The 72089-nt window shown below is 37.3% G+C and overlaps 1 pseudogene; it reads right to left on the bottom strand.

The window, feature by feature from the left end:
- Positions 1–23778: 23778 nt before the first annotated feature.
- On the bottom strand, positions 23779–35092 carry LOC149169790 (uncharacterized; annotated as a pseudogene).
- Positions 35093–72089: the final 36997 nt, after the last annotated feature.

Here is a 72089-nt window from a genome sequence, read left to right as displayed (position 1 = left end):
TTTCATAGGCCCCATTGACCCTCCATCCAGACAGAAGCAATACATCATTATGTGCACTGACTACTTAACAAAATTGGTTGAAGCCAAAGCCATCAAAGTAGCAACAGAAGAAAAAGTGGTTGAATTCTTAAGGGAGAATGTGTTTTATAAGTTTGGGTACCCAAGAGAGTTGGTCACTAATCAAGGAAGTCAATTTACATCTCACATGATTGAAAATCTATTAAGCCAACACAAGATCAAGGACAGAAAATACGCCCCTTACTAGCCACGGGCTAATGGGCAAGTGGAAGTAACCAACCGAGCATTGGAAGGAATTTTGACCAAGGTGATTAGCAATATCAGAAAAGAACGGGCAGATGTATTAGCTGAGGCCACATGGGCCTACAATACCACTTGGAAGACCACCACTGGCTTCACTCCTTATGATCTGGCCTATGGAAAGAAATCCTTGTTGTCCATTGAATTTGAATACAACACCTTAAGGATGGTAGCTCAACTGGATCTAGATATCACAAGGTCATAGCAATATAGACTACTCTAGCTGAATTGGCTAGAAGAATTTAGGGTGCAGGCCCTCCTACACACAAAATTGACTCATGTTAGAAGGAGAATCTAGTGTGACAAGAATATAAAAGATAAATAGTTTCAAGAAGGTGACTGGGCTTTGCTGTATGATTCTTGGTACAAATATTTCAAATCCAATTTAAGGACTAGATGGTTAAAGCCGTATGTAATATAAAAGTGGCATGATAATGGTGTTGTTTAAATAAGAACCATTGATGCAGAGGCTATCCACTTTGCTTGTCAATGGGTACATATTAAAAATCTAAAAAAAAACCTTATCAAAGAAGGAATTCATCAATAGCATCAGCAAGGTAGTGATAGTGGTCGAGAAAGTCTCAGCTTCCACCCCTCCAAGTCCTTGAAGAAAGAAAACAAAAAAAAGAGGAGGAAAAACAAATAATAATAATAATAATAAAGAGACTCAAGTAAAAACCTCCAAGAGGAACTTGAGTACAACTGTTGGGTTGAGAACCTCTTGAGGCAGCCTAAGAGTGTTAAAAAAAAAAGAATAAAATATCTCTAGGTGAAAAACTCTTTTGAGGCACCTAAGGCAGGCAACTAGAATGAAAACCTCCTTGGAGGCAAACTAGTTTCCTTTCAAAAAGAAAAAGAAAAAAGAAAAAGATACAAAGATGACAATTATGTTTTGCAGGTCTACAAGGGGAAGAGAAGCACATCATGTAGAGGACAGAAGGACCTACAAAAGACATGTTTTACTTCACCCATCTCATATCCTCCATTATCCCCCTACTCCATTATCCTCTATACTCCACTCCAGATCATTTCAAACAGTTTTGTGTTTTCTATAGGATTCCCTATAATACTGCAGGAGCTTCCTGTAGGAATTACAGGAGGTCTTCGAAACCACAAGAAGAGTAGCCCAATCACAAGGTCATTAAATGAGCCTGTGTTTAAATAAAATAAAACAAAAGCCATTTACCTCACAGTACCATAGACAATACATTTCATAACCATGCCACCCTTGTATCCATAGAGGAAATCAAGTTCAAAAAATTACAAAAAACAAAAAAAAACAAAAGAAAAAAAGGAAAGAGGAGGCATACACAAAAGTATCACCCCTCACCTGCCATTCCATAACCTCATTCTCCACTCATTTCAACACCCCTTCTACTTCAAAGCTAAGGAAAAATGCAAGAGTTTATGGGAAAGGAAGCTACAAGAAATCCTATAGAAAATCCTCTAGCAACCTATCCCACAAGAAAGACCATAGAGTCTGCAGCCATCTTTAGCACAAGGACTACAAGGATGAGAAAGTTCCTCTAGAGCCTACAGAGAAAGAGGCAGCAACTGCTCTAATGGACCTAAGTACACTTGTCAAGTCAAAAGGAAAGAGACAAAGACAAACTCCACTTTACTTCAGGACAATAAAGAGCACTAGGATTAGACAAGGGAGACCTCAAACCCCTACCAAATCTCCAATTTTCATAGAAGACTCACCAAAACATCAAGAGAAAACAGTCCCTCTAGGGAAAAAGGAAGGAGAAGGAACATCAAAACAAGCACTCCCAAGTCTCCAATCACCTATGCTAGGAGGTCTGTCACCATGTTAGCCTCAACAAAAGGAATAGGTCTCTACAGAAGTCATAGTGAGACCTAGAGGAAGCAGATACAATCCTACAAGAAACCCTATCAAACCTATAGAAAACACAGAAAAGGGACCAGGAAGGAATTACTCAAGAATAAACAAAGGAAGAGGCCTAGGAACTGAAGGAACCTAGTCCACAGTAAAACCTCAGCTCCTACTACTCATTCATTGAAGAAGGTAGTGCGATACCACATAATTTTTCCATTCCTCTATTCTTTGAACTTGAAAAAGAGAGGGGAAGGACAAATAGGTGGATGCAAATTGCTAAATCAAAATGGGTAGAGGATGTAGGCCACATGGAAGATAAATTGCACGAGATGGGCAGAGAACTAAGTAGCATGAGAGAGAAATAAGCAATAATCAAATCTCAATTAGAGGCTGAGAATACATGGCTGAGGAAGAAGCTACAAGAAAAGGAAGGCCAATTGTAAAATATGGCCAGTTTATCCATGGAGGCAATCCAGTGCAGGATGCTAGCAAAGTCATATGCCTTATACCTCAAGGAACAATGGCTACAATTCCAAATAAAGATCCTAGCACAAAGAGGAGCTATGCCTTTCCAAGACTACAAACAACTCATTAACCTTTGTGATCAAACCACCCTGGAGGATAGAGCAAAGATATATGAGTTCTATATACACAATTTAGCTTTAACAGATTTAAATGTGTGGGACCCAAATCCAAAGCTAGGGGATTTACAATTAATGGCCATGGCATCTTGGATGAATCATGAGGTGGCCAGAGCTAGAAAAATGAATAAGGTATTGGCAAAAGAAGAAGTAGAACCCCTTATGATCAGAGCATAATAGTCTAACCCAATGGTTGTCTTCAACACTCACAGCCTCATTGAAAATGATCCCAAGCTTGCACCAAGGTACCTTGTTGTGCAAGAATAGGCAGTCACACATTTTGAAGACATGTTAAGATTGCTAGGAGATGACAGCCAGCAATCCTACCAAAGGAGATGGAACACCTTACCTTACAGCCTAAAAATCAAAGAATATCATTCTCCTAACAAAATGAGGGAGGCACTAAATAGAACCCCAATGCATAAGAAATCATTACAAAGACTAAAAGTCAATTGGATTGGCTTGAAGCTCAATCCACCATTGATTTTAGGTATGTTGGAAGGAAGAAAAGAAGAAGAAAAAAGAAAGCAATGGGAGGAGATAGAGAAGAACGTAGGGTTTTATTCATAGGAGGAAGATACTACAACATAAGCATAGAATGTCAGGAAAGCCACAAAAATAATGAAGGACATGGACATAGATTGAGTTTCTCAAAGAATGAGAAACACTTTCAATATGGGGTGATGATGAGGCTCATCAATGGGTAAAATATATGGACCTCAATGCACCTCCATCTTACTAAAATCAACTCTTCTCATAATTATTTACATGTTTTAATTATATTTTACTTAATGAGATGAGTAAAAGTAAGATTTCATGTCTAGTGGTCTAATGTGCATTGATTGCAGGTTTTTGGAGAAAATTGTGGCTAATTAGGATGTAGGAACTCGAATGAGACAAATAGGAAAGATTATAGGAGATATGATCTCCCTCCTTAACTCCTCACTCACTCAAAGATCCCTCAAGAAAATCACACCAACTCGGAGATGCAAGCAGCCGAGTCATGAGGATCATTGGTAGTCAAGCCAGTGATAGTTAAGAACCAGTTGATCTCAAGATTGGGAGCCAAGCCTCCCTAGATTTTAGGAAGTTGTTGGCAACTTTAGTTGTATAACTAAAGAGGCCTAGAGCCTCATTAGGATTCGATTTTTTTTTTTAAAGATAGATAAGCGGTTTTCGAGTTGAAGGATTGTGACCAAACATTTTGATGTATTTTTGATATGTTATTGAAAATGAGCAGCATTCCGTTGATCCAGCACTAAGTTGACTCAAAGGGTTGAAGCTCTTGGTTTAGGGCCCAAACCTTGTAGCAGTGGTTCCTCTTACTATATATGTATGCTTAGGCTATCTCATAGTTAGTTGTTAAACTGAATTTGGTGTTGTTAATTTGCAAGTATTGGTAGATTTGATTAGTTTGCTTCCATTTGTGAATAGCTTTAACAAAAGAATTATGTGGATAAGAAAAAATTCAAAAAAGGTTGATAACAGGTGGATATTACCTCATTCCTCCCTTCTTGGTATCATGGCTTGAGGAAAAATTCCCATTCAGCCCAAAAAAGACAGAATTACGGTTTCTTATGAAATTTAGGGTTTTTTTTTTGCTAATTAGGTCATCATCTTTCAGTTTTAGAAGATAGGTTAGTAAGAAGAACTTTGGCAAGCAGTTTGATCGATCAGTGGGTAGGTACTCAAAGTGTCAATCATTACCGTTCATAATGGTTTCAAGCATTCCCATGCATAAACTTGGCAAATAAATGATGAAAATTATGTTTTCTTCTATTGTAGTAACCCTTCTTGTTTTGAGATGATATTATGGATAAATGCCAAGAATGATGTGTATGTTGTAGGAATTTATACATTGTAGGAACACCTCATATCATCAACCTCATTCTAACCATATCCACCCATGATCGCCAAATTCCACTAAGTTCTCAATTTGGATTCTCGTTTTACAAGGAAAACTTGCCATGCTTCCTTAGCAAATCCAACCATCATAAAGCTTTGGTTTGAGTTTTAAGTGAGTGCCTACCACTCCCTTGCCTTATTTCCTCCTTACTCACCTTCTACAAGCCCCATAAAACCTTTCAAACCACTCCCTATGCTTTCGGTCTGTTCCTATAGGAAAATAGGGGAATCTTGTAGGTGAATAAGGACATCTTGTAGGAAAACCTGTAGTGGCCTGTTTTGTGCCCGAATTGTGAAAAAGGAATTGCTAAAGCTAGGAGTAGACCCCTGCTTGCCTCCCAAGCCATCTGACCTATTTCACTCATCTCCCTCCACACCCATCTCACTTGCCATTCAACCAAGAAGGATTAGCAGTTAAATTTTTCAAAAATATAAAAAGAAAAAGTCTTTATATCCACTCATGCACACAATAGTTAAGTGCTTGTTTAGATCAAACTTCATTCTTAGATTAGTTAAGACTTCACATGTGTTAAATTAGAATTCTTTTGAAAGCAAGGTTTATTAACAAATAACTAGATGAGTTATGTGCTTTTCTAGGCATTTCTTTCAGTCTTTCATTACTACATTAAGTAGCATCTCAATTCTCTCAATTAGGGTAAAATTATTCTCTCTGAATTGGTAATGAGACTTCTTCTTATCAATAGAAGCCTGGCTTGAGAAACCCTAGTGGTATATCGCCCTAGTTTAGTATTGAAAAAGAGTGTACCTATTACATCTATTTGTGTATACAGAGCTGTCACCTTCAAGTTTGTACGAACCCCGGGTTGATGAAGTAAAGTTGGTAGCCCAAGAGTTCTAGCATCCTTGCCACAATACTGGTGCTCATCACTTTTGGCACCATTGTCGGGGAGGTTTCTGAGTAGATGTGATTTCTACTTTCATTCTTCCATTTCTTATATCTTTCATTATGTTATATTTTCCATTCTGCAAAGTAGTTGTAAGTTGGTTTTCTTTCCTTTCCATTCAACAGTTAGTTTCAATTTAGTTTGTCTTTTCAATTTTGCAATTAGTCTTAAAGATTGAAAAACAAAACAAAAATACTCCTTTCATGCCTCGTAGGAATAGGGATAACTTAGTAAAATTTCTACCAAATACCCCCAACACTTCAAACAGCCAACCTTCCCTCTTCTTCGGTGCTTGTTAATTAGAGGACCCCTTAGGCAAACAACTAGAGATTTTTGGAGATCCTATAGGGGAAGAAGAAGAAACCATTCCAACTAACATAATGGTTGAAGATAGAAATTAAATGGGAGGTAGAGAAAGAATTAAGGGTGCTTTTCCCATCAGAGAAACCAATGGGGATGCCAAGATGTAAAACATAAGCCCCACTGCTCTTCCTCACTTCCATGGCCTGACCTTAGAAGATCCAGATACGTTTTTGTTCAAATTTGTTGTCATATGCAGAACTTATGATTACAACTATGATGATTAGAAGTTGAAATTATTCCCATCCACTCTCAAGTATGTAGCCCTACGTTGGTTCATGGGTTTACCTAGGGTTAGTATCACCACCTGGGCTCAGATGCAGCTAGCTTTCAACAACAAGTATAGGGACTACTGCAAGTCCAAAGATACCAAAGAGGAAATTTTTAGAATGACCTTGGGACATGATGATTCCTTAGAGGATTATGAGGAAAGATTCTAGCTCATCTATAAAAGGGCCAGGTGCACACTTGATCCTTATTCACTTAAGTTAGTCCTTCTCAAGGGGATCAGGGAAGATCTCCTAGAAGCCCTAAACCTTCTATCAGGAGGGTACATCTACCAGCTACCCTATGAGGATATCAAGACCGTTATTAAAAGTCATTCTAGGGTAGCTAGAAAAAGGGGTAGGGTTAGTCAAACAATGGCCAACTCATCCTCTTCCAACACATCTATAAAAAGTGAAATTGAGAACATGTTGGAAGATTTTAAGAGTGAAATGTTGCAAACCCTTGCCATACATATGGACACTATGCAAATCAAGAGGAAGCAGGAGGAAGCAGAGAGAGAATTAGCCATCTTCTTCCCTAGAAGCACAAGGAGGCACCCTAGGAATGTATGTTCATTGAACCTTATAGAAATATTATCAGTCTGTGAGGTAAACCACTCAATAGAAAAGTGCCCTTCTCTACCTACACTAAAAGTTGTGTATTAAGGAACTGAAGGGGTAACCGAACAACTGCGCTACATAATTCAAAGGAGGCCTCATGGGCCTTGACCATACTAGCAGGGCATGCAAGGGTAATCCTATTCATATTACAACCCAAGTCAAAACACATCCATTCCCTCTTAGTGCCCCCTGCTCATCCCTCTTGGTCTACACCTTCTCCCTGGTCTTTTGCACCTCAATACCATTCCTAGCCGAACAACCAGCCATTTCAGCCATATAACTCTCCACAACCTCAGTGGAATGCACCATCCTAGGGGTGGAGGTCCCCGTACAACAACACTCCAGCTTTATTGCCTTCACCTCCATCTCAACGATAGGTTTTACACCCTGATCCACCTAAACAACCTTAGATTCCTACCCAACCAAACCCGAATTCGACCTTCACAATAAGTCTACTATGTAGAAACATCCTACCTTTCTTATGTTGTCGAAATTCATGAAATCGACCTTAGGTCTAGGAGAGTGCTCACATATAACCAACCTCCATCTCCACCTAGGGAGAGTGAGAAGGAAATAGAGGAAAGTATGCCTAAAGTAAATCCACCATCCTTTCCTAAAAGATTAACCCATCAAGTCCAGCATACCCTAGAAGAGAATGAACTTATGGGTGAGTTGAAAAGTATATGTGTCAAAATACCACTTCTCTAAGTTATTAAAGATATACCCATTTACAACAATCTGATTAAAGGGAAGTGTTTCAAACATACAAAAAGGCAAAAAAGAGACACCCCTACCATTAATTTTATTAGACAGTTGTCCAACTTAGGCTGGGGCAGGTAATTTACCCAAAGTATTTAGACCCTGGGAGCCCTGTAGTAGATGTACACATCGATGGAACCATTGTCCCCCATACGTTGATTGATCTTGGGGATGTCATCAATGTAATGACTAAGGACACTATGCTCAAGATGAATCTCCAAGGACCATTAAGAAAGACCACAACAGTCTTGTAGCTTGTAGACCGATCCATAGTAGCCCCTGAGGAGATTGTTGAGGATGTGATGGTCTCCATTGATTCCTGGGAATACCCTATGGACTTCTTAGTTCTCCAACCTAAGACCAAATTTAATGGTTATCCTCTCATCCTTGGGAGGCCTTGGTTAGCCACTGTCGATGCCTACATAAACTGCAGGGTGAGAAATATGACTATAAAAAATGGACATCTATCCAAGCAGTTGGTCATGTACCCTCCTACTCAACCATCTCTAGAACATGACTTAAATTTATGGCTAGAAGAGGAGGAAGAATATGAATTCTACTCCTCCTAAATCTATACCCTAGGAGGAGGGAAACCTGATGAAGATGATTTTATTGAACACATCCTCCAAAATCCAACTCCCAACACCATGTATTTGGAGGAAGTAGTGAAGGAAACCAAGGACAACCATCAATTTGATCTATGCTTAGCTGACTCAAACCCTAATTATGTCAAGACAATAAAATTCAGCCCTGAAAGAGCATTAAAAAGCAACCCATCTCTCTTCGTACACCAAGAAGAAGAGTTATGTAATATGCTAAGCGAGAATTTGGATGCCTTTGCTTGTAATTACAAAGAAATGAAGGGAGTGCACCCCACGGTGTGTAATCACCACATTTACATCAAAGAAGGTTGCAGACCAGTCGAACAACCCCAAAGGAGAATGAATCCAACTCTTAGGGATATAGTCAAAGAAGATTTGCAGACGTTGCTAGATGTAGGATTCATTTACCCTATCTCAAATAGTGGGTGGGTGTCTCCTCTGGTGTTGGTTCCAAATAAAAATAGAAAGTGGAGGATTTGTGTCAATTACCGAGAACTAAACAAAGCCACAAAGAAGGACCATTTTCCTCTACCTTTCATTGACCAAGTGCTAGATGGTCTCGTAGGAAAGAAATTCTTCTCTTTCTTAGATGGGTTCACCGGGTACAATCAAATCCAGATCAACCCAGAGGACAGGATAAAACTACCTTCACCCATCCTTGAGGTACTTTTGTTTATAGCGTCTTCCCTTTTAGTTTATGCAATGCCCCTACCACCTTCTAGAAAGAAATCCTGAGTATCTTTGTAGTTCTAGTCCATGATGCAGTAGAGATTTATATGGATGACTTCTTCCTAAGGGGGTCTCTCTAACCTAGGTAAGGTATTGAACCAATGCATTTAAATGAACTTATCCCTTAGTCCCGAGAAGTGTGAGCTCTTGATTACTACAAGGACTGCAGGTAGACCCAAATAAGATAGCCATCATGAAAAGGGTCCCGAATCCACAAAAACAGAGGGATGTAAGAATCTTTTTAGGTTTAGCCGGATACTATAGGAGATTTATAAAAAAATTCAGCAAGTTATCTTCTCCCTTATTTGGGTTATTGGCCAAAGACTTTGAATGTTTATGGTCAAAAAGCTACCAAGCAGCCCTGGACACCCTAAAGGACAAGTTGACTACTACATCTATTCTATGAGGCCCAAATTGGGCTCTTCCTTTTCATATTTTCTGATGCCTCTCACAAAGCTATAGGAGAAGCTCTAGGCCAGATAGATGAAAAGATGCCCGATGCCATCTACTTCATCAGTAAGAATCTATTGAAATTCGGGTTAAACTACACAGTGACTGAAAAAGAGATCCTAGATGTTGTTCATTCATTAAATAAATTTAGACATTACATTATTGGTTACCAAACATTTGTACAACCGACCATGCTGTAATTAAATACTTGATGAATAAACCTGATGTAAATGCTCGAATTATTAGATGGTTACTTTTATTTCAATAATTTGATTTAACTATTATTGATAAGCCTAGAAAGGAGAATGTAGTTGCAGATTTTTTATCCATATTGACTATTCCTGCAGGCAATGAAGGAATGACTGATGATCAGTTACTAGATGAACATTTATTCACTATTTTAGTTCTATCTCCATGGTTTGATGACATATCAAACTACTTGGTATCTGCACAATTTCCTCCAAATTTGTCCTCTAAGGAAAAGACCAGAATCATAAGAAAAAGCGCCTCATTCACTTGGATTGGGGGAAATCTCTTCAAGCTAGGTCTGGATGAAATTCTGAGAAGATGTGTTAGGGAGGAGGAAGTCTTCGACATCCTTCTGGACTATAATTATGGGCCTTGTGGAGGTCACTTTGCATCCAAAAGAACAACATTCAAGGCTCTCAAAGTTGGTTATTGCTGGCCCACTCTTCACCAACATGTAAGGAGGTGTACTAGCCAATGTGATTGGTGCCGAAGGATGGGGAAACCTACCCCAAGGGATGAGATGCCTCTACAAACTCAAGTGACTTTTGAGCCATTTGACAAGTTGGGCATGGATTTCATCGAGACCATTGAACCTCCATCCAAACAAAAGAAATACATCATTATGTGCACTGACTACTTGCCAAAATGGGTTGAAGCCAAAGCCATCAAAGTAGAAACAAAAGAAAAGTGGCTGAATTCTTAAGGGAGAATGTGTTTTATAAGTTTGGGTACCCTAAAGAGTTGGTCATTGATCAAGGAAGTCAATTTACATCTCACATGATTGAAAATATGTTAATCCAACACAAGATCAATCGTAGAAAATCCACCCCTTACCACCCACAGGCTAACGGGAAAGTGGAAGTAACCAACCGAGCATTAGAAGGCATTCTAACCAAGGTGATTAGAAGCAGTAGAAAAGATTGGGTAGAAAGATTAGTTAAGGCCATGTGGGCCTACAATACCACATAGAAGACCACCACTGGCTTCACTCCTTATGAATTGCCCTATGGGAAGAAAGCCTTGTAGTCCATTGAATTTGAATACAACACCTTAAGGATGGCAACACAACTGGATCTAGATATCACAAGGGTACAACAAGAAATATTTCTCCAGCTGAATGGGTTAGTTAAATTTAGGATGCAGACCCTCCTACACACAGAAGTGACTCAAGTTCAAAGGAAAATTTGGCATGACAAGAATATAAAAGATAAATAGCTTCAAGAAGTTTATTGGGATTTGTTGTATGATTCTTGGTACAAATATTTCAAAGACAATTTAAGGACTAACTGGTTAGGGCCTTATGTAATAGAAAAATGTCATGATAATGGTGTTGTTCAAATAAGAACCATTGATGCAGAGTCTATCCCTTTGCTTGTCAATGGGTACAGATTAAAAATCTACAAAAATCCCTTATCAAAGAAGGAATTCATCAATAGCATGAGAAAGATAGTGATGGTGGTTGAGAAAGTCTTAGCTTCCAACCCAAAAAGTCCCTAAAGAAAAAAAAAACAAAACAAAAAAAGGAGAGTAAAAAAAATAATAAAGAGACTCAGGTGAAAACCTTTAAGAGGCACCTCAATATAATTGTTGGGTTGAAAACCTCTTGAGACAACCCAAGAGTGTTTAAAAAAATAATAAGAATAAAATATCTCTGGGTGAAAACCTCTTTTGAGACACCTAGGGCAAACAACTAGGATGAAAATCTCCTTGGAGGCAGACTAGTTTCTTTTCAAAAAGAAAAAAGAAAAAAGAAAAAGGAAAAAGATACAAAGATGACAATTCTATTTTGTAGGTCTACAAGAGGAAGAGAAGCACATCATGTAGAGGATAGAAGGACCCATAAAAGCCATGTTTTACTTCACCAATCTCATATCCTCCATTATCGCCCTACTCCATTATCTTCTATACTCCACTCCAAATCATTTCAAACAGTTTTGTGTTTTCTACAGGATTCCATGTAATACTATAGGAGTTTCCTATATGAATTACAGGAGGTCTTGGAAACCACAAGAAGATCAGTCCAATCGCAAGGTGGCGACACGATCTTGTGTCTAAATAAAATAAAATAAAAACCATTTACCTCACCACACCACATCCAATACCTTTCATAACCATGTCACCCTTGTATCCATCAAGGAAATCAAGTTCAAAAAAATTACAAAACAAAAAAAAAAGAAAAAAAAAAAGGAAAGAGGAGGCATACCCAAAATAAGCATCCCTTACCTACCATTCCATAACCTCATTCTCCTCTCATTTCAACAACCCTTATACCCCAAAGCTGAGGAAAAATGAGATAGTTTATGGGAAAGGAAGCTACAAGAAATCTTGATGAAAATGTTGTAGTAGCCTATCCCACAAAAATACCACAGATTATGTAGCCATCTTCAACATAGGGACTACAAGGATGAGAAAGCTCATCCAAAGCCTATAGAGAAAGAGACACCAGTTGTTCTAATGGCACTAAGTACACATGTCAAGTCAAAAGGAAAGAGACAAAGACAAACTCCATTTTACTTAAGGACAAGAAAGAGCACCACGATTAGACAAGGGAGCCCTTGAACCCCTACCAAAACTCCAATTGTCATAGAAGACTCACCAAAACAATAAGAGAAAACAATCCCTCTAGGGAAAAAGGGAGAAGGAACATCAAAAGAAGCTTCTCCCAAGTCTCCAACCACCTATGTTAGGAGGCCTATCACTAGGTCAGCCTCAACAAAAGGAAAAGGTCTCCTACAGGAGACACAGTCAGACCTATAGGAAGCAAATACAATCCTATAGGAAACCCTATCAAACCTATAGGAAACACAGAAAAGGGACCAGGAAGGAATTACTCAAGAAAAAATAGAGGAAGAGGCCTAGGAACTGAAGCAACCTGGCCCATAAGCAAACATCATCTCCTACTACAGATTCATTGAAGAAGGTAGGATGATACCACAAAAGTTTGTCATTCCTTTATTCTTTTAACTTGAAAAAGAGAGGGTAAGGACACACAGGTGGATGCAAATTGCTAAATCAAAATGGGTTGAGGATGTAGGCCACATGGAAGAGGAATTGCAGGAGATGGGTAGAGAACTAAGTAGCATGAGAGAGAGAGAAGCAATAATCAAATCCCAGTTAGAGGCTTAGAATACATGGGTAAGGAAGAAGCTACAAGAAAAGGAAGGCCAATTGGAAACTATGGCTAGTTTATCCGTGGAGGAAATCCAGTGCAGGATGACAAAAAAATTCATATGCCTTATACCTCAAGGAACAATGGCTACAGTTCCATATAAAGACCCTAGAACAAAGAGGAACTATGCCTTTCCAAGACTACAAACATTTCATTGACCTTTGTGATCAAAACACCGTGGAGGATAGAGCAAAGATATCTGAGTTCTATCTACACAATTTATCTTTGACAAATTTAAATGTGTGGGACCCAAATCAAAAGCTAGGGGATTTACAATTAATGGCCTTGGCATCTTGGATGAATAATGAGGAGGCCAGAGCTACAAAAATGAAAAAGGTATTGGCAAAAGAAGAAACATAACACCTTATTATCAAAGCAGAACAGTCTAACCCAATGGTTGTCATCAACACTCACAACCTTATTGAAAATGATCCCAAGCTTGCACCAAGGTACCTTGTTATATAAGAATAGATAGTCACACATTTTAAAGACATGCTAAGATTGCTAGGAGACGACAACCAACAAGCCTACCAAAGGAGATGTAACACCTTTCCTTACAGCCTAAAAATCAGAGAATATCATTCTCCTGATAAATGAGGGGGGAACTTAATATAACCCCAATGTATAAGAAAGCATTACAAAGACTCAAAATCAATTGGATTGGCTTGAATCTCAGTCGACCATTGTTTTTAGGTATATTGGAAGGAAGAAAAGAAGAAGAAGAAAGAAAGCAGTATAAGGAGATAGAGAAGAATGCATGGTTTTATTCATAGGAGGAAGAAACTATAGCAGAATCATGGAATGTCAGGTAAGCCACCAAGGTAATGAAGAATAGGGACATATATTAAGTTGCTCAGAGGATGAGCAAAACTTTCAGTAGGGGGTGATGATGAGGCTCATCAATGGGTAAAATATAGGACCTTAATGCACCTCCACCTTACTGAAATCAACTCTTCTCATAATTCTTTACACATTTTAATTATATTTTTCTTAATGAGATGAGTAAAAGTAAGATGTCATGTCTAGTGGTCTAATGTGCATTGATTGCAGGTTTTTGGAGCAAATTGTGGCTAATTAGGATGTAGGAACTCGAATGAGACAAGCAGGAGATATTATAGGAGATAGTATCTCCCTCCTTAACTCCTCACTCACTCGAAGATCCCTCAATCAAATCACACCAACTCAGAGTTGCAAGAAGCCAAGTCATGAGGACCATTGGCAGCCAAGGTAGTGACAGTTAAGAACCAGCTAATCTCAAGATTGGGAACCAACGCTCCTTAGATTTAAGGAATTTATTGGCAAATTCAATTGTATAAATAAAGAGGCCTAGACCCTCATTAGAATTCATATTTTTTTTCAAGATAGCTAATAAGTTTTCGAGTTGAAGGATTGTGACCAAACATTTTGATGTATTTTTTATATGTTAATGATAATGAGCAACATTCCCTTGATTCAGTGCTGAGTTGACTCGGAGGGCTGAAGCTCTTGGGTTAGTTCCCAACCCTTGCAACAGAGGTTCCTCTTACTGTATATGTATTCTTAGGTTATCTCATAGTTAGTTGTTAAACTGAATTTGGTGTTGTTAATTTGCAAGTATTGGTAGATTTGATTAGTTTGCTTCCATTTGTGAATAGATTTAATAATAGCATTATAGGGATAAGAAAATATTCAAAAAAGGCTGATAACAGGTGGATATTACCTCATTCCTCCCTTCTTGGGACCATGGCTTCAGGAAAAATTCCCATTCATCCCAAAAAAACAGAATTCTGGTTTCTTATGAAATTTAGGGTTTTTCTACTAATTAGGTCATCATATTTCAGTTTTAGAAGATAGGTTGCAATTGAAATTTCTGATATCTTAGGTCTTGTATTGGATTTCATGTTTCTTTCATAATGGTTTCAAGCATTCCCATGCATAAACTTGGCAAATAAATGATGAAAATTCTATTTTCTTCTATTTTAGTAACCCTTCTTATTTTGAGATGAATTTATGGATAAATGCCAACAATGATGTGTATGTTGCAAGAGTTTCTACATTGCAAGAATACCTCATATCATCATCCTCAACCTAACCATATCCACCCATGATCGCCAAAAGCAACTAAGTTCTCAATTTGGATTCTTGTTTTACAAGGAAAACTTGCCATGCTTCTTGAGAAAATCCAACCATCGTAGTGCTTTTGTTTGAGTTTTGAGGGAGTTCCTAACACTCTCTTGCCTTATTTCCTCCTTACCCACCTTCTCCAAGCCCCATACCACCTTTCAAACCACTCCCTATGCTTTCATTCTATACTTATATGAAAACAGGTGGATCCTGTAGGTGAACTAGGACATCCTGTAGGAAAACCTGTAGTGGCATGTTTTGAGCCCGAATTGTGAAAAAAGCATCACTAAATCTAGGAGTAGACCCCTACTTGCCTCCAAAGCCATATAACCTATTGCACTCATCTCCATTCACACCTATCTCACCTTCCATGCAACCAGGAAGGATTATCATTTACATTTTTACAAAAATATAAAAATAAAAGGTCTTTATATTCGTTCATGCACACAACAATTAAGTGCTTGTTTAGATCAGACTTCATGCTTAGGTTAGTTAATACTTCACATGTGTTAAATTAGAATAATTTTGAAACCGAGGTTTATTAACAAATAGCTAGATGAGTTATGTGTTTTTCTAGGCATTTCTTTCAGTCTTTCATTACTGCAGTAAGTAGCATTTCAGTTCTCTCAATTAGGGTAAAATTCTTCTTTCTCAATTGGCAGAGCTCTTCTAATCAATAGAAGGTTGGCTTGATAAACCCTATTGGTCTATCGCCCTAGCTCAACAGTGACAAAGAGTGTACCCATTACATCTATTTATGTATACAACACTGTCACCTCCAAGTTTTTACGAACCCCGGGTTGACGTAGTAAAGTTGGTAGCCCAGGAGTTGCAGCATCCTTGATACAATATTAGTGCTCATCACCTTGCTGGTACTCCACTAGTGCTTTTATTCCATCGATGTTGATACTCCACTGATGTGGATAATTCACTAGTATTTTTACTCCACTAATGTTGAGACTCCACTGGCACTGATACTTCGCTGGTATTGTTACTCCATCGATGTTGATACTCCACTGATGTTGTTACTCCATCGATGTTGATACCCCACTGGCACTGATACTTAACCGATCTTTATACTTCACTAGTGTTGTTACTCCATCGATGTTCATACTCCACTAGTGTTGTTACTCCACTAACGTTGATACTCCACTAAGGCAAGTCGTCACGTACATCCCAGAATGACTCTATGAATTTATTTGATATTACATTAATGACATGACCAATCACGACCGAGGATGGCCATACCTTAGTTGGGGGGATATTATCGTATTAAATAATAATGACACCGTTACTCCAAGAGGTTATAAGGGTTTGATGAAGGGGTGATAGTTGATTTTGTGCTAAATATGGAAGGGAATCACTCCAGGGTACACAAACTAGAAATTCAACTAACTGAGGAATTTATTTCGATCATCAGTGTGTTAGACATAAGTGGTTTACTAGAAGAGCGTCCATGCTAGAGTTTCTAGATATATTCCTACAGACGGGGGAGAACGTGATGTAGAAATGGAAGGGTTACGCTTGGAAATCATTGCCACAACCTTGGGCAGAGGTTGCATACTTATTAATGCGATATATCACCTGTGAAGGTCAATTTTCTACCCTCTTTAAATATCATTTTAAGCTCTTATCATGTCTTTGATTTCACCAGGCGTATTCTATAAATATTTTGTTCTTCCTTTTGAACAATCTAAAATTGATGACCCGGTCTGCGCTTCGTTCATGCCATGCATTAGTTGTCCTTAAGAATCATGGGCTCATCATATTACTAGTAATTCATGCCTTGTTATAGACTCCTATGACTTGGTAGCAACTAGTTGAGCTATCAGAAGAAGAAGTTGCAGCCATGATGCCTGTAAGGCTAGAAGAATTGTTTGAAGAGGAAGTAATGGAGAAAATACTAGAGGAGGTAGAGGAAAAAGGGGATGAATAAATGATAGAACAACAAGATGATTTAGGGAATGGGAGGGGAAATCAGGAGACTGAAACAAAGGATGTTAGTGGAATGGAAACTGAAGTTGTTACCTCTTGTTCTCCACTTATGGCCTCCCTACCGAGAGGAGTGAGGAAATTTCATTCTCCTACCCGCATGGTGAGAGAAAGAATCTTTCCTCCAAAATTGAAGTTTGTAGTAGTGATTGTGGAAGGAGAAGGAGATGTTGTTGATACTACATCACAAGAACCTGTATCAACATCAAAACAAGTGGAAGAAGGTGTTGTTGTCGATGTTATTCTACAAAAACCAGTATCGATGTCATAGAAAATGGAGGAAGGAGTTGTTACTGATATTGCCCCACAAGAATCAGTGTCATCTTTTGGAAAAATGGAAGAAGAGACTATTGTCGATGTTTTTCCAGAAGAAACAGTGTCAACACTGGAACAAATGGAGGAAGGAGTTGCTTGATACTGTCCCACAAGAACCAGCATCAACCTTTGAACAATTGGAAGAAGAGATTGTTGTCGTTGTTGTTCTACAAGAACTAGTATCAATGCTAGAGAAAATAGATGAAGGAGTTGTGGCTGATAATGCCCCACAAATCAAGACACTCCTCCATCTTGAAGAATCTTAGGAGTTTCTTATGGTGGCAAAGATCCAGAAATGGAAGGCCACTACTTTCAGTTTCCAGCATGGATCAATTCCCACGGAGGCCCATTGGAAATAAATAAAGGAGATTTAGGAGAATGCAACAAGGGTGGCTGTCGATTATACTACTCATATTGGAAAGGATAAACAACAACAGGAAAATTTTTATAAGGAGATCAAAGAGTTGTAGGGACAGGTCTAGTTACTGAAAATTGATAAGGATGAGATGTTCACATTAATGCAACAAATAATGGCATGTAGGCCCCTTTCTAACTATTATTCCCTTTTCCTTCATGAAAAATATCTCTTTTTATGTTTGGAAAGTACTCACCAAGAGATAAGTCCCAACATAGAAGATCCCATGTAGTTGCTGAGGATTCTGAGAGTTCAAAATCATATTAACCAGCATTTTCTATGTGAATTATACACACATGATTATATCCTGGGAAGTAATTAGTCATTCAACCCAGTACCATTTGTAGGAGATATTTAGTTGAGAGCTTTTACATATTTTGTAATTAGCCAAGTCAAATGGAAAAGGCCCTCAATACGTTCGAGGAAAACCAGGAAAATCGTCTGTTAGTGGTTAGAATGTAGCATTTCCAATTTAGGGATATTTTTAGTAAACATCATTGGTTTCTCAAACTAGAAGGATGAAAAGACTGGATGCTCAGGACACAATGATGGTGTGTCGACATGTGGACAAGATAAATCTGCACTTTTTAGGAAGAAGCCAAGGATGCTTGTCAGAAGCATTGGATGATCTCATCATCAACAATATGGGTACAAGAGCCCTTTGGGGCACCCAAATTTTTCATAGCATTGGGGAGAGTTCCACGCGACATTGCTTGTATACAACACTGTCTAGTTAGTTGGCTGGGGTTATGGTTCTAGTTTCCTATTATATGGCTTCCTTCTTATCAGTATGGACTGACTTATGTTATGGATGGAGATTGGTGGAAGGAAATCATTCACTCATATGGGTTTAATCTCCCCGGGACTGATATGGAAAAAGAATACAATCTTACTTGACTTCATGTCAGCCACAACAAATCTAACCCTGGTCTACACAGGAAATGGTTTGCATGAGGACATGCAACCAAGCTAGTTGGGGGGATATGTTGGTTAACAAAATTACCCATTTTCACTCACCTTTATCTATCCCTTTTTATCCATTTCATAACTTTTTTGAGGTCTATTTATATCTCAAAATAATGAAGGCATATTAAATTGGCATGTCTTCTTGAAATGTTGATTAATGAAACATAGTCCTAGGGTAATTTTTCTTAGATGGCTTGTTGACTGAATTCTGTTAGAGAATCACGATGAATGATGCTCACGGGATACAAGTCAGCATGATGTTTTTAATGAGATGGAAACATTATTCAAGGATGGGATTATTAAATTTGTTCAACTTCCATGGAGCTTATAATCGACTCTAACTGCTATCTTTACATTATGTTTCTACATAAACAATCATTGTATATTTGTGGGCAGGCATGATTACCACAATTTCTGAGTTTGTTAATTAATATTCATGTAACGATAAATTGTATTACTAAGGCTCAACAACACGGAATGAGGGAATTTTCCTCGGGACGTGTAAAAACAAAACTTTGATTGTAATTCCTTTTTAATTAATGCAAATTCCAGTCTTCTGTAATCCTGTGTGATCTTTAACTCTTCACCACAGCTCTAATTAGAGAGTTGGGCCCACTCTCCTGATCAGGTTTTATTGGATTAATCGTGTGAATAGGTATGTGTTTTGATTATGTTATTAATGTTTTGTAATTACTGCTCTTTCTTTACTGTCGTATCGTTCTACTGAGATTCTTAATTTCTATTACTCTAGGTTGTTGTTAATGTTATTTTCTCATTGTTACTCAATTCGTAGTATTTTTGGGTCTTGTATTTTTTGAATGCTCAATACTAGGTAGGGAAACTATGGCTTGCATAAACTTTGCACGATAACCTTGAAACAATTAATGAACCCGAGATTGACAATAAATGTGGAGGGGATTGAATCTATAACTCATATGTGAACAACAACATAATCCTCATCATTCATTTATTATCCCATCCTCAACTAATAGAACTCATTTTCCCTATCATCATAGTATCTCTCAGATAGATACTTCTTCTTAAAAAAGTCTCTCAAACTCACTCCAAGTGAACTCCTCTTCCTAAATGCTTTTGAAATTCTACACATCTTCCCACCAAATTTCTTATTTCCCTTTAAGATTAAAGGTGGTTGTCCTCGCCTTCATATTCTCAAAGTAATCATGCAACCTTAAGAACTTATTCATCCCAAAAAACCATGCTTTTGCATCTTGTGACTTCTTCATTTCTCCATCAAATGTAGGAGGCTTCCCTTTATTGAACTCCTCTAGAAAGTACTTATTCTCACTCCTCTTATAAGGATGGTGATGGTGATGACAATGTTGTTTCTCTGAACCAAAACTATAATAGAACCCACGATCATTACCCCTCCTATCAGGTGTGTCCATGAGCTTACCATCTTTGATTGTATCATCCTTTTCAAACATGTATCCCATTCGAGATTTGTTTCCATATGCCCCTAGTACTTTCCTCTTATCCATGAATGATCCTAAGTGATTGTTGGGTGAAACTATGTTCGTTTAATTATGTCGTAGTACTTGCCCAACTATTTAATTTGTCAATCTGAGGTTCGTAGACTTACGAGGAACATGTACTATATATGCAGGACCGAAGTGGAACTAATTTAATCTAAATTACTAAAATCAAATTAATCTAGGAAGGCATTGAAACATTAACTATGAAAGAAAGAAATTGCACAAAGGAAAAGAAATACAACATATGAAGAATTGAATGACAAACAACATATGTGAGCTCACAACGATAAAAATATCTTAAACTATATTACAAGAATCAAATTACAAATCATGAAAGCATAACAATAAAAGATGAAAAACTAAGAATTCCTTTCCATTAGTCATTATTCCCCCTTAAAATGAAGAGAGAGCACTCTCTTATATACATGAGGAAGATAACCTTCTCATAATTACATATCCAATATTCTCTCAAGCACTCTCAACTAATTTCCCATTATTACAAGATATGATCCCACAAATCTCTCAAGCATTTTTAACTACTTTCCCATTATTACAAAATATGATCCCTTTGAATCCTCCATAAATCTCTCACATATCTTGGATAAGATATGCCAACCAAATCGTCCATGATTTTCTCTTTAGGAATTGGATACGATATGCCAACCAAATTGTCCATGATTTTCTCCTTAGGAATTGGATAAGATATGTCAACCAAATCCTCCATAATTTTCTCCTTAGGATTAGGCTTGCATAATTATCTCCTTAATATGGTGGAGGAGATATTAATTCTTCACATATTTCCTACACATCACAAAACTCACATATTCTTGAGATATATATAAAAATATGTATATTTTCTAATAATTAATCATAAATTCACTTGTAATACAAAAATGAATAAAATGGAAAATAAGAAGGTGAAACCCAAATGTATGTATGAAAATGATATGATAAAAGGTTAATGGGATGATGAAATGTAAGGAACAGTGAAGAAAAAGGTGGATGAAAATATGACATTTCTGAGTCCCAACATCCTCCCCAACTGAACTTGTTGCATGTCCTCATGCAACCATGCATGGGTCTGTTTAAGAACATTTGGCATCTTGAACTTTGGCTTTACATGATGATGTCTTTTAATAATGAATGTTTCCAAGATATGTGAAAGACATGAGTAACAATTTACATTTTCTTATGGTTGGTTCTTGTGTGACAACCATGAATACAAAGAATGTTGGTTCTTGTGTTAACAACATTCATTTCATTTTCTGTTCTCTTTTCTTCAATAATAATGTAAACACTCACTGGAAATCATAATGTGCATAAGAAAGCCCTTTTGTAATATTAATGAAGCATGTCTATATTGCGTATGAAGCAAAGTGCAACAAAGTATCATTTGAAAATAAATGTTGGTGAATGGTAAATGAGAAAAAAAATGGAGTGATAGTGGTGAAGAAATGGAATCATGGAAGTGAATATGTAGTGTAGTGGAGAAATGGAATCATGGAAGTGAATATGTAGTGTGGTGGAGAAATGGGATCATGGAAGTGAATATGTAGTGAACATAGTTCTCCCCCCCCAACTGAATTGGTTGCATGTCCTCATGCAACTTGACATGGCTCATGAAAGGAAATGTAGCATGGTGAGGGAATTTTCCAAAAGATTCAAGTTAGCATATAAGGAATTGCATGATTAAAGATTAGAAAACAACATACCTGTACTTACCCAACAATGATGAACTATGAAATAGGAATGTAGCTACTGCTGCTGCTGGATTAGGAAAATGTGACTGATGTTGTTGTAACTGGATCCTGGGAAATGAAGGAATCTGAACTGCTGATGCTGAATCATGGAAAAGATAAACGCTGAAAGAGGAACTGTGGTACTCTCATAGATCAGAATGCATGCTGCTATAACTACTGAGGGAGTCTTGAAAAAGTGTATAGTCTTCACCCGCTACAAACCCGATGGTACAATTCTAATCATGCGAATGAATATGTTGAGGTCGAGCATGAATAGAAATCATTGGATTACTGGCCATTGATGCATGTCGTTAACCAATGCGAGGCAACTCACCATTGATTTCAATGGCTGCCAAGGTACCGGAGTACGTCTTGCAAAGTGCGAATGGATGTGTCAAGGTCGAGCCACTTGCAAGATCTGAAGATCAAGGGACATTGATGTATTCCCATGATCGCCAGTTAGAGAACTTGCCATTAAGGCATGCAAGCCTCTAGGTACTGAAAAGGAACTCTAGTCTATTTCCCAGATAAGGTGCTGATGTCGATGGGGCAAGACTTGTTGAAAGGTGGGCCTTAAGGAATCCCACATCACTCAACGCAAGTTTGTACAAAAATATTTGGTAGGACTATAAATGGAAAGAACTCACGGACAAGCAGTGTGGATCAACATGGCAAGGAAAACAAGGCAATGTAATCATGGAAAGGGAATGAGTTTTATTCAAAAGGAAAACTAGAAGGCAAAAATAAACTGAAAAGGATAAAGGGATGTATGCGATTTAGAAAAATAGGCATGCATGAAGTCGTGAAAGATAAGGAAATGGAAGATGGGCTGCAACACAAGGATGGTCTAGGCGTTTGGAAGGGAAAAGGGGAGTAATCATGACGCAAAAGGATTTTTGTGTAGTGGAAAATGTCATGATATGTGCAGTGAAGAATTAGTTCCTTCAAGCATCCAATTATGCATGTTTCATTGTGATTTCGAAAAATCACTTTTGCATTAGATTGTCTTCACTCTGAAAAACTTATTACCATTTCTGCATAAAAGTTGTCACCTTTGTGTGCCATCTCCATCGATCATTCCTGTATGAAGTCACTCAGAAACAAATTAGCTCATTTTCAAGAATTTATAAAATGTCCATTTTTTAATTATTTTCCGAAATAACTCTAATTGTGGATGAAAAGGGTGTCGCATCGTAATGTTGAGCTTTCTGCATAAGCTTCTCGTTGTCCTACACATAACACCAATCTCATTTCACTTGTTAGTATATGCATCCTAATGTTTGCCCACAAATTCACAAAAAATCCAACATACTTTTATTTCTCCCCAACTAAAAATATTGCATGTCCCCATGCAATGTACTCATTGATTGTGCAATACTTTTTCAAAATGTTTTTATTGGTTTGCAGGAAAATTGATTGAAAACATTTGAAAAGGTGTTGTATTTGTTAGGGAACAAGTAGTGGGTTTATGAATGAGGGATTTTTTTTTTTTTTTGTATATCATTTGTTTGAATAAATAACAAATTAAAAAAAAACAAAAGTTTTTAATTTATTATTTATGTCGAATTTTATATATATATATATATATATATATATATATATATATATATATATATATATATATAGTATAAGATGCTTGAACAGCTTTAGCAACAAACCCATAGAGAGTGCAAGTTGTCACAAACCCCAAGATTGAGTGTTCACAATATTGAATTTATGCAACTTATGTTGAATTCATAAACGTTACGCAACATCTTCCCATTAAATAAATAATGTTAATAATGATGCAATTGTATTTCCAGGTATATAAAAACAGTGCAGGACAAACACCATGCCAACCTGTTGTTTGTTGTCTGTTTGAGTTAAACCTCAGGAGATTAAAGACAACTGCAGAAAATAAAGACATCAGACACAAAAAATTAAATTCCTAGAGCGACCCATTCAAGGTCCAAAAAGCCTCCAATTGTGAATTTTGAATGTCGCAAGGCACAATTTGAAGGCCTCCACAACAGGCATGCAACTAGTTGCTACTGCAGGAACTGGAGCTCCTGGTCCAACAGTTGCAGCACTCTCACTCAGTGCACTGATCATTAAAGGTTCATATGTAGTGATAAGTACATCAGCGCCAACTCCATTCAGATGGATGTTTGCCAAATAAATCCTTACTATATTCTGTGCTTCCCTCCCTTGCATACCTTTTGAAATTGCCATTTGCCCAACTACAACCGTGACAATAGTTGATGGATCAAGGAAAGGGGCATCAGATGGAGCAACGGTACTCACACTTTCTACCACAAGATTTTCAGCAGAATCCTATTCATTAGCAAGGTCTTGAAGGAACCATAATGCACTTTGGTTATCTGCAACATCATGCTTTAGATCCAGTAGCTCAACAATCAGGCTTTCGTCACGATTCGGATCCGCGAACACCAAAGTGCATGTACTACAATTAGATTGTCAATGGAAAAGTGCATGTATAGAATAACTGTAAAAACACAAAATCCAAGAAGCAGCAACCGCTCATCAATGAGGAGAGTTCCGCCGAAAATTTTTGCAGAAAGAGCATTTGCAATTGCGAAAGGAAGGAATAGTAACGACATGCACATTCCAGTTTTTAAGCCCTTTGGTTCGTCACACAAATGTGCCAAAATCAATCGTCCCACTAAATATCCAAAGGCAAAGCCAGTTCCCACCAACAATAGATGAGGCTGACTACCAAACACATTAGATGGAGACAGTACGCCCCATATAAAAACTTCTCCTAAAAGCACAAGGAAGGGAAAAAGCATCGCTAATGCAAGAAGACTTTGGAGAGGCTGGATCGATGACGAATCCATGGAGGGAAACATTTTACTGTGGGTTGGGTCAGATTGTGGGAGATGCTGTACTGAGAGTGGAATGATTTTTTTTTTTCAAGACGAGAGATACCTGCCACGATTTGACCGCGGGGGTTTCGAAGGGATTGATGTCTGCGGATTTTTAAGTGAACTTGATATAGTGAATCAGGCCACGGTTTTGTGCACAGTGGAGATAGAGTTGAGTTGGGCTTGGTGTGAAGAGGATCGATCGGCCCACGAGTTGGCTGAGTGAGAGGCTGGGAATGTCGGCTGCAATGCTTGTATGCGCAAAGTAGCCGGCCCGATGGCTCGAGGGGTGTTGTCCGACGTTGAACTGTGAGTGGCCCCAGTTAGGTTCTCGGCACAGTGGTCACGGGGATTCAAAGCAGTGGGCTTGATGCCCCTCACAGTGTTTTATTTTGTTTTTATTTTTTTAACAAATGGACACAATGATTTGCATATTGAAAGATGTTTTTGATCAAGCATATTTCAAAACATTTATTTATTCTTGAAATTAGTCTAAATTATCCCTATTTTCTGATCCTCGCCATCGCACTAAGCGCGGAGGAGAGCATACTTATTCTAGGTAAAAGCAAAACTGAAAATGAAAGCAAACACTGAAAATGAAAGCCTAGCTACTCTATACTAATTAGAATTTACAAATTAGTTACATGTAACTAAACTTCCAATGAAGCCATTCATGTAGCAGTAACAACAATATATCCAGTAGCAATTTTTCAAATGAAAAATGAAAATATTCGAGAGTGGATGAGTCTAGTTGCTATAACTCCAAATCAACTAAAAAATAAAAATATGAATCTAATCTAGTACATACCTGGAACCATTGTTTGATAAAGCTTTGATAAGCACAGTTTCTCTCACTCAGATCATGTTGTAACCCCTGTTCTTCTTCCTCGATGTCCCGTTCGAATGATTGTTTGCCATCAGATATGTAGGATTCTTCAGATGTTGAATCTTCGTTTATTTCTTGGGGAGTAGTTGGACTTTCAATTCTTGTCAAGATCTGCTTTTCCAGGGAAGAGGAGATTCCGACTTCTGCAAAGATCTGAGTGAGTATTTCCAAGCTGACACTCATTATAAAACCATGTGGAAAGAGATTCTGAAAAAAAAAAAAAAAATAAAAAAAAAAAAAAATAAAAATAAATCAGCACACTAAAAAAATGTTGGGTGAAACTATGTTCATTTAATTCTGTCGTAGTACTTGCACAACTATTTAATTTGTCAATCTGAGGTTCGTAGACTTATGAGGCACATGCACTATATATGCAGGACCGAAGTGGAACTAATTTAATCTAAATTACTGAAATCAAATTAATCTAGGAAGGCATCGAAACATTAACTATGAAAGCAGGAAATTTCATAAAGGAAAAGCAATACAACATGTGAAGAATTGAATGACAAACAACATATGTGAGCTCACAACAATAAAAATATCTTAAATTATATTACAAGAATCAAATTACAAATCATGAAAGCATAACAATAAAAGATGAAAAACTAAGAATTCCTTTCCATTATTCATTATTCCCCCTTAAAATGAAGAGAGAGCACTCTCTTATATACATGAGGAAGATAACCTTCTCATAATTACATATCCAATATTCTCTCAAGCACTCTCAACTAATTTCCCATTATTACAAGATGTGATACCACAAATCTCTCAAGCATTTTTAACTACTTTCCCATTATTACAAAATATGATCCCTTTGAATCCTCCATAAATCTCTCACATATCTTGGATAAGATATGCCAACCAAATCCTCCATGATTTTCTCTTTAGGAATTGGATAAGATATGCCAACCAAATCCTCCATGATTTTCTCCTTAGGAATTGGATAAGATATGCCAACCAAATCCTCCATAATTTTCTCCTTAGGAATAGGCTTGCATAATTATCTCCTTAATATGGTGGAGGAGATATTAATTCTTCACATATTTCCTACACATCACAAAACTCACATATTCTTGAGATATATATAAAAATATGTGTATTTTCTAATATTTAATCATAAATTCACTTGTAATACAAAAATGAATAAAATGGAAAATAAGAAGGTGAAACCCAAATGTATGTATGAAAATGATATGATAAAAGGTTAATGGGATGATGAAATGTAAGGAATAGTGAAGAAAAAGGTGGATGAAAATATGACATTTCTGAGTCCCAACAATGATCCCTACCTCTGCGAGTCTGACAAACTCTGAAGGGTCACTACATTAACCTCTATTTGTTTCTCCTAGGACCTAGCAAGTATTTCCTGTGACTAAATTACTCTGTCATTATCTGCCTTACAACTCTTGATATCTGCTTTCAAACTTCTCAATGTATCTTCTATGTCATGGGAATACTCACCACCATGTTGTTCATCTAATCTATAGGGAGAGTTTCGTGAACTCTGGTCCACCATTTTTCTTGTCATCTTTGATATTCTACTTCCTGCAAGGATACCATGTGAGATAAACCAAACATAAACATAATCAACATACCTCAGTGAAGTTCAAGGGAGGTTATCTTGTCTGCAAAATCATTCCAAATTATCACAATACATGTATATATACATAATCATATCAATATGTTGACATCATACATGACAAAACCAGCTACATAAAATGACCTCATGCACGTCAATCATAACCATAACAATACATGCATAACAAAAATATAGACATTGACATGCATGCATGACAAACACATTCCAATCATCCAATCCAAGTGTTGAACCTAAGAGCTCTGATACCATTCTATAACACCCCATCCCACATTTTCCAGTTTCACCAGCCTGTTGGGCTAAACATGAGAGGAATAGCTACTACGACAAGACCTGAACTCCAAGCTTCATTAAGGAAGTGGAGTCGACAAACTGGAACTTTATTGACGTTCCTAAGGAGCTTTAGGACCCCTAGGTGCTAAACAAACACTTCAGGTGCCCAACTCCTAAGATGGATTTATTTTTCACTAACCTAGGCTTCAAGCTGAATGCACAAGCCTGCAAGCTAGCATCTATGAGCCTCTATTTGCATCCATGACACTACCTCCAAGCGATTGCAACCCATATTTTCCATTTTTGAGGGTGCGTTTCTGGAATCTGAGCCACCTTTTCAGGGTTAGTCTCCATACGATGACCCAAAACTTGATGAGACTTTCCAAAACAATAAATGACACAAATATAAAGCCTCTAACACAAAAATTGATAAAGGACTTGATCTAACTAGGCCTAACCATAACAAACATTGCATCAAACATATTGAGAACATGTAATCAAGAATCTAAACATAGGGGTATGATACTTATATGAGAATCATCAAGAAGCTCTAATGCCCTCTCATGATATTTGTAATAACATATTCTCATGCATCCATTAGCCATTCATCAACAAATTAAAACACATCAAAAGCCATAGCTAATATACATATTATAACTAGCAAATAAACAACATATACACCATGATAGAACAAAAATCAAAGCCACATAATAAGAAGTGCAATTAATCATGAAAATACAAGAGGAAAAGAGCTCTTATTAACATATGAAAATACCAACCAAGTCAAGGACTTCCATGTACCACCTGATCATAGATTGGTCTAAATTGAATCTCTCTTTCAACAAATCACCCTCGTTCCATATTCCAAGCATGAATGTGGGATATTATTGAATAAACCAAACATAACCAAACCAAGACTTCTAGAGGCCAAACCACACCAACCCTTAACCAGTGATTCCACCTCATGGTCGAACATCACTAACACCACCCAGATTGGTCTCTACCTATGTTGTCCAAGGCTCTAGACTATTTGACTAAACCACAGCTCCAGGAACTAATAAATCAACCCACATCCTTTAAAGGCTCCAGAGCGTTTTTCCAACCAAGGCTCCAAGTCTAGTAACTCAACTCACTAATGACTCCAAAGTGTTTGTCCAATCAAGGCTCTAGGACTAGTAACTCAACTCACTAAGGACTCCAAAGTGTTTTTCCAACCAAGTCTTCATGACTAGTAACTCAACCAAAGTTGTTCTTGGGCTCCAGAGCATTTGTTCCAACCAATAGCTCCAGGAACTAATAAATCAAACCACATCCATAAGGAACCTGAGCATGAATTAGAAAGAACAGTGGAAAAAACAACAACACCATGGCTATCCAGGAAGTGGAAAGGCTAGGAAAACCACTATCAATCTAGGAAATCCTCCATGCCAATGATAGAGCATAACCCAATAGCCACATGCATATACCATGCATACTAAAACTAGCAAGGAAATCATACATGCAACTAGATACCTGCAAATAAAACCCGTTGTAGCTGTTGATCCTGCTATCCCTTACACTTTCCTTCTTTTCCTTTGCTTTCTTTCTCCAAATCCTATGTGAACTAGAGTGCTATAAGAATGCTCCAACAAAGATTTGAGATTTCTCTAAGTGTGTAAGAGTATGAGAGAGAGAGAGAGCGAATAGAGACAGAGCTCCAAAAATGAACTAAAAAAATGTTATGAGCTGGTCCTCGTAAGCCTTTTTATCATTGAGGCCTCTATTTTCTTCATTTTCCTTAAATTTTCCTCACATGCAATTTTGTGACCTTTCACCTTCTTTTTCTCCTATTTTCCTTTATTTTCATAAATAAATGCCAATTATTGCCTCTTTGCCTTTTCCAATTTCCATAGCCATTTATTGATCAACATTGATCCCCATCTCTATGTTTTTCCCAACATTCAGCTTGGAATACATGTCTCATGACCATGGTTATTACTTTTATTTATTTACAGATGAAATCAACGAGGGATTGTTACAGCAAGTATCTATCAATGCACTCACACCATGCCCTGTGATCCTTCTTGAGCCTATACAAACCTCTCTTTAACCTACACACATGGGTCCCTCTATTGTGTGCCACAAAGCCCTCTGGTTATTCAATGTGTACCTCCTCCAATTCGCCATTCAAGAACGTCGTCTTGACATCCATTTGATGTATCTACTATCCAATCTAAATCTAGAATGTGATGTCCTCTTCCTTGTAACTAGAGAATTAATCTCTAACTCTTGTCATATGAATTTATGCTCCATTGTTTATGTATCAAACACTGTATTAAGTTGATCTAGATAGGAAAGCTATTAATGTGAATTCCCGCTCCATTCTGCTACCAATCTCATCTACATTTGTTGAGGTTGCTAGGTTCTTCTTTCTCTGTGGGAAATCACTGACATAGTGGAAAATTTTGTGAAATTCGTAGCACTTGACCTTTGATAGGTCCTTTTTCTTCTTCTCTCCTTTTGAGCCTTGTCCCTTACTATAACCCTTCTTCACTTTTCATTTTCCTTCTAAGGTGACATCTCCCTACTCCCTCTCAGTCTTCGATATCTTGGCATTGTTATTGGTGTCATTGACCACACTGACCCTTCGCTCATCTTAAGTGAATTCACACCATAGGAAATCCCAATATGGAATTTTGTCTCACCTAGAAATCACTTGGATGAACATACCCCATAGGAAATCCCAATATGGAAGTTTGTCTCACCTAGAAATCACTTGGATGAACATACCACATTCCTTGGAAAACCCATTGAGTGATATACACACTAGCTCATTGTCGCTAGGCTTGTCTCTAAGTGCAGTTAATTCATATTTGACAAGTCAAATTTTACTGAGGTAGGAAGTCACATCTTCTCCCTTCTAATGCTTAATGGTCCTCAGCCTCTCTTTTAGAATTGTCTTCCTATTCTTTGAAGGACTTTGCTATAGTTTTACGATGGCGTCCCACATTTCCTTCATTGTGCCTTTATCTGTGATATGTGGAACAATGTGGTCCTTGACTCCATCAAGGATCATCCTCTTTGTTTTGGAATTTTCCCTTCTATAGGTCACTAGCTTTTGTGGATCTATTGGTACGACGATAACATTTTCTACATGCTCCTTTATTCCATACTCATCCAAAAGGAATGACATCCTGGCTTTCCAAATGCCAAAGTTGGAGGCTCCATACAACTTGTCCTAATCTCTAAAATTTGTTACAACCATCTCTGGAATTCTATAAATATACAGAAAACCAAATAAATTGGAGAAATAATTGAAGAATTTTGAACTGGTTTAAAAACCCTTGGATTTTACCTTCCTATGCTTGCGCAGATCTTCCTTATGCTCTTAGATCCACTCTGATACCATGTGAAATTTTTAATTATTATTGCAATTATTGGTTATTATTCTCCTATCTATTTAGATTATTTTTCTTTTGCAAAATAATCACGAAAAATACTAAATAAAAAACTAATTCAACTTCACAAAAAAAAATTAACCACAGGAACTGAGAAAATAATGCACGCACACACAAATAATAAACACCGATATTTTTAGAAAAATGTCCCTGGAAAACCTCGGAAGGGAAAACCAGTTCTACAAATGAGGGTTTTATTATTATTCTTCAACAAATTAATGAGTACATCAACTTCTTTCCTAACACTAGTAAAGCTTTGGCAATTTATTTTATTTTCACTTCTTGCGGCTACGAATTCTCATAATTGTGAATTCCTGCATCTGCGAATCCAATAATTGTGAATTCCTGCAACTGCAAATTCTTGTAGTTGCAAATTCGTATGATTTTTAATTCCTGCAACTACAAATTCCTGTGAATGTGAGTTCTTGTAGTTGTGAATTCCTACAAATATGAATTCCTGCAACTATGAATTCCTATAACTGCAAATTCATGTAGTTGCAAAATCCTCTAAAGAGTTTCCACCGGAAAATATCTCCTAAATTTCTCCTGCTAAAACCTTTCTACTAATGTCCCTACACTTCCTTTGTGCCCTTGCTCTCATTGCAAATCTGTGTTTTCGTGTGTTCTCCAAATGCCCATCAATTTTCTCTTATAATCTGTTATTGATAAATCAATTGCCATGATCTAATATCAATCAGTGGCTCAGATCATCTTGACTCTTGCAAATGACTTTTCCAAATATCTTTAGAGAAATATTGATTTACCCCAGTTAATACTGATTAATTAAGCTATTCCCCTAAGTTATACTTAGGAAAATTAATTAATTTCTTAATTAAATCTAATCAAGGTATTTTCTTGCGAAACCTTTTTTGGGTATTAGAGAAAATGTGTTCCTTATCCTCATAGACACAATCTAAGACTAGAACACTTGTCTAAGCTACACAAACTAATAGTTCCATCTTTTCTTGAAGATGCATGTATATACCCAATACCTATTTTAATGCATGGTCATCTTTGACAGTGGAGAATGTTATCCAACACTTGCGATCTATTCAAGTTATTATCAAGCTTGTCAAATTCAACCCTCAATGACACAACTTCATTTTCAAGCTTCTTGAATTATTCTTCTTTATTCATCATCTGGATCTTTATTACTTCTTCAACTCTTTTCTCTTATTCAAGTTGTATCTTTAAAGAGATATTCTCCATCATGTTTTTCTTTCAATTCTCTATTTTTGTTTATGATATTTCTATTTTATTTTCCATTATTCTTCAATTTTTCTTTAAGATCTTCATATTCCTTTTCAATTTATGAATCATTTCTTATTCCCTAAAAGGAATCTATTTTCATGTTTAGCTCTTTTGTTTCTACATTTGAATCAATGATCCCTTCATTAATTGACATCATGATCATTATTTTTGTTTTCTTGAGTTACAAAGAAAACTTATCTTGCTTCTCCTTCTTTTGCATGTTAGGTATGTGTTATATTCTTTCCATGAATAACTCCAGGCATTGTTATGTTGCATAAGGTGTAGCAGGGAGGTTGCGGGGGATGGGGGGGCTGGCGGCATCACCCCTACTGGAGGTTTGCAGGGGGGGCGGTAGCCCACTTGCAAAGGGTCCTAGGAAACACATCAAGAAAAAAAATTATGCGGACCCAATAATAGTTTGGAAGAATTAAGGATGGGGGCGAACCCAAGGATTGTTATCACCAAAAAATTGATCATCTAGCCTAATTTACTAGATGGATCGCAGTACACCATGTAAAGCCAATTTTACCATAGTAAAATTGCTTTCACTGTGAGAAATTACTTAATAAACCACCTTTGTTAAGTAATTTATAATTAAACCCATGAATAATAATTAAATAAATCACTATTTATTTGATTTTCTTCTAGCAAAAATTAATTAAACCATTAATTAATTAATATTCCTTGTCATATTTGACCCAGTTATGAAAAATAAATAGATAAATTATTAGTTATCTTATTTTTCTCTAAGAATAATTAATTAATCACTAATTAATTGTTATTCTCTGTCAAGTTTGAATAAATCCCTTAGGAATAATTAAAGAAATCATTATTTGTTTATTATTCCTTAACCAATTTCTTGAGATGATAAATAAATCATTTATTTATTTATTATTTCTAATTAAAAGTTTAAATACTTTTTCTCTCCTAACCAAATATAATGAAATATTCCAAATGGTTATTCCAAGAATGGGATTAATAATATCTTATTATTGCTCAGTATTCGAGGATAGCTCAATATTTTGTTATAAATAAAAGGGTTTCCCATTCATTATTCACTTTTGATTATTTTCATTGTTGCACTCACTATTGTAACTCTGATTATTATCATTGTTGCGCACCACTTTTTCCATTTGAATTCTCTTTGAGCTTAAACATTATTTGTTGGGTTTACACATTCTAGAGGAGAGAGACTTTACACACGCTGAAAACATTTGAGGATAGCCAAGAACCCATCCTATAGAGGGGGACTGGTATCATTTATTTGTTCCCTTCATAGGTGTTAAAATAAAATATATTCTTTGTATATTTGGTTTCCATTGGATGATTGGAGTTATTATTGTTTTTTTGTTGTTGTTTAACTATGAATGTGGCATAGATTAGGACTTTCACAAGTTTTGTTTCTATCAGTTGTTGCAGATCTACAACTTTTAGCAACCATTTATATTGTTGAGAATGTTTGCCATCCATAGTCTTAAGTGGGTTCTTTTCATATATCTTTGATAAGAAAACACTACAACAAAATTGGTGACTCCACTTGTTTTTTATTTCAGATCTAGAAACCTAGGTGAACTTTAGTTTTCAGCTTAGGGTTTCTTCTTTTTTCAGTCTCTTAATGTTGTTTACTAGCTTTTTAACACTAGATCTATCAATTTTTTACTTCTGAAAGTTTTCTGGTCTTTTCTGCAGGTTACAGGAACCAGCTACGACAGAGACAACATTGTTTTTCGAGATTTTCCGATCGGGGATCAAGGAGTAGAATTCACCCTTTTCTACCCAAAAATTACAATCTGGAGTCCAGAGAACACCTTTCAGCCCAAAAAGTGTGATCTGAAGTCCAAAGCGTAATCCCCCCTAAAATTAGGTCAGTACCTATGCTTTTTTGGGTTTCTGAGTTTTTGTTAGATATATTTTTGGGTTTTACCAAAAGCTATCTATTGGGTTGTTTCACCTCTATCTCATCCCTCTTAGTCCTTGATATACTTTGATTTACTCATCAAAGTGGGATTTATCCCCTTAGGGCTTCTAGTACGCTTTCACCTTTATAGGAGGAGTTTAGCTAAGTAAGAAGTTTGAGTTTCTGCAGCACTTTCAAGCACATTTTCCATATCTATACCCTTCTATTTCAGATCTCCAAATATAGGTTGTTTCCATCCATAGTTTCATATTAAACCTTCTTTGGTCATTGGCATTAGGGTCCCATAGATTGCCCTAAGTTTTTCACCCATCTCCCTATCTTTTTGCAACGATCTTCCTCTCTGGTTTTTTATTGTAGCTGCACCACTTTCCAATGGCCTAGTGTCATTTGATCCCACTCACATCAACACTTAGATCCCTTCACATTTTTAGTGTGTTTTTAGTAGATTTCGCCACTAACCATCATAGTGTTTGCAAACCCAGTTTGGGTTGGGTTTAGTTAACTATTTTGCGGTTCATTTTCTGTTGTTAATTTCCATTTATTTTCAGCAATATTTTTTCTTTTTTCAAACATGATCTGGTCTTAATCAACAAACACATTTGCACACACAAGCACACCTTAAGAAAAGGGCACTTGGTTTACACGGCCAAGCCAAGACTTAACATAATAAATTTATCTCCCCTCATAGAGACAAAGGCATATTGTTGATTTCCTTTCACCATTTCCATGTCACATGTTTCTTACCACCATTGCACCACCAAGGAATTTGTTGCGAAGACTCTTAGGATTTCATCCCTATTTTCCACTTGGGCATATTACTCCTGCATGCAAGGTTCGAGTTCATAGTCCCCCAAGTCCCCATACCGACTCTTCTCCCAGTTCATCTGATTCTGAGCCGCCTTCACTGCATATCATCACCATATATGGACCAAAAGCTAGTGCAAGAACCCAACTTGGTGTTAACTCCAGTTCTACTCCAGTGGTCACATCTCGCAAAACATTTTCAGGAACAATTCCAACAGCCCCCATGCTCCCTTTTATGGTTGGGTTAAGTCTCTTGGATTTTATCCAAATAAAAAATGACCCTATACACCATGATGTTGGTTGGCCTACTATGTCAAATAAGATCCCCTCTGACATCCCAATGTTTGAGGGTAATGCTGGAGAGGACCCTACCAATCACGTCCGCTCCTTTCACATGTGGTGTTCCTCCAACTCCATTACCCACGACTCCATCTGTCTTCGACTGTTCCAACGCACACTCACTGGAGACACTGAAAAATGGTATGTAGACCAACCCATCGCATATCATTCCATTTTCGAGATGCTTGCTAAAGCATTCCTCTCATATTTCCAGTTACCTCTCTAGTACGATGCTGGTACAGAGCTATTGACCTCATTCTGTCAGTCCTCTACCACCTTTCCAATCATGTTCAGGAATGGCGTAGAAGGCGAAGCACATGTTGTGCCCCTCCCTTTGAAGATCGTGTCTACCTATATTGGTTTCTTAGGAGCCTTTTATCACCCATTGGAAGAGATGTCGTATCCCATTTTCCTCAGACAGAGGAAGAAGCTCTCCAAAACTCTCTAAGATATGACCTGATTTATGTGCAATTCGGTTATGTCTATACCGTCATTCTAGACCTCTCCCATCCTTGAGGTAACAATGCACCGAGGGCATCTCACGCCGCTGACAATATCGTTGGAACCTTTTCAAACCCTTTGCCATATACTCAACAAAGTTATGGCTATCTGTAGGGGGGCACCAGTTCCTCTAACAGTTATGCCCCTCCTACTAGCGACATGCTTTCAGGGCCCCAACCTATCTACCAAACTATTACTCTTCCTTATGCACAGCTGAGCACTCCAACCCCTCAAGCATTAGTGTCGCAACCGCCCATGCATCCTCAACCCTAGCAACCACCACCCCCTCAGGGTCAAGTGACTGCACAACAGAGTGCGACCAATCCTGAAAATTCAAAGAAAAAGAATAAGGAAAAAGGTAATAAGGGTAACCAGGGTAACCAAGGTAATCAAGGTAATCAGCCTAGTGAACCCCAGGGGAACCAGCCTAACACTAACAACCAGAAATAGGGCAGCTAGCCCGAGCAGAACAAGGTTATTCATACGAACAAGCCTTGTGCATGTTGTGGTTTATTTGGGCATTATACACATGAGTGTCCTCTCTTACCCCAGATGCACCAAATGTGGGAAGCTCAAGCAGCTTCTAGAGGTCAACAGTCACCTCAGAATCCTGTGCCATCTCAACCGACATTGCTTACAAATCCTTTCCCTCAAAAAGGATTTGTTTCTACTCAACCTCAACTAGGTCAAGTAGCCCACCCTCCCAGCCTTCTGGTCCTGGTGATTATCAGATCCTTATGATGAATTCTGATGAGGTTAACCCCTCTGATATCAACCTACTAACTCGATCACGTTAATATGACAAGCCATCGACTTTTGCCACCAATGAGTCCAAAACCAAAGCATCTTCTGAGCCTCTTATGACACCAAATGGTTAGTTATAGATCCCTCAACTGAAAGTTGAGGTCATTCCCAACACCGTAATGCAGCTTCTAACCGAGTTGCCCATACATACAGTATAGTATACGACTTGGCACACTCACCTGTTGCCATGTCAATGCTAGAAGTACTCCAGTGGTGCCCATCTCAAAAGAAATTTCTACTAACTACTTTGGGTGTTGTAGATCCTTCTCATGATTGTTTGATTGTCTTTCATACATCAGAGCATCCAACATTTCCTTCATCCGTTGCTTTCCAGATACCAGTCTGACTTCATAATGCCATCATCTCCCGATGCATTATTGACGTAAGTGCATCCGCCTTTGTGATGTTTGCTACCATTTGGAAACAACTTAAGTCACCTGAGTTGTCCCCCTCAACCATCACTTTGTATGCTTGGGACAGACACTCCTCCTAGCCTCTTAGCATGTACCGCAATTGTCCAGTGACTATTGCAGGAAAGACTGCCCACGTAGACATTGAGGTTATTGATGCCCCTTTAGATTACAACATTCTTCTAGGTTGTAGTTACACATATGCCATGTTATCCGTCGCATCTGCAGTTTTCTGCAAGATGTGCTTCCCCCATGAAGGGGAGATCATTACCATCGATCAGTTGAATTACTACGAGTCGGCATCTATGACCTCCCCCAAGTCCATTATCTCATCGATGTCAGATAAGTAGTCTCCAACTACCCTCATCAGTGTTTCACTCGGAGTCTATAAAGATTCCTCTTTGAGAGTTTTCATGTTACAAACATCACAGGTTGCCCTTAAATAGTCTAGTACATTTGATCTGCAACCAGCTCCTTAGCACCCTATGGTTACCATCCCAGCTAAGCCCTCTGGATCCACCCCCCTGTGGGTGCCTCTCCTATGTTCCTCCAGGTCTCAGCCATCCAGGAGCTATTCCACTGGGACATTACCCTGCAGGACAGATACCTTTCTTATTCCCCTCCAGGAATATTTTTTTTCCCTATCATGGCTTCATTGGTCCTTCCTAACATGACTTTGGGGATCTCGATATGGTACATTGATCCCCCTGCAAGAATTCTGCCTATTCATCTAAGACCTTATCATGATTTGCCCCCATTTCAACTGGTCCCTACAGCCCTTATCACTGCTTTAGTTCCATCACAACCTCAATGGAAACCCACTCATGTTGTGAAAGCCTCGGGATAGGGGGGGAAATCTAAGACGAAAGAAGCTAAGGACAAGGCTCCCCAAGCTCCTATAGCACCCAAGGCCCTAAGAATGTCACCTCCGTGCGTTTTTTGTAAAGTTGTTGGGCATGCCACCAATAATTATCCTGAACTCCCTCATCTTAAACCTTTGGTTCATGAAACATTCCCTGAGTAAAATATCCCTAAAGTCCATGTTACCTTACCGGGTCTAGCCAAGAAACTCAGAACATTATGCACAAATCACCCTTATGCATTGTGTGATCATTATGGTCACTATTCCCATTTTTTCCCTCATCTCAACAAATTTCGCGATTGCCTTGAGGCACTTCGCGAATACAAGACCACTCGTAGTGGATCACCTACTCCTCTACCCATGGATTATGCTACCACTAGTAAACCAGAACAAGGGTACTCTGGTCCCACCATTGATCCGTCCCCCCAATGTCGAGGTGACAGACACCATGGGCCATATCCTTTCCCTGTCCCCATCCTTGAGTTCCTCGCAGGAAAACCTTTTCGAGGTTTCTTTGAGTGCTTCTATCAAACCTCTTTCAATAGAATCCTAGGTCTCAATAGCCATAAATCCTCCATATACTAGCTCGTCGTCTACCATTCCAGATGATGCATGTGTGAACCTTCTTCCTTAGGTTTATGCACTATGTACCACTATCACATCATGTATCTTGTCTTTCTCTCATCCACCCATCTTCCATTCTGATGAGGACACCATGGAAGCTATGTCTACCCCTAATTACCCTTGCATTTAGGTAAGGGAGAATAGATTTTGGAGGATTCTGAAGGCCATCTCCTTCTTAATTCTCCAAATGCGCTCTACCTCAAGAAATTTCACTCATAGCATGTCCCTTTGATTTGCGTGTCTTTATTTTTTCCATGAATCTTGGTAGGTTGCATCATCTCATCAGTTGTATTTTGCACCTTTCAGATGGATCCATCATCCACATCGTATACCGATCATGCTGACAGTGCGAGTCGCTTCTCTAGGAATCTAGCCTCAGTAGCCTTGACCATTTTTACCCCCTTGCATATGTTAGTCCTTTCAAACGGCATGTGCATTGGATATGCCACCAATAACTATGTCGAATATGATGCAGTGATAGGCTTGTTAGTCGATTCCCTCGCTCATCGCATCCTTCATCTTCATGTTCGTTTAGATTCCTTACTACTTATCATGCAATTGAATGTTGTGTATCATGTGCATAACCAAGTCCTATTTAGAAAATATATTCGAGTTAATTTGTTGGTACGTGAATTTGAAACCATCACTTTCAGTCATGTTCCTAAAGCTCAAAATAACTGTGTAGATACCATTGCAAATAACATTCTAGATTGGCATTTATCACATGTATACTACAAAACACAACCATAAAACAGAACACATGGTGAACCATCATCATCATATAAGCATGCATAATCATATTATGTATCACATAAAACATATAAGTGTTTGGAGTCCACCACTCTAAATACATCCGATACGCCCATAACATACTGGGGGTCACATAGGTACCTACCTCTCCTTATCATCCTTTGGAGGATCTCATGCCAAGTTGCAACAAGATGCTTGAATCCCTTTTTTGAGCACTCAGAAAATAATGGCACTCCACAAAATCCTCTTGCTAGGGGGCATCATTCCCACCTTTGCATACCAAATCAGTCCCCTCCATCACATATGTTTATAGGAAGTATCCCATGCTTGGGGGCATGACGGTTTTCCCTTGGCCATCTTCTCAATTGATTAACAAAAGTCTCAACCTAGATCCCACTGGATCTAGGTATGGTCGATTATCCTCCCATTCCTTCGATAGTTTACCGACCTCTTCGACGAGCCATATGAACATCACATATCATAGACATTTGATACCATATCTTCAAATATTCTAATCTATGTCCACATAGTCCCCATGTTTGACTTCTTGGGTGAGGATGATTCTAGACCTCCTTAAGTAGTTCATTCTTTTTTTCCTCTTCCCTTAGTTCTTCACCAGGAACCATCATTCCAAGAAGCATTAAGGCCATCTTTAGACAAGTAAGGCCACTTGCCTGAAAGTAAAAGTCCTAATTCCAATGGTTGGCTTTTCTGCTATGATCTCAATAAGATTTAGGGCCTTCTCCTCTCAATTAGAGGGAAACCACCCTTTTATAGGAAAACCCACATTTTTTCTATACGACATTGCGACCAAACTGTAGCTTAGTTTGACGAACCATCAAAACTATTGGAAATTTATCATCGATTACTATAATGGGTCTTCCTCAAGTTTTCATGATTTGACACTTCACCAGGAAGTCATTTTTCCAAGAAGGGTCACTTCGTCACCTCTCAAAATAGAATTTCTTGATAAAAAGACACTTGTAATTTCAAATACACCTCTTCTTAATACTTTTCATACCACGTGTCAACCTTCAGCATGAGTAACCATCATTCACTCATGCTTTCATGGTCCCCACCAAGCCTATTTTGTGTGGTAGTGTCATCCAGTCACCCTTGTTCAGAGCATTTGTGATGAGTCAGCCTTGCATCCATGGAGTTTGTTTCGCATCCCATTATATCATGTCACAATATTTCATCCATTTTTGCATATTGTTCATCCTGTGTTTCCCATTTTGGCCTCCAACCATACTATCCCCCATCCCCTTGAGAGTTGAGTCAGTGGCTACCAAGTAAACCATGCACTTTATGCTCTTCCAAGGGAAGTCGTTTATTTATCCCTCAATCCCAATTTTTCCATTATTCCTGGTGTCAGTCCATCAGTCACATTACTATTTTACCTCGTGCCTTAGTTGAGGATCCTCATTGCGTCACTTATCGCGGGCCCTATTTTGTTGACATCATCTCATTTATTCCAGAAGAATGACCTAGAGGGTGATGTATCTTGGTTCCATCTTCCATTCTTGTTCAGTGCCTCAGATAGAGCAGAGGGACTCATTATTACCCTTTGACTTGGTTGTTTCATGTTCATGATCCATACACTTCATGGTCCAGTGATGCAATAGATTGTACCAGTGATTCTCGGGTGTGTGTGAGATGTTTTCAAACCTCATGAGGGGGTGGCCCTTCAAGTAGCCCCCACATGCCCAGATGCATTCCTATTATGCTACAGTCTCAGATGCAGTTCCACAGATTTGATGGGTTCGATTCCTACTGATCACAGTGTTCACAGCATGCACGTCTCCTTCATATGATCCATTCAGTTTTGCAGAGCCCTTCCCTATTCAACATGGCTTCTTTGGTTGTTTTACCCTCCCTCCCACCCATTTTTTGAGGGAATGGCCATTATATCTCATGTACTCAAATGATATTGTATTCAGTACTGACTCATGTTTTTTCTAGGTGCATTATGTATATGGGACAAATTTTATTATTTTATGGTTCAGTTATGTCATCATGTCATGTACCATTCAACATGTACTTCATTCTCAGTTTTATGTTTCTGACCGCACCATTATTTTTGTACTAAGTTATCTCGACAGGTATAGGTATGCCTCCCCCGCCTCATTGAGGTCTGGTACCACAACATAAAATGAGACCTGCATTAGTCTCGCCCCCTCTATCCCTATCCTCCTTCGCTTAGTTCTATTTGTCTCTCTCTCTCTCTCTTTCTCTCTCTCTCTTTCTCTGACTCCACTTTGTTGTCTGGTGATTGTGTCTTTACAACGTACTTTGGTCATATGTTTTGCTCTTAACACTCATACATTGGGGGGAAATCTATTATCACCAAAAAATTGATCATCTAACCTAATTTACTAGATGGATCGAAGTACACCATGTAAAGCCAATTTTATCATGGTAAAATTGCTTTCGCTATGAGAAATTACTTAATAAACCACCTTTGTTAAGTAATTTATAATTAAACCCATGAAGAATAATTAAATAAATCACTATTTATTTGATATTCTTCTAATAATAATGAATTAAGCCATTAATTAATTAATATCCCTTGTCATATTTGACCTAGTTATGAAAAATAAACAAATAAATAATTAATTATCTTAATTTTCTCTAAGAATAATTAATTAATCACTAATTAATTATTATTATTTATCAAGTTTGACTAAATCCCTTAGGAATAATTAAATAAATCATTATTTGTTTATTATTCATTAACCAATTTCTTGAGATGATAAATAAATCATATATTTATTTATTATTTCTAAATAAAAGTTTAAATACTTTTTCCCTCCTATCCAAATATAATAAAATATTCCAAATGGTTATTCTAAGAATGGGGTTAATAATATTTTATTATTGCTCATTATTCGAGGATAACTCAATATTTTGTTATAAATAGAAGGGTTTTCCATTCATTATTCACTTTTGATTATTTTCGTTATTGCACTCATTGTTGTAGCTATGATTATTATCAGTGTCGCACACCATTTTTCCATTTGAGTTTCCATTGATCTCAAACATTGTATTTGTTGGGTTTACACATTATAGAGGAGAGAGACTCTACAGAGGATGAAAATGTTTGAGGATAGCCAAGAACCCATCCCATAGAGGGGGACTGGTAACATTTATTTGTTCCCTTCACAGGTGTTGTAATAAAATATATTCTTTGTATATCTGGTTTCCATTGGATGATTGGAGTTATTATAGTTTCTTTTTATTGTTTAACTATGAATGTGGCATAGATGAGGACTTTCGTGGTTTTTGTTTTTGTCAATTACTGCAGATATACAATGTTTATTAGCCATTTATATTTTTTAGACTATTTGTCATCCACATTCTTAAGTGGGTTCTCTTTGTACATCTTTGACAAGAAAACACTACAACAAGGATGGTGGGCAGACCTTCCCATGGTTTTGCGCATGGTTTTCGTGAATGGTGTTGGACATGATGATTTTTTTCCAATGGTATTTTGTGGATCTGGTCAAGGGAAATATGGTTATGTTCTAATCCAAAGTTAATGGATTGGGGTTTATGAATGCTTGATTATATATATATATATATATATATATATATATATATATATATACATACTTGTGTGTGTATGTGTATTGTAACATTGAAAGGAATAATAACAATGAAAAAAATCAATATTGTTTTCCTGGTTTGGGTTCCAAGAAAATATCTCTGCGTATATTTTATGTTCTCATCATTGTTTATTTTTTTGTTTTAAATTTTTTTTGCAGGGTTAAAGCCTACATTTGGTATCAAATTTGTTTCATCTTTAATGGGATTCCTTTGCGACTGAGGGGTTTTGCTTGGGCCTTTGGTATACCCTGTTATAATGGGAGATATATGGGATCGATTCTTGCGGTGAAAGAAGATGGCGAATATTGGAAAGATAGAGATCGATAAATTCAATGGATAGAGTTTTGAGTTATGGAAGCTCAAGATGGCATATCTATTGGTGGATAAATATTAGTGGATCAATGTAGGTATATGTATGACACTAATAGGAATGTCGGAATAATACTGGTAAAAATTAGTTTAGAAGGCGAAGAGCACAATACAATTGTGTCTCTAAGATTCTGTATTGTTGAATGTATCATGGGAAGCTAAGGTAAAGGATTTATGGGAAAAGTTAGGGCCTTTGTATCAATCTAAGTTTCTGGTGAACACATTGTTCCTGTGGAAAAAATTGTATAACCTGAGGATGAAGGATGGAGACTCAGTGAAAGAGCATATGAACACCTTTAATAATATGATAAGTTAGTTTTCATATATTTATATTAAAATTTTAGATGAAGATAAGTGGATCAGTATTTTGTGCTCTCTATTAGACTCGTGGGATAGTTTGGTTATTGCTATAGGTAGCAATACAAATACCTTGAACTTTGATGAAATATTCACATCCTTATTGTCAAAGGAGATGAGAAGGAAAAGTATGGAGAGCCAAAATAGAAATGCCTTGTCTGTAAGAGGATGGTCACAAAATAAAGATAGAAATAAGTGCTCAAGTAGGAGATCTAAATCTCCAGGAAAACCTGTAAAGGTATATTGGAAATGGCGAAAACAAGGGCACTACAAAAATGATTGTAAATCTAAAATTCCTTAGAAAGGAATGGGATTTGATGATGCTCCTTCTGCAGATGAAAAAAGCACCTCAGGTGAAGGTGGGAAGGTGTAGTTTTCTTGTTCTTCAAGTACACATGTAGCTCAAGAAGCATGACTGTGGATTGAATCATGTAAATCCTTTCACTTCACTCCCCATAAGGAGTGGTTTTGCGAGCACGAGAAATATGATGGTGATGATGTCTTCCTAGGGGATGATAGGAAGGAAAAAATCATAGGACATAGAAAATTCAAGTTGAAGTTACAAGGTAGAAGGATTAGAACACTTACTGGTACTCTACACATTCTTATATTGGCCAAAAATTTAATTTTTGTAAGCAAGACAGATGATGCAAGTATAGAAATAGTGTTTGAGAAGGATACCTTCAAGATGGTTGGGGGGGCACTAGGATTGATGAAAGTATTTCGTATTGGAACTTTGTACAAGCTTTTGGGTAGCACTATTATTGATGGGTGCAACAGTTCTTTGGTTCTTGAAAGTGAAGCAGAAATTCTAGTGGTCTCTAGAGAAAAGACTATGTTTTGGCATCAACTACTTTAGACATATTGGAGAGAAGGGCCTTCAAATGATGCATGATAATGCTATGGTAGAAGTTATGTCTAATTTCTCCCTGGATTTTGATTTTTATGAACATTGTATATATGGGAAGCAAAATCAGGTAATTTTCCCTTCTTGCCCTAAGAGGGTGAAAGGGATATTGGAGCTGGTGTGCAGCAATGTGTTTAAACCTGTTATGATCCCATCATTAGGTAAATATGTGTCCTATGTCTCATTTATAAATGACTTCTCAAGGAATACATGGATATATTTCCTCAAGAGGAAATATGAAGTCTTTGAAAGGTTTAAAGAATTTAAGACTTTGGTGGAAAATTAGACAGAGAAGAAGACCACGACATTGAGAACAGATAATGGTGGAGAGTTATGCAAGAAGGAATTTGAAGATCTATGTAAGAAGTGTGGTATAACACGACATAAGACTACTCCATACACACCTAAACAGTATGGAGTTGTATAAAGGATGAGCATGGAATTAATGGAAAAGGAAAGAAACATGCTCAGTGGTGTTGGGTTAGGATAGAAATTTTATGTAGAGGCAGTGGATACTACATGTTACCTGTTTAATAAGTCACCTTCATTAACATTGGACGATAAGGATCCACATGAGGTATGGACTGGTAATAAACCCTCTCCCTAACATCTCAGGTATTTAGATGTGATGCATATGTACTAATGTTCCAAAGGAGAAAAGAACCAAGTTGGATAGTAAATCTAAAAGGTGCATCTTTATTGGGTATAAGGATGGTTTAAACAATTCTAAGCTTTGGAACCCAGAAACAAGGAAGGTTGTGTATAGTCGAGATGTGGTGTTTAAAGAGGTGAAGGATGTTATTAAACATGAAGTCCTACCAAAGGAACATGATAAGATAGAGTTTGAACTGAAGGAGGAAGAATCAAACTCTACAACAAAATAAGAATAAGAAGAGGAAGAGCCACAGACCCCAGTTTTGAGGAGATCAGCTCGAGATAGAAGGAGGCTAGAGAGGTATAATCCATCTGTTTCTACTCAAATTTTCTTTATCTATTAATGATGACGGTCCCAGAATTGTCAGGGAGGAAATGGATTTAGAGGATGGAAAACTTTGGAAGGAAGCCATGGTTGAAGAAATGGCATATCTATAAATAAGTAAGGCTTGAGATCTAGTGGAGTTTTCAGCTAGAAGGAAATCCATTGGTAGTAAATGGGTGTTTAAGAAGAAGATGAATGCAAAAGGAAAGGTGGAGTAATAAAAAACTTGGTTGGTAGAAAAGGATATTCCCAGGTGTCGGGAATTGATTTTGGTGATATTTTTTCTCATGTTGCCAAGTTAGCTTTTATTAGATTACTTCTATCTGTTTTTGTTGCTTTTGATTTTGAGGTAGAACAGATGGATGTGAAGACAACATTTCCTCATAGGGATCTAGAAGAAAAGATCTACATGAAGTAACCAAAGGCATTGTAGTGAAGGGAAAGAAAGAACTAGCATGCAAGTTAAAAAATTCTCTATATGGATTAAAGCAATGACTAAGGATATTGTATCAAAAATTTGATACAGGTATACAAGGACTTGGCTTCACAAGGAACAAAGTGGATCACTATGTGTATTTTAAAATAATTGGTGAACGTGTTATTTATTTGGTCTTATATGTGGATGATATGTTGTTGATTGGAAATGATAAAGAAATTATCTAGGATTTGAAGACCCAATTGTCCTCCAAATTCGACATGAAATATCTTGGTGTTGGAAACTATATTTTGGGCATGGAAATTAAATGAGATTGGGAAAAAAGGAAGCTCTCGTTAAACCAAAGGAAGTATATCAAGACTATTTCATAGGTTTAATATGTAGGATAGTAAACAAGTGAAGGTTCTTATTCCTATAGGTGTAAATTTATCTATTGAACAATCTCCCAAGGCACAACAAGAGGAACAGGATATGTCTCATGTTCCTTGTGTGAGTCCAGTCGGTAGCCTGATGTATGAAGTGGTTTGTACCCAAGCATACATTGCATATACAGTGGGACTATTGAGCAGATTTATGTCAAAACCAGGGAAGGAGCATTGGACAACATTGAAGCAGGTTTTTAGGTGTTTGTGTGGCACTAGTGATTATGGTTTATGCTACCATGGAAGACCATGATTGGATATATTTTTGGACACACATGGCTTTGATGATGCAGACTAGGTTGTACATTTGGATCAGAGAAGATCTACAAGTCAGTATGAGTTTAACCTATTTGAAGGAGAAATCAGTTGCATGAGCAAAAGAGAGTCTGTTGTTGAACTTTCAACTAGAAAGGTTGAATACATAGTAACCACTCACGCAAGAAAGGAAGCAGTTTGGTTACAGATATAGTGTTCATGTATGGGGTTGGTACAATGAGCTATAAGGATATATTGTGATACCCAAAGTGCAATTTTCTTGTAAAATAACCTTTCTTATCATTAGAAGCCAAAGCACATTAATGTTCAGTATCATTCTGTGAGGGATATGATTGAAGACAAAAAGGTGTTGCTGGTAAAGGTGGATACTTTGAAGAATGTTACAAGTGCATTGATAAATTCAATGAGCACTGAGAAGTTTTCTTGGTGTAGAGAAACAATGGGTGTTGCAACTCGGGACCAATGACTTGTGCACTTTTGTAGAACCCTTTTTAGAAAGAAAAAAACAAGTGGGAGAATGTTGCGTATCTGTTATATATTAGGCACAGTAAGGGGTTCGCATGGAGATGAAGCCCCCTATTATCAGGGGGTTTGTAAGGGTGCAGTAGCCCCCCTGCACGGGGTCTAGGGTAGCACCCCAGGAAAAAATATATATGTTGACCCAATAACAGTTGGGCAGAACCAAGGATGGTGGGCAGACCTAGTCATGGTTTTGTGCATGGTTTTTGGCATGATAGTTTTTCCCATGGTATTTTGTAGATCCGGTCAAGGGAACTACAGTTATGTTCTAATCCATGGTTAATGGATTGGGGTTTATGAACTCTTTAGCATGTATATGTGTGTGTGTGTGTGTGTGTGTGTTGTAACATTGAAAGGAATAACAATAATGAAGAAATCAATTTGGTTTTCCAAGTTTGGGTTCCATGATAATATATCTATGTATATTTTATGTTCTCTTCATTTTTTCTTTCTTTTGTTTTAAGGTTTCATTTGCAAGATCAAAGCCTAAACTACGTCACTCTCTTCTAAAGAATTTATGTCTTCTTTGGAATAAATATTTTTCTTATGAAAGATTTTTCTTTCCCCAAAAGTACATCTCTTAGCATAATAACCTAGTCTGCCACAACTGAAACATTTAAAGGGTAACTTACCTTTGTTTTTTCCAGTTCTGCTTTTGAGCTTATTGATGAAATTTTCTTCTTCTTCATCTGATTTTTCACCTAATGTTCCTTCTATTTGAATATCCAACTTATGTTTCTATTCTCATTTCATATGTTACAAGGGTGCCATGTAATTCGCCCATTTTCCTTTTGGTCAAATCCCTGGTTTCTTCTGTAGCAGATGCTTTGGCATCGTATCTTAAAGGAATCGATCTATCACTTTTTGTATGATCAAGGATTATTTTACTTCTTCTCCTAATACTCTGATGGCATTAACAACTTCATCTACTTTGAGTAAATAGGTTGCAATATATTGTGCTTCACTCATTTTCAAATTTTCAAACTGTGTTCTATGTCATTTAATTTTTACCAATTTGACTTTATCATCACCTTCTTAAATGCCTTTAAGTTTATCCAAAACCTCTTTAATTGTGGTGCACACCATCACCTTGGTCTTAACGGTTTTGGACAATCCATTTGTGATAGCATGATGAGCCTTTGAATTACAATTAAACAATTTCTTCTCATAAGGATCAATTCGAATATTTTTGGAATTTTATAGCCATTAACAATGGAGAGCCACACATCCACTCCTAAAGCCTTCAAGTATGTTTCCATGCTATTTCTATCGTAATGCATAATTATTTCCATCAAATACCTAAATCTTTCTTGAAGAAATTATTTCCATTTGATCTATATTTATTCGCAATCTTCCCTCTAGTGATTTGATTCTTTTGAGGGTAACTAGCTATGATACCAATTTTTGGAAATATCAACAATATTGAGAGGGGGGTGAATCAGTATTGAGCACCCTTAAAACTTTCCACATTATTAGCAGTCAATAAACTAGTATGTAAGAGATCATCAACAAGAGTACATCAAATATAAATGGAAACTCAATAATGAGAGTATATTGATAGAACCATAATCGATTACATATACAAGAAGAGATTGAAATCTCCAAAATTTATGAGCACCAACTCAAAGGAGGCTACAACCCCTTAGGATTTTGTCAGTTGTAACTAACAAGGAGCACCAACTCCCTTTGGTTTTCCTACACCAACAAGAAGGAGGCTACAAACTCCTAAGGAAAAAGATCCAATTTGTGTATGGTTTGCTTCAAAATTTCAACAAGTCACTTTCAAATATTCCTTGAAACTTGCTCCAAACCAGACCTCAACTCCTCAATAAAATATGACCTCTTCTACTTGTCTAAAACTTCTTCAAATTAGCCTTTTTTATGTCATCAATCGTCTATCCATACTCATCCAATTACTAGCATAATACAATTTCCAATCTAATCTCTTGCTCACAAAGTTGTTGTTAACATAGGAATATTGTGATAATGATTTTCAACAAATGAGTTTAACACAAGGTAACCCTTGATTTCATGAACACTTTCCAGCATTCAAATCAGGTGTTAATTCTTGAACAAGGTATAGTTTCTCCTCAAAATCATGTTAATATAGACTATGCACAATGAGCATATACCAATATCCTTTGAAAACTTGTACAACAAAAAATATCAATCTGTTTCTAATGTTTAGAAAATAAACTTGACCTTTTCACCCTTGAACTTTGCTCTTCATGCCACAAAATTTCACTTTCATTTATTTGTCTCCTTCTACTCCAACAAATTTAGAGCTTGTTAGATACTTTAACAGATGCCTAAAATTTGTTCCTTTAAATTCCCACGGTGGGGTTATTTATACACTTTGGAGGGAGGCCTATTTTAGGGCCAACATGAACCTAGAATCATAAAAAAAATTCCTTAAAAAAAACATTTATTACTAGAGCCAACTTGAAGTTGTTTTAATATTAATTGATCATTTTTTCCTTAAACATGAAGATTGTCTTGTTGTAATATAAGTCGACTTCTCAATTATTCTATAAACCACCTTGATTAGGATTTGGACCATATTGAACTCATGGGGCTTCACTAGAGGAGCAATATCATACTACGTGGGTACATATTGGGGGTATATATTGAGTAAAAAATGACATAATATATCTGGGGATATATAGGGGGTATAGGGTTTTTATATTGGTAGGTATAAAAAATGGAGCTCAAAGTTAATGAAAAAATATAAAGGGGTATAAAAAAAGTTAATGAAAAAATTGATACCTACAATATCTATTGAAAGTAAGCACTTTTTTAAACTGGTTAGGTGTATTGGGTTCGTATTGATAGGGGGTTAAATAATGTAATTTTAGAGGTATTTCCCAATATGCAGTCAAATTAGGGGTATTTTTTAGTATGACATTAATGCATGTGATATGTCAGAGGTTCATTGAGTGAAGCCCTTGTGATTGAACCTTGTTTTTGTCATGCATTTTACTTGGGGTCAAACATGAATCAAACCCATTAAATTTGGGGAATACTTATTGAACACATTTTAAACTTGAATATCTCTCCAACCAAAAGGACCCACGAGGCATGCAACCTATTAAATGAAATGGTGTGATGAGGGAAACCAAGTGGTGATGGCCTTGCATCCAAATTCATGTCCTTTTACACATATATTGACAAACAAATACAGGGGAATCTTAGGGTTTCTTCCAACTCATCAGTGACCCATTCACCCTTTGACAATGACAATTTTCTTCCAACATGTGATAGGTGGAGGAAATCTAAAAATAGATCCTACGAAAATAAAGGCAATCATGAAGTAGCCAATGCCTACTAATGTTTCTTAGATCAAGATATTCATTGGGGAATCATAGTACTTTATGAAATGCATAGCCTCACTTTGAGTGATAGAAGCACCACTCCATGCCATAACAATAAGTGGTAACTCAACAAAGGGCCTTTGACAAGTTAAAGAAAAAGATCAGTCAAACATGTGTTGTGACATTACCAAACTTGCAAAATCGCTTCAAAGTGGAGAAAAATATGAGGGGGTATGCTATGAGAGTGATCTTGACGTAAGGAGGAAAGCATGTATGTTATCATTCTGAAGTATTGCACTGGATGTTTCTTGACTACCTTGCCTACAACAACAATCTTTATCCCCTAGCGTAATTTTTGAAGAAGTGGAAAGACTATCTTATGGAAAATGAGATAGTAGTCCATATATATCAACAGACATTGCAGTACCTTCAAGCCCATAGTAAGCTACAATAAACTAGGAATTACAAGTGGATGGCATTTTTACATTATGTTCATTTAGTGATAAAATGTAAGAAGGGAATTACAAAACCATTGGTCAACACGATTTCAAGGCAACCCACATGAAAGATCATAGCTTTAGGAAATTTGATGCACACGGAGCCATTCACCCATGATGCATATAGGGAGGCATATTTTGAGGATCAAAACTTAAGGAGGTGTTTCAGTAGTTGCAGAGTCAAAGTCATATGCATGATGGTGACAACCTAGTTGAAAACCATCTCTAAGATAGGTTACTCTACAATATGGATAATTTATGTGTTCCTAAATGTGAGAAACTACAATTAATTAAAGAGGCTCACACCTCCAAGGTTGCAAGGGAATTTGGTGTAGGGAATACAATGGATAACTTACAGAGGTATGTGCATTGGCCCAAGATGCAAGAATAGGTATTTAGGTTCATAAGATGATGCATGCTTTGTTGTAACAAAATCCTAGTAATAGGAAGCATGTATCATCACTTGCATGTACCAAATTATCCTTGGAAAAGTATAACCATGGACTTTGCATGAGGTTTACCAACAACCAAGAAGGAACATGACTACCTATTCATGGTAGTTGACAAGGTTCAGCAAGATGTGTGTTCAAATGCCCTGTAAAAATATCATTGGTGGGAAATATGTTGTGAACTTGCTTTTTTCACTTTAGGATACCAAAGAACATGATTTCAAATAGGGACATGATTATTATTTATTAGTGCATTTTGGACTACATTGTGGGAGAATATAGACACAATTTTAAAGAGGTCTACAATATTCCATTCATAAAATGATGGGTAGACAAAAGTAGTAAATAGGAATTTGGTGCAACTTTTGAGGGGGTGCAATCATAGGAATTTGAAAACTTGGGAGGAAAATATGGTATATATACATCAATCTTATAATATAGTAGTCCACATTTCCACTAGTAAGTCCCTATTTGAAACATGTTTCAAATATTTTCCACCTTCACCTTTGAATATTTCATATGGAAAACAAAGAGTCTAGCGAGGGAGAATATTACAGGGGACTCTTTTAAGGGCAAAGAAATGTGCTGAAAAGATTAGGAAAATCCATATACAGTTACTAGATACACTACAAAAGTCATAGGAAAAACATAAGGCTAAGTGTGATCAACACAAAATAAAGAAGTCCTTCAAGGTGGGAGATAAACTATGATTACAATTGAACAAGTAGAGACTATAGGATCTAAGTAAGAAAATCAAGGCTTTGCAATACGGTCCCTTTGGGATAACAGAAAAGGTGAGAGATAATTTACATAGAAACAATATACCTCCATAAACGCACATTTACTTAGTGATGAATGTAGAGATTCTGAAACTTTATGAGACTTCTACGTTATATCTAGAAGAGGGATAAGTCCTACTTTCTATAGAAGATTTGGCACCATATTCTCAAGTAGATTTAATGATACAAATTTTTAGAAGAGATCCAAAACTACAAGATATGGGTAAATGACCTTTGGTAGATTGGGTTAAAAAGAAAAATTCAAGGCAAAGCTAAATGGTACACCCGAGAGAAGCTCAAAGGAAAATTTTCTCACCTCATTTAGTACCAGCATTTGAGACCAAAAGCCTCCAAAATTTGGGAGGCATGATCCAAATTGGATCATTTCATTATTTTTCATCCATATTCATGCTTTTAGAGTGGAAAAAAGTGGAGGAATCATATCACATGACCCTTTTTATCAACAATTACCAGTTTGGCGAATTGGAGTCTCAAACTTTTTGAAAGTAGTTTGAGGCATTTATAAGATTTGGGGGAGGGGGTGACAGGTTAAAAATTTCTGCTTAATCATTGCACCTTTTAACATTATTCTACACATAGATATCTTTCCAATGGTGTAAGAATCACATCAATCTAAGTTTGTATGCAGAAGTTATGCCACCTGAAAGTTGACCTTCCTATTTTGACGACCATGATTCGAGAGAATGACACATTAACCCCAATATTCATGGAAAAGGGGCTAGCCACGTGATCAATTTCAAGAATAATCTAGATTATTTGATATTGTAACTCTAGTTAAGAATTAAAGGAGTCAAACATAACCACTTGTAGTCTATCAGGATGTGTTATAGTCATGTCACAAGGAGGAAAAGGGGTTCCACTCTATTTGAGTGCATTTTGTTCCATAGGTGAGAAAAGTTGCTAAGAATGGATAGGAAGAGGGAAAACAAAGAGAATTTGTGCATTGTAACATCCCACAAGCCATAGTGCTCACTTCTTTGTGTTTGCGTAAAATTTTCAATCATAGAAAACAAAGCATAGCAGCCTCACCTTCGAGTTGGATTTTCTTCGAAAAGGGTTTCCCATGTTATACATTGTGTCAATTGTAGTTTGTGAGTTTTAATTCATCATTTTCTATTTTCTACATAGTTATAAGTTGTATGCATATGTAGTAAATAATAATTAAAGGAGAAATAAATCTAAGGAGAAATAAACCCTTATAGTGTAGATTTTAGATTTTTCTAATATATTTTACTATATATGTTGTGATGAATGATCCAATGGAATATTCACTGTAGTTTACTAATCAATGATCAACCCGAAACTCAAAAACCAAAATTACCTCTCTCTTGACTAGTGCTGAGAAGAAAATGAATATTCTCCTATAACTAATTCTCATGAACTTCATAGTTAAATTGGGCATTGGTCAATTTCCAAAATGCAATGGGATGAAAGAGAAAATGAATTTTGTCCTATAACTAATTCTCATGAACTTCAGAGTTAAATTGGGCATTGGTCAATTCCCAAAATGCAATGGGATGAAAGAGAGAATGAATTTTGTCCTATAACTAATTCTCATGAACTTCTGAGTTAAATTGGGCATTGGTCAATTCCCAAAATGCAATGGGATGAAAGATTTTGTTACTTGTGAGATTCTAAAAAGGTTGTAGATGAAAAACACTTTCTCTTAAATTGTCCATCTTATACTCACATTTGATCTAATTTTCAAAATATTTGTCACACTACCAACCCTCTCGACCTTTTAACTCAACAAAACTATGGTGATTTGGAAATGCTTATCTCACTTCTTTTTAAGTATAAAAATAGAATATTGGAGAATTTTATTAATCTCTTACCTTCTTAAGGCCCATTAGACAATGTAGGTTTTAGTTTATGTGCATCATCATGATCATGTTGAGTGAATGGAGGTAGGATAGCTCATCATCATCATCATCATCATCAATGTTATTATCATCGTCATCATTATCATCATCATCGTTGTAATCATTATCACCCAGATTTAAAAACTATCCCAAAATAATATTTTAAAAAATATTGTAATCCAAAAAACAAAAACTTATATTCACCATTACATCTACCCACATCATTATGCATCATGAAGAAGGGAAGAAGTTCAGTGGATGTGAAATCGTGTTGAGGTAGGATGGCCCTCCAAAGTTATTTTCCTTTGCCCGAGATTTGACAGGATGGTTATTATAAAATATTTAATAAAAAAACAAAACCGTCCATTTATCCTTACATCAAAGCCACGTCTGCTCCTTTCTTTTCTAGAATGATCGGATATTCCATTCCTTTTCTGTTCTTTCTCTTTAAAATGTGCAGTTTGTCCTTCAATTTTCATTACAGTTTTAACGGGTTTGTCTTCCTTTCATTCTCTTCGTAGACTACGAGTTGAGTTGAGTTGAGTTGAAAGCAGTTTTCATATATCTCTCTGTCTGTGTGTTAATTAATTAATTATGTTTAATAAAGAGATGGCAAATAGAAAAGGGGCCAAGCCGATTACAGGGTTTCTGTTAGTTTTGAATTTCTGTATGTATGCAATCGTATGTGGAACCGCAGGATGGGCCATTAACGAAGCGATCGAAAATGCAATTAATATTATCGGTACGTATATTCATAGAGCATCACATTTAATGTAAATTGTGGAATAGATTATGCTATGTAAGTTGTAGAATAGACTATGTTGCACTTGCCAATTGTAAAACACATCTGGTTTCTCTCACTACAATAAAAACGAACAGCCAAAATAAAGGTTTCTCTCACTAAAATAAAAAACTAACAGCCAAAATAAATGAAAATAATGTAATGGTGCAGATGTTGGCGTGGAACCATTACCCAACTCCTGGGTGGTGTATTTTCCGATGGGAAACGCTGCTACAGGCTTCATGCTCATCTTTGCGCTGATAGCAGGCGTGGTGGGAGCAGCCTCTTGCATTTCGGGGATGCATCATATGAGAGCCTCAAGTTTAAAATAGTTTATGGGATAGATTATTTTTTTATTTGGTTCTTGTATTTGATTTTTTCTGTCAAGTCTTGCAATAAATACTTTTAATTTCTGGATTGAATAGATTATCCTAAGAGCTAGCTGCTATAATATCTGTATAACTTTTTCTGCTGTGTTTGAAGCCTTTCTTTCTAAAATGAAATGCTTTTCTATTTCCAATTTTTAAGAAAACCAAAAAATTCATACTCTTTATTCCCACACTTGTTTTAGCCTTTTCTAGTGCCATGTTTAACCACATAATTTTGAAATTTAAAACAAAATCACTAAACATAAAATCAATAAAAAAAATATAGGTAAATATTCCTAAATATTGCATTTAATGCATCAGAGTGTGTAGGTAAATGTGGCAAATATTGTGATAACTTATTCAGATTGTAGATTTAGAGAATGTTTTGAAATTGGACTTACAGTAGGTAGATCAATTATTTGATCGAGCTGTTGTTTATAGGATTTCTAAATATTTCCCAAATTTGTAATTGAAATACGAATGCCCCACATATTGCAGCACCAAATTTATATAGTTATCTACCTTTATCACTACATAACTTGTGCAGGTTTGCATGCAACGAAATACATTTGCACAGCAGGAACTTACGCCTGGTAAGAGATGTGTACCGATTTGCCTCTAGGAAAGTCAGCTCGAATTAGTTGCTAGATGTGTTTATTAATGAGATTTGAAATTTGTGTACATTTGGCCATGGCTGTTATTGGTGGTGGTGCAGAAAATAATAGAGGCACTCCTTATCATTCTCTCGGCAACCCAGTTCTTCTACATATTGTTGATCCACAGTGAAATCGTTCGGAAATAAGGGACGCAACCTACGCAGTTAGCTATTCGAGTATCATGGACAGGCCTTCAAATTCACTAAATATATAACGGCTTTGATTCTAAGAGTAGTGTATAATAGGCTGAAATTTTTATGATTTCATTTATTATTCTTCGGGGATTTGTGTACTCTGGACATTGCAGGGTAGTTGATGTCAATGTATTGAATTGAATTTGATTGAGTGGACTATTTTATATGAATATGAATTTGTTTCCTGAGTTAATGCGTACGTTACATGTAAAATTTTAATGTTATACGTGATTCTTGGGGATTTGTGTACCGGTTGATATCAATGTGGGTATTCTTCACATTAATGGCGGTTTGCTTCTTCAGTTGAGGTTAAGGTGTATAACAGGGTGTATGTTATAGGTAAAATTTCAATGTGTGTGTGGGGTTTAAATTTTATTTCGGACCTTTGTTTCCTACTATACCAGGAAATAGTTGTAGACCCAAAACTAAAGATAGCACCTAAAGTAATTTTCATGTCTGATGGAATCCATGCCCAATCTACATCGATGAAGTCTTGGAGCATCACTCACGTTGTCCTCATGTACCATAACCCATACTTGGTTGTGCCTTTGAGGTACCTCAACACATGATTTGTTTCCTTTCAATACATCATAGTAGGCTTAACCATTTCTTATCTCTACTGATTAAATTCATAGCATATGTTAGGCCTTGTGTTCATGATATGCATCAAGGATCCCACAAATTGTTTGTAGATGGTAGCATCTACTTCCTCTCATGAAGAAGCACCCTCCTTCCTCCAGTTTATAGATAGAGGTGTGTCCATAGGCTTAAAGTTCTCCACGTGAAATCTCTGAAGTATTTCAGAGGCATACTTCCCCTAACTCACAAACATCTGACCATCACTCTGTCATACTTCCAACCCAAGGTATTAGTGTATGAAGCCCATCTTCTTCACATCAAATTCTCTTGCAAGGTCCTCCTTGCAAGAGCAGATCAACTACTCATCCCATGTAAGTATCAAGTCATCAACATACAATACCAAGATAATCAATTTTCCATCTACCATAATGTGATAGAGGTTGGAATATGCTTCACTTTTGGTGAAGCCCAATCCAGTAAGATATGTATCAATTCAAGTGTAATATGCTTGGGGCGCCTGTTTGAGACCATAGAGGGCTCTCCTAAGTCTACACACATGTGTCTCACTGTCATATGTCTCAATTCCCTATGGATGCTCTATGTAAATTTCTTCCTCAACAACACCAATGAGAAAGGTGGTCTTCACATCCATCTAGTGGATCTTCCACCCCATCTATGCATCCAATGCTAGAATGGTTCTGATTAAGGAATATCTTGCCACTGGTGCAAAATTTTCCTCATAGTCAAATCCATCTACCTGTGAGAAGCATTTGGCCACAAATATGGCCTTATACTTCTCAATGCTCCCATCAGCTTGTTCTCTGGTCTCGGCACCACCTCCCATACATTTTTCTTCATGATGGATTCATACTCCTCCACCATGGCATCAACCCACACTGGTTGAGAAATTTCTTCCTCAAATGAAGAAGGCGTTGTCTCAATGATTTTGGGCATGACATCCATATACCTGATGTACTTGTCTATTGGCCTCCTCTACTTGCACTAAGATGTAGGAGCTCCCACATGCTCCCGTGCATCCTGTACCAATTTTTCTACTTCTCTGGTTCTCTTCCGCCCCTCTCTAGAAGATTCTAGTTGAGTTGGTGCCTCCACTCTGCCTCTTATTTTCTCCTCTGCATGTGGCTGCTCCACAACATCCTAAACCTCTACATCAGGCTCCTATTTTGGAGCTATAAGGTCCTCCTCTGGTGGGATACTCATCTCTCTCTCTAGAGATCATCTCATAACCTTCTCCTCATCAAATTTGACATCTCTCATCACTACTGTCACCCTCAGTGAAATAAAATACACCCTATAGTTATGTGGTGTCTATGTGTATCCTACAAAGACTCACATCTTAATTGTAGGCTCAAGTTTCTTCATTCTATCCTTGGAGACATGACAATACATAGTAGCTCCAAAAATTTGGAAATAAGATACTTCTAGCTTCATCCCAAAGAAAGCTTCTTTGAGTGTGATCATGCCAAGTATTCTATGAGGACTCTAGTTCTGTAAATAAATTGTGGTGTTGCATGCTTATGCCTATAGATGCAATGGCAGCCCCTAATCATGCAACATGGATCTTTCTACTCCAATTATGCTTATGTTCTTCCTTGTAGCCACCCCATTTTGGTGTGGGTTATGGGGTGCTATCAGTTCTCTTCTAATACCCTCTTTGGCAAAAAATTCCTTGAAGGTGTTAGATACATATTCTCCTCCATTATCACTTCTCATGGCTTTCAATTTCTGACCAGACTCCTTTTCAACCAATTCTTTTAATTCAATAAATGTTTAGAAAAAATCATCCTTCTTTCCGCATGAATAAGATCAATCATTTTCTTGAAAAGTAATCAACAAAAATTACATAATATTTGTGTCCTATTGTAGAATTTGTAGAAAATGGTCCACATACATCAAAGTGGACTCACTCCAAGGTTGCTCTAGATTTGTTATCTCAACCCTAGAAAGTGGATTTGACATATTTCCCCTAATGTGCACCCGTTGCAGACATCGTATTGGTCAAGGGTACATTTCGGGAGATTGGTGGTAATATGTTGCATGATTTGTAAGGCTCCATGGTGTAATTATCCTGTTGTCACCTACTGCAAAATGTGTTTTAGTGCAAAAGAGAAGAGAATCTTGTATTCATATTCCAAGCCACAGAAAGACTCAAAGTCTAAATTGGACCCTATCCATTGGAAAGTGTTCTGAAAAATATTTCCAACGATATGTGGAAGTCCTAAAATAGACTCATGGATCAAAAGATATGGCCTTCTAAAGATTCAATGATTCAAGCCTTACGAAAGGATGAATATCGAAGGTCTGATATAGGAGATTGCATATTGGAGGTCTAGCAATTTCAGAGATCAATGATTGCACATCAGAGCTACATGGAATATTGTTGATCACACTTCAGAGCTACATGAAATATCGGTGATTACTTAATCGAAGGTCCTGGCACATTGGTGATCGCATATCGATGATCATACATCAGTAACACAAAGAAGATTGTCGATCGCACATTAGGGATTCAATGCATCAAAGCAATACTATCGAAGCATCAAGCAATATCGCAACATCGGCAATTGGAACTCAAAAATTATGAACATGACAGTCTTTAAAGGTTTTTAAACACATAAATTTTTGATATAGTGTAAAACAGTCAGGGAACCCAGAAATAAGTTTACAAAGGATTTCCTCACCAAACCAAGGGCGAACATGCCCTTTCTCTCTCCTCCAACAGGACACGTGGCAGAATAGGACTGAATCCCATAAGGATGCGTAGCAACACAGGATTGGCTCCGATAAGGAAACATAAAAGTTGACATGGGCATGATGTGGCAGTATGGAAGGACATGTGGCAGTCTGTTATGGCATTTTGAGGGGGGCTATGGAGGCATATACGGGTGACACATGTCACCACTAGGACGTGTCACGTGGAAAGGATGACTTCACATCGGAGATCGCATATCAGAGGTTGATGGATATCTGCACTTTACAGTAGTGGACACTTTAAAAAGTACCAATAAGGGGGCTATGATATAAGGGTTGGTGCATAGCCACATAAAGAACAAAGAACCAAATGTGCGAGGTTGCTGTAAAGCATAGAGGGCTATTGGTGATCAAATAAATTGAAATGTCACATCTCCAGAGTAAAAACACTGATTGGAAATTGTTGAATTGAGGGGCTTTGATATTTTGCCAACACATGGTCTCTAGAGGAACTTAAAGGAAAGGGGTGCTAAGTTACTTACAAAGGAAAAAGGCCCCCTGATAGGAACAAAAGGCCCTAACACTCTGTTGCCAAGAGGGTGGTTGTAGCTGCTACAACACTTGGCGACACACTGGTAGAACTCCAGCTCTCTCAATGGACCTTGTTTCATGAAAAGAAAGTCTAACCCTTCCAGAAGTATTGTTCATTTCTTTGATCATCATGGTTTCCACACTAGCTTGATTAAAAGATGTAGTCCCTACCATTCTATTGATTGGTCAACGCACATTCCAAGCCGAGTCAACTTATTTATTTCAATTAGGGATGAGGGGTATATTGATACACAAGTAATATAATTGTTAAAGTTTAAGTTTCATCTATGGTGTTGCACTGCTACCAGCAGGCCTAGACAGTACCTCGCGAAGTCACGTAGGAACACAAGCATCGCTCTGCTGCCAGCGAACCTGGTCAGTACCTCAACAAAGTCACGTAGGAAAATAATCATTGCTCCATTGTCAGCGAACCTGGTCAATACCTTGGCAGAGTTACTTGCATCACCTCTCTGTGCAAGAAGCCTTTCTCTTCTTTCACCTTATTCATTTTTTATTTTTATTTTCAAAAAACTGTGCATAGGCACTTATTTATTTCAGAGGTGGAAGAGGGATCCCGACTTATTGAGAGAGGAAGAGGTTATTCCTTCAGATAAGTATGTTATGTATACCTATGACATACTTGTTAAGGTTTTCCCCCTCACCTTACTCTACTTGACTGAGCATACAAGGTTTAACCTAAAAGAACCGATTAGAGTAGGCAGTACTAGTTAACAGTGCAAGCGTTATGTTTTCACCAAGACTCACTCTGAAAATAATGTATTTTCCATCAAGGCATCATTGACTAAAGACAACAAGCTCTTCATAAAGAGAGAGGACAACATATAACCAAGTTTTGATAGTTCTACAAACCTCTTAGATTTTCCCAGCTTGTCTCGAGAGCCAAACATGGTTTTGTGCATTTGCTCTTTTTTATTCTATGGATGTTTTAGAACTCTCGAGACAAGCTAGGAAAATCTAAGAGAACTTGTACAAGGTGGGAAATATTAAGCGAACACCAAGACCATTGAATACTTCGCACACCTTTCCATGTGGAGGTGAAGCTATGATACACCAAGAGCACATCCATCACTCAGCAACATTGAAGCTTAACATGCACACCACCACCAACATGAACACACCAGATCTGTCGTGTCAAGTCATGTCATGAGTCATATCAGCCACATCACTATTGTGGGCCACACTATTGTAATCAATGTAATGTAACATGGAAGTCCAAGAGACCCACATGTAAATCTAAAGAGTCATGTAAAGTTGAAGAGTCATGTAAGTCAAACAGTCATGAGGGAAGTTGAATAGTCACAAGGGCCAGTTTTACCCTTGGCTATAAATACCCCTCATTTGTACATGCAAAATACTTTTCACCTTGGCTTCTCCCACATAACCTTGAGAGTCTGTAATATTTTCTTTCAGCGAGCAATGGATCCAACACCCCGCTATCGGGGTTAGTGATGTGATGGTGTATGGATCTGTCTTGGAAATTTCACTTAATTCATAAGCCGATTAACAAACCAGCATGTTTTGATGCATGTATTGTATTCATTTGTAAGACTATTCTTTGGACACTTGTAATGCATGTTTCTTTAACCTGTATTAAGACAGTTGAACTATTTTGGTTGTTTTAGTACATATGTTGTTGGAAATGTGTTGTAACAGTTTCTAACTTTGTCTTGCTTGTGTGGGCTATCCCATTGGACACCCAAAAGATTCATTATTGTAAACTTGTTATAAATCACGTCGCACTCATGTGGATTATTCCGTTGGGTGTTGTACGCGTTATTCATTCACCTTGTGTTTGTGACTACCGCATCCATGTGGACTAATCCACTGGAAGTTGTGCATGTCCTGTTATGTTGTGAGTCTCTTGCAGAGTTGGTACTATTCTATTTCAACCTGAGACTCACTTCCACCCTCTCCCTCTGTACTGAAAGAACTTTGACACAAGTGGAACTAAGCACTCACCGGGCACACGAACCTTGTTGTTCAAAGAAAAAGCATACCACTCTCATTTCATAACAAGCAAGAGTTAAGGCATATATTTAAGATAATGGTAATCGAGCCATCGTACCAGATGGGACTCCTACACCAAACGGTGTGAGGTCTAGTTTGGACTTCATATTGGGGATATCCCCTAAGTGTTGGCAGGTCCAACACTGTCAATAGTCAGCCACAAGAACCAGACATTTCTCTTTGAGAATAGCCTGATTCACCCCTGAGTACTTAGATCTATGTATTTTGTTAAGTTCACCTTGATGAAGGACTATTGAACCAAGCTCCCCTTCATTATATTTTTCAAACTACCTAACAATTGGAGTGCAGCAAAAATACCTACTAATAATATTCAAAGAACTCCTCTCTATAATATGCCCTACGCACTAGTCTCCAATCAACCCAGAGGCTGTCTCTAGGAGGATTTTATATCGTCTCAAAAACTTGTGTTCCGAGTGATAGAAAAATCTACAACATATTTTTGGCGTCGTTTTTGGGGAATGAATTTGAAATGCTTTTCCCTAGGTACAACAAATGTTTACATTTCCTCTATCAGGTGAGAAAGGGAAGTGCAGGTAGAAGATCTCTCACCTTGGAAAATCCACTGTCTCAATTTCATTGTAAACACCATGGCGAATCCACTATCTATATCTTTATTTGACCATCCTGGCTTTCAAGGGGCCTCATACTCACTCTAATGTTGAATAAAAAAAAACTTCTCCTGCATTTGAACTTGAGATCGCTCACCTAGAGAGGTTTTCAAAATGGCCCTTCCTGCATTCTTGGCCAACAAATTTTCCCCACTATATTTTTCTTCTATTAATGGTTATCCCAATCATGTCCCTTCATTTCATGAATGGAATACCTAATTTCCTAGATTCAGTGGAAACACAGATAGAAGGTTGGACCAACACCTTAAGGATTTTCATGAATGCATGGAACAACAAGGTATTTTTTTTTAAGATGCGCAAATGAAATTATTCATGTACTCTTTAGAAGAAGATTTTATAGTTTCGTATAGAACAATACCTCGTGGCAACATATCTTCCTTAAATAGTTTTCACATAGCATTCAATCATTATTTCAAAAGATTATATCCACCAGATTCTTTGTTTGAATTTTCTTGTGCATATTTTAATGTTGAAAATATTTTTGAGGTTAATGATCTTGCTGAAGATGTTTGTGAGGCTCCACTCCAAGAAGAAATATACTAGCATCAAGAAGCATCACCTAGTGATAAAGAAAGAGAAGAAAGATACATCATCGAGATGCAAACAAACCCTCAAAGATCTTATTCTACCAAATTTGATGATTCTCGTTCTTATGATGTGTACAACTCTGATGGAGATTCAAGTGATGCAGAACCACAATAGTCTCAATTATGGGAAGTTGCACAAGAAGAGGAGGCCCACCAGGAGGTTAAAAAAGAGGCTTCAGTTTGTGACTCACATCCTTCAAATGGAGAAAAACTTCAAGAACCTCCCCCGATCCATGAAGCATATGATTCAGAGGAGGATAATACTATCACAAATGTTCAGAGGGAGTTTCTTACCAGCAAGTGGGAAGAAGGTTTCCAGCAATAAATTTTTCAAGAAGATCCCAAAATTGAAGAGCCAAGCAAAGTCTGTGGTTGCCTATTGCAGAAATATTCCTCCCTGGAAATTGTTCAAGAAAGGGAGACAACTACAAACTTTCCTCATCAGTTCCATGATGCAGTAGTTGACTACATGGTATCTTTCTTTGGATTGCAACAATATACATCTATTCCAAGGTATGTTCAAATATTTTGTCTGGAGCTCTTATGGGGTGCATGCACATGTTAGCCATTGATTTTCAAGATCACAACCCAATTAGAAGGTTCATGGAGTAAATTAAAAGAGTTGAGCATCAACTATGAAGTTGGGGGCACATAGAAAAAAATTTGTCGAAATATTTTATGTGGTACATGTTTCTTTTAATTGTTGAATTTTAGAGAACGGTGGCATAAGATCCAGTACCCTGATGTTGAGATGGTATCATTGGAAGGTTGACTTCACCTGGGTCAACTGAGCCTTATACATAAGTAGGAATTGTATATAAATAAGCACACTAATTGCACATTTAATTTCCAGTTATTAAAATTTATTTTTATTCATTTCATTTTGATGAGGAAAGGACTCCTTGCAAATAAAGTTCCATAGAGATTTGCTGGTTGTATAATTTCATTATATTTTTGACTCCATGCCCAATGGTGAAGGATATTGGTCTGCAAGTTCTCAACACCTTGCCAACAAGGCATTGTCCCTAGTTGGAGCCAATGTTGTCACCTACTGCAAAATATGTTTTCAGTTGTCCAAAGTGAAAAAGAGAAGAGAAGTTTGCACTCATCTTCCAAGCCATAAAAAGAATCAAAGTCTAAATCAGACCCTCTCCATTGGAAATTTCTCTGAATAGGCTTTACAACAATATGTGGAAGTCTGAAAATGGACTCCTAGATCAAAAGATATGGCCTTCTAAATATTCAAGGATTCAAGCCTTAGGAAAGCAAGAATATCATAGGTCCAATATTGAAGATCGCATATCATAGGTCTAGCAATATCGAAGATCAACGATCATGCATCATAGCTACATAGAATATTGTTGATCGCACTTCAAAGGTGCATGAAATATTGGCGATTACTTAATCATAGGTCCTGGCACATCAGTGACACCAAGTGGATCAGCAATCGCACCTCAAGGATTCAATGCATCGAAGCAGGACAATCAAAGCATCAAGCGATATCCCAACATCGGCGGTCGGCAATCAGGACATTTAAACGTGAAATTCTTTAAAGGTTGTGAAACACATAAAGTTATAATATAGTGTAAAACCATCGAGGAACCCAGAGAAAGGTTTACAAAGGATTTCCCTGCCAAACCAAGGTTGAACAAACCAAGGGCAAACAAGCCCTTTCTCTCTCCTCCAACAGAACGCGTGGCGGAATAGGACTAGATTCGATAAGGACGCATGGTAGCATAGGATTGGCTCTAATAAGGAAACATGGAAGCTAACATCGGCATGGTGTGGCATTACAAAAGGACATGTGGTAGTCTGTTATGGCGTTTTGAGGGGGCCTATGTGGGCATATCTGGGTGACACGTGTCACCACTAGGAAGTTCCACATAGCAAGGATGGTGTCACATCGAAGATTGCATATCGGAGGTTGATGGATGTCGACACTTTACAACATTGGATACTTTAAAAAGTACCAATAAGGGGGCTCTGATATAAGGGTTGCACACAGTCACATAAAGAACAAAGAACCAAATTCATGGGGTTGTAGTAAATCAAAGAGGGCTATCAATGATCAGATACATTGAAATATCACATCTCCAAAGTAAAAACCCTGATTGGAAACTGCTGAATTGAGGGGCTCCAATATTTGGCCAACACACGGTCTCTAGAGCAACTTAAAGGAAATGGGTGCTAAGCTATTTAGAAAGGAAAAAGGCCCCTGGACAGGAACAAAAGGCCCTAGCACCTTAAGGCCAAGTCTTTGATCATGGTCGTCGGTCCTATGGAGGAAAATGTTGAAAGGGGATAAACATAAGGGGGCCAAGGAACATCAGAATTCATTGTTTTGTGATGTTTTAAGAGTAAAATTTCCATTAAGCCGAAGCTCTCGAATAGCACTATGGCAGTGTTACTAGGAATATCAAGCTCCGATAGTGAAAGGTAGGGTGTTATGTGATGGCTGAGTCAGCAGTTGTGATACCACTAAGGCCACCACTGTTAATTTCTCCTAATCTAGAAAGTGGGAATTCAAGTGGCAAAGAAGAGGCTTGGTCAAGGGAAATATCAAGAATGGCTTGGGGATACTTTCCTTATACATCATTCAGTTTTCCTTTTTTACCTATTATTATGTGATTTATGTGTATTTTCAAGAAAGGAATCAAATCCTTTGTACTCGTTTTGAGCAACAAACCATCACACACCGAGACAATTAGTCAATTGGATAGCTGGTCTTTAGCTAAGATATTTTGTAAATTGTTTATTCAAAGCTTCCCCTCTCCTTACAAATAGTGGAAAGAAAGACTTAAAACAAGTTCCGAAATTCTGCACCCAAAGGGGTCCAAATTTTGTGATTCCACTTTTGGTTCTATTTGCCTGTTCATGAGGGACTTGAGCAATACATTGCTAAATGTAAACAGATTGGTAAATTGGACTCATTTTGAAGGATTATGAAAGTATTTGGTGATTCCAATCAATGCAATATGAAATATTATTCCCCTTTGTTTATCACTTCATGTATGTTTTTCTCCCTCTGAAATAGTGTAATGAAGTTGTCGGTTTGATTTTGATTCAAGGTTTTATATTTGCTATAAGTAGTAATAGTACATGTAGTAATTACAGATTTACTTGTGTTATTTGATAGCCTATAGTTCATGTATGAGCACAAATTTACATATGCTAATTAGTGAAAAATGTATTCATGATGTATAGATCTTGGGACCTTAATTAGCGCTCCAAAGTTTCTTCCATTCCACCTCTTCATTCTTCCATACTTCTTCCAGAACATTGTTTCTTAGGATTATGTCTTGTTTCCAACCCTATGCATCAAATTCCCTCCTCTTTTTCCTCCTCTTCATTTTACTACAATGCCAATATTAAAGTTTTCTATTGTTTTGTGTCGGCCACCAAAACCAGACATTTCTCTTTGAGAATAGCCCGATTCACCACCTGAGTATTTAGATCCATGTATTTTCTTGATTTCACCTTGATTAAGGACTATTGAACCAAGCATCCTTTCATTATCTTTTACAAACTATGTGGCAATTGGAGTGCAACACAAATCCCTATTGATAATATTCAAAGCACTCCTCTCTATAAGATTCCCTAGGCGTTGGTCTCCAATTCACCTAGAGGTTTTCTCTAGGAGGCTTCTATATCATCTAAATAACTTGTCTTCCAGGTGATGTAAAAACCTATAATGTCTTTTTGGCACCATTGTCTAGGAATTAATTTGAACCACTTTTCCATGGGTATGACAAATTTTTGCATTCCCTCTATCGGGTGAGCAAGGCAAGTGTGGGTTGAAGATCTCTCACCTTGGTGAATCCACTGTCTCAATTTCATTCTAAACACCTTGTAAAATCCACTGTATATATTTTTTTTTGACCATCCTAGATTTCAAGAGGCCTCATACTCGCTTGGATGCTGAACAACAAAAAACTTCCCTGGCACTTGAACTTGAGATCACTCACCTAGAGAGGTTTTCAAAATGGCCCTTCCTACATTCTTGGACAACAAATTTTCCCCACTGTATTTTTCTTCTATTGTTGGTTATCCCAATCATGTACCTTCATTTTATGAATGGAATACCTATTTTCCTATATTCCGTGGAGACACAGATAGAAGGTCAGACCAACATCTTAAGGATTTTCATGAATGCATGGAACAACAGGGTATTGTTTTTGAAGATGCGCAAATGAAAATTTTCATGTACTCTTTAGAAGAAGATTTTAGAGTTTGGTATAGAACAATACCTTGTGGAATAATATATTCCCTAAAGAGTTTTCACATAGCATTCAATCATTACTGAAAAATATTATATCCACCAGATGCTCTATTTGAATATTGTTGTGCATATTTTAATGTTGAAAATATTTCTGAGGTTAATGATCCTGTTGAAGATGTTTGTGGGGCTCCACTCCAAGAAGACATACACTATCATCAAGAAGCATCACCCAGTGATTAAGAAAGAGAAGAAAGAGACATCATCGAGCTGCAAACAAATCCTCAGATATCTTATTCCACAGAATTTGATGATTCTCCTTTTTATGATGTGTATGACTCTAATAGAGTGTCAAGTGATGCAAAACCACAACAGTGTCAGTTATGGGAAGTTGAACAAGAAGAGGAGACCCACAAGGAGGTTGACAAAGAGGCTCCAGTTTGCAACTCACATCCTTGAAATGGATAAAAAGTTCAAGAACCTCCCCCGATCTATGATGCATATGATTCAGAGGAGGATAAGGTTGTCGCGGATGTTCAAAGGGAGTTTCTTACCAGCAAGTGGGGAGAAGGCTTCTAGCGACAAATTTTTCAAGAAGAGCCCAAAGTTGAAGAGCCAAACAAAGTTTGTATTTTCCTGTTGTAGAAATATTCCTCCCCGGAAATTGTTCAAGAAAGGGAGATAGCTACAAATTCTCCTCATTAGTTCCATGATCCAGTAGTTGACTACATTGTATCTTTCTTTGGCCTGCAATAGTATACATCTATTCCAAGGTATGTGTCAAACCTTTGGTCTTAAGCTCTTTTAGGGTGCATTCACATGTTAGCCACTGATTTTCAAGATCAAAACCCAATCAGAGGGTTCATGGAGGAGATTAAAAGGGATGAGAATCAACTATAAAGTTGGGGGCACATAGAAAATTTTTTGTGCAAATATTTTATGTGGTACATGTATGTTTTAATTGTTGAATTATATAGAACGATGGAATAAGGTCCAATACCTTGATGTTGAGATGGTATTATTGGAAGGTTGACTTCACTTGGGTCAATTGAGCCTTATACATAAGTAGGAATTGTATACAAATAAGCTAACTAACTACGCATTTAATTTCCAATTATTAGAATTTATATTTCTGCATTTCATTTTGATGAGGAAGGGACTCCCTATAAATAAAGTTCCATGGAGATTTTCTATTTGTATAAGTTCATTATATTTTTTACTCCATGCCCAATGGTGAAGGCTACTGGTCTGCAGGTTCTTAGCACCTTGTCATCGAGGCATTGTCCCCAGTTGTAGCCAATGTTGTCACCTACTACAAAATGTGTTTTTAGTTGTCCAAAGTGAAAAAGATAAGAGAAGTTTGTAGTCATCTTCCAAGCCACAGAAAGACTCAATGTCTAAATCATACCCTCTCCATTGGAAATTTCTCTGAATCAGCTTTCCAATGATATGTGGAAGTCCGAAGATGGAATCCTGGATCAAAACATATGGCCTTCTGAAGATTCAATATTCAAACCTTAAGAAAGGAGGAATATCGGAGATCGCATATTGGAGGTCCACCAATATCGAAGATCAGTGATCGCACATGAGAGTTGCATAGAATATCAACGGTCATACTTCAGAGCTACATGAAATATCAACGATTAGTTAATCAGAGGTCTTGGCACATTGGTGATCACATATCGGTGATCGCACATCAGCGACACCAAGCGGATCGGCAATCGCATATCAACAATCACACATTGGGGATTTAATGCATTAGAGTAGGAAGATCAGAGCATCAAGCGATATCGCAACATTAGTAGTAGGAAATCAAAACTTCTAAACATGGCAGTCTTTAAAGTTTGTGAAACAAAGAAAGTTATGATATAGTGTAAAACCGTTAGGGAACCTAAAACTAATTTTACAAAGGATTTCCCCACAAAACCAATGGCGGATGAGCCCTTTCTCTCTCCTCCAATAGGACGCATGGTGGAACAGGACTGGCTCTGATAAGGATGTGTGGTGGCATGGGATTGGCTCCAATAGGCACACATGGTAGTTGATGTTGGCACGACGTCACAGTACAGAAGGACACGTGGCAATATTTTCTGGCATTTTGAGGGGGCCTATGGGGGAATATCCTGGTGACATGTGTCACCACTAGGAAGTGCCACATGGAAAGGATTACATCACATTGGAGATCGCATATCGGATGTTGATGGATCTCGGAACTTTATAGCAGTGGGCACTTTAAAAAGTACCGATAAGGGGGCTATGATATAAGGGTTGGGCAAAATCACATAAACAACAAAGAACCAAAGGTGCAGGGTTGTGACAAAGCATAGAGGGATATCGGTGATCGTAGAAATTGAAATATCGCGTCTCCAAAGTAAAAAAACCCGGTTGGAAACTGCCAAATTAAGGAGCTCTGATATTTGGCCAACACACAGTCTCTAAATGAACTTAAAGGAAAGGGGGGCCAAGCTATTTACAAAGGGAAAAGGCCCCCGAATAAGAAAATAAGGCCCTAGGACCTTAAGGTCAAGCCTTCGGTCATGACCCTCAGTCCTATGGAGGAAAATGATGAAAGGGGCTAAACATAAGGGGGAAAAGGAACATCGGAATTCGTTGTTTTGTGATGTTTTAAGAATAAAATTTCCATTAAGCCAGCTGTGATGGATGAGTCTATAGTTGTGATACCACTAAGGCCACCACTATTAATCACTCGCAACTCTAGAAAGTGAGAATTCAAGCGGTTAAAGAGGAAAGAGACAATCGAATTGACCGAGTAACCGAAGAAGAGAATCATGGCAGAGACGTTGCCTGATCAGGGGAAATATCAGGAAAGGCGTGGGGATACTTTCCTTATCCATCATTCATTTTTCCTTTTTTACCTATTATTCTGTAATTTATGTGTATTTTCAATAAAGGAATCAAATCCTTTGTAATCATTTTAGCAACAGAGCATAGCACAGTGAGACAACTAGTCAATCAGATAGTTGGCCTTTAGCTGAAATATTTTGTAAATTGTTGATTCAAAGCTTCCCCTATCCTCACAAATATAGGAAAGAAAGACTTGAAACAAGTTCCGGAATTCTGCACCCGATGGATCCAAAATTTGTGATTCCACTTTCGGTTCTATTTTCCTATTCATGAGCGACTTGAGTGATACATTACTGAATGTAAATGGACTAGTGAATTGGACTCATTTTGAAGGATTAATGAAACTCTTTGGTGATTCCAATCAGAGCAATGTGCAATATGTTTGCCCTTTTTTTATCACTTCATGTATGTTTTTCTCCCTTTGAAATAGTGTAATGAAGTTGTCGCTTTCACTATGATTCATGGTTGTATATTTTCTGCTAAGTAGTAATAGTACATGTGGTAATTACAATTTAATTGTGTTATTTGATAGCATACAGTACCTGTATGAGCAATATTTACATATTCTAATTAGTGACAAATGTGTTCATGATGTATAGATCTTGGGACCTTAATTAGCACTCCACTATTTCTTCCATTCCAGCTATTCAGTCTTCCATAATTATGTCGAAACATTGTTGCTTAGGATTATGTATTGTTTATAGCCCTATGCATCGAATTCTCTCCTCTCTTTCCTCCTCTTCATTTTACTACACCGCCAATATTGAAGTTGTCTATTGTTGTGTGTCAGCCACCAAAACCAGACATTTCTCTTTGAGAATAGCCTGATTCACACCCTGAGTATTTAGATCCATGTGTTTTCTTGATTTCACCTTGGATTAGGACTATTGAACCAAGCCCCCCTTCATTATATTTTTCAAACTATGTGACAACTAGAGTGCATCATAAATCCCTACTGGTAATATTCAAATCACTCCTCTCTATAAAATGCCCTCGGCGTTGGTCTCCAATCAACCCAAAGGTTGTCTCTAGGAGGCCTCTATATCGTCTGAAGCACTTGTGTTCCAAGTGATAGAAAAAGATACAATATATTTTTTGTGTTGTTGCCAGGGAACAAATTTGAAATACTTTTACCTAGGTATGACAAATTTTTACATTCCCTCTTTTGGGTGAGCAAGGGAAGTGTGGGTTGAAAATCTCTCACCTTGGTGACTCCACTATCTCAATTTAATTATAAGCACCTTGGCAACTCCACTGCCTATATATTTATTTTACTATCCTAGATTTCAAGAGGCTGCATACTCGCTCTGATGTTGAAAAGCAAAAAAATTCCCCTGCATATGAACTTGAGATCACTCACCTAGATAGGTTTTTCAAATAGTCCTTCCTGCATTCTTTGTCAACAAATCTTACCCACTGGAATTTTATTCTATTGCTGGTTATCCCAATCATGTCCCTTCAATTCATGAATGGAATACCTATTTTCATATATTCCACGGAAACAAAAATAGAAGGTCGGACCAACACCTTAAGGATTTTTATGAATGCATGGAATAGCGAGGTATTGCTTTTGAAGATGCACAAATGAAATTGTTCATGTAATCTTTAGAAGAAGATTTTATTGTAAACACCTTGGCAACTCCACTGCCTATATATTTATTTTACCATCCTAGATTTCAAGAGGCCTCATACTCGCTCTGATGTTGAAAAGCAAAAAAATTCCCCTGCATATGAACTTGAGATCACTCACCTAGAGAGGTTTTTCAAAATAGCCGTCCTGCATTCTTTGTCAACAAACCTTACCCACTAGAATTTTATTCTATTGCTGGTTATCCCAATCATGTCCCTTCAATTCATGAATGGAATACCTATTTTCCTATATTCCGTGGAAACAAAAATAGAAGGTCGGACCAAC

The sequence above is a fragment of the Pinus tabuliformis genome, chromosome 4_2 (genome assembly GCF_031772625.1).
Source record: "Pinus tabuliformis cultivar Carrire ecotype Pingquan chromosome 4_2, CPIR1, whole genome shotgun sequence".
Classification (NCBI taxonomy): Eukaryota; Viridiplantae; Streptophyta; class Pinopsida; order Pinales; family Pinaceae; genus Pinus; species Pinus tabuliformis.
The sequence above is the reverse complement of the archived record's forward strand: the minus strand, read 5'-3'. Positions and strand labels throughout refer to the sequence as shown.